The sequence below is a fragment of the Nicotiana sylvestris genome, chromosome 10 (genome assembly GCF_000393655.2).
Source record: "Nicotiana sylvestris chromosome 10, ASM39365v2, whole genome shotgun sequence".
Taxonomy (NCBI): Eukaryota; Viridiplantae; Streptophyta; class Magnoliopsida; order Solanales; family Solanaceae; genus Nicotiana; species Nicotiana sylvestris.
Window position 1 is genome coordinate 152,383,438 of NC_091066.1, and position 72,089 is coordinate 152,455,526.

The 72,089-nt window shown below is 39.9% G+C and overlaps 2 protein-coding genes across 2 annotated transcripts; one reads left to right on the top strand and one right to left on the bottom strand.

Annotated features, from left to right (window-relative positions):
• Nucleotides 1-1,591: 1,591 nt before the first annotated feature.
• On the bottom strand, nt 1,592-7,012 carry LOC138880133 (uncharacterized). Its single transcript, XM_070159796.1, has 5 exons — nt 6,488-7,012; nt 5,682-6,109; nt 3,403-3,801; nt 3,177-3,216; nt 1,592-1,855 (listed from the first exon to the last, which is right to left on the bottom strand). Exons 1-5 carry the CDS (start codon nt 7,010-7,012, stop codon nt 1,592-1,594), a joined length of 1,656 nt encoding a protein of 551 aa, XP_070015897.1.
• A 12,979-nt stretch (nt 7,013-19,991) lies between these two features.
• On the top strand, nt 19,992-28,149 carry LOC104227105 (alpha-1,4 glucan phosphorylase L-2 isozyme, chloroplastic/amyloplastic). The gene is made up of 15 exons (XM_009779242.2): nt 19,992-20,448; nt 21,771-22,003; nt 22,089-22,190; nt 22,519-22,695; nt 22,827-23,102; nt 23,233-23,504; nt 23,674-23,791; nt 24,066-24,521; nt 24,621-24,773; nt 25,078-25,206; nt 25,411-25,647; nt 26,037-26,113; nt 26,587-26,773; nt 26,900-27,100; nt 27,659-28,149. Exons 1-15 carry the CDS (start codon nt 20,235-20,237, stop codon nt 27,773-27,775), a joined length of 2,949 nt encoding a protein of 982 aa, XP_009777544.1. The 5' UTR covers nt 19,992-20,234; the 3' UTR covers nt 27,776-28,149.
• The last annotated feature ends 43,940 nt before the right edge of the window (nt 28,150-72,089 follow it).

The following is a 72,089-nucleotide window of genomic DNA, read 5'->3' on the forward strand; positions in this document are numbered from 1 at the left end:
GCTACCCCCTCAAATAAAAGCTAACATTGTCCTCAATGCTAACTAACCAAAAATAGCTCAAAATAAGATAGAGAGTAAAGAAAACTCCCTATTCGTCCTCCGTCTGCATAGGATCATGATCCTGGGTCCTTGGTCCTTGGACTGCTCAGGAACCTGTGACTGGATCCCTGTAACCTATGTCTGCACTGGGACCTGGGGCTGGTTGGAGGAACCATCCTGGAGGTCTGCTAACTCAATCACTGCATCATCAGTACATGGATCATCTTTCTCCTCTTCGGTGCCCTCTCTAACTCCTGCTCTGGGTCAGGCTGGGTTGTTGGAATTGGGTCATGCAATAATAGCTTCAAGGGCAATTAATCAGCCTTCATTTTCTCTATTTCCACCCTCAACCCCTTCACTGACTCCTTTGATGCCTGAGTTTTTCTCAACTTTTTTGTTTCCTTTGTCAGCTCCTTCAATGCTTTGACATGAGAACCTACAGCCTCCAATATTAATTGTTGGTTCTCCAGGAGCTTCCTCTGGTTGTCCAGAAGCTCTTTGAGAGTATCCTCCACTGACTGTGGAACCTGTGGCTGAAGGGGTACAGACTGGGTTGCCACTGAGGTAGAAAGCACAGACAGCTTAGAAGTGGCTGCCTGCATCCAGTTGTTAATACTGGCAAGGGTTTGGCTCAAACGATGGGCAGTCAATGGGTAGACTGAAGATGAGGGGATATCTGGGGCAGTGGAAGTAGAGGGTCCTGGGGCAGTCTCTGGTATGCCTGAAGGAGGCTGAGAAGAAGCTACTACTACTACTGGCTCTTCAGACTGGCCAATAGAGGCAGTGGCTTTGCCTTTAGGGTCTTTGGGGTTGTCCTCACCCTTGAGGTTGTACCAGGAAAAGGGTGCCTTTGATTTCACCTTCACATCGAATCTCCTTTTTTCTACATCCTGATCCTCAAAGTACATAGTCAGGAAATGTGGGAAGGGTTATGATCTATCACACCTTCATTGACCACCCCTGTGATTACCCCGGACATAACATTCCCGATGTTGATCGGGTATCCTACCATGATAGAAGCTACCAAAATTGCCTGGGAGATAGGAAGAGAGTTCTCATGAGTGGTGGGGTCTAGCCTGCTGCAAACAAATGTCTCCTACCCTTTTGCCTCGAAGTTCAGGGTTTTCCTCAAAATTTTGACTCCCGCTGTCAACCATGCTAGGGTGGTACCTGGGCCAAGTACTCTGCTAACCACGGACGGGCATCCTCTCCCAATACTACCTTTTCTAAGTATAAAGTTTCATCCTCATCCAGAAAGTCCAGGTATTCATTGATTGTCTAGCCATCAAACTTCACTGTCAAGTTTCGCACCTTAGTCACTTTACTTCCCTTTTTGATGTGGGAAGTATTAGTGTAGAACTTCTTGACTAAGTGCTCATTTGCATCCTCAACGTTGCCTATGAAATAGTCCCAGCCCGGCCTCTCTCTGAATTGCCTCTGCACATTTGGGTTGTGAGGCAGAAGATCCTTGTCAATAAATCTCCGTTCAAGTATCAACTTCCTCTCTGGCCACCATTCTTAGAATTTGTGGTAAGCAAGCTCACTAACAAATCTATCCTGCCAAGCCTCTGGCTTTCGAGTTTTCTCTACCCCCTACTTGAGGCACACCCCCTCCTTCTTCTTCTTCTATTGGTTCCTCACCGGGTGTTGAAGCTGTAGGTGAAGTAGAAGAAACATCATCACCGCTCTCAGCTGAGCCCTCAGACGACTCTGAAGAAATTGCAACTGAAAGAGTGCCCGGAGGTGTAACTCTCAATCTTCGCCTTTCGGTCCAGTCAGGAACATACTCCGGCACTAACTCGAAGTCAGATGCCTCCTAGGAGGGCAAATACTCATTTCCCGAATGGGAAGCAGCTCTATCCACAGCCTTTATTGACTTCCTAGTGTCCTTGATTGCCTGCCGGACTTGGGGGGTCAATCTGATCATGCTTTGTCCCCTACCCCAGGGGGGCTCTCCTTTTTACTTTTTTTCCACCACCGCCTCGTGATTTAACCATTTTCTGCAAGTGAAATTCAGTTGAAGCTTGTTACTATCACAGTATCAGAAGAATCAGAGAAGAAAACAATTGAAGACATAGAAGAAAAGAGTTGCAGACTACAAACTGCAGACCACATAAAATGTAGTGTGGCCGTAAAGGGACCACCGTGGACCGCACAAAATGGCACCGCAGTCTGCATTGAGGTGGGGGTCAGAATACCCACTCTCTGTTTACATGCACTGCAGACCGCAAGAAATGGTCTGCGGCCGCGGTAAGGCACTGTGGACCGTGAAAAGTCGACTGCGCGGTACTCAACATTTGACTTTCTAAACTTTTACCACCGCGGTCCGCACAAAATGGCATTGCGGACCACAGTGAAGCACCGCGGACCACAGAAAAACCCAATGCGGTCGTGATAAGCTTAACCAAGCAACACAACCTAGGGTTTTAATTTTCTTCACATTTTAGCCTAATTTTCACATGTTATTGATCCCCTAGGTGTTCAATCACTGTTTGCCACTGATTAACCCTAATCTAAACACATTAAGTAAACCTACGCTACAAATTTAAAGAAAAGGGAATAAGAAGAAGAAGAAGTACTACAACTAACTAATTAAAAGAAAAGAAAACAAAGTTAAAAACTAAAAAAAGATTAAAATTACCAGTAATGAAATGCAACACAGATGAGTTAGAATGAGAGTTTGAATTTTTGTAGTTAGGGTTGGATGAACAATATTTTTCTATTTAGTGATCAAATGAGCGAAAAGTTTTAAATGAAGGCCTGAGGTTCTATTTATAGAAAAGGAACCTTGGACCCACTCTACCTACCCACCGCGGACTGTAAGAAATGCATCGCGGTCCGCGGTACTCAAAAACATAAAGCTCTGGGGAGACAACCACTGCGGACTGCAAGAAATGCTCTGCGGCCGCAGTGGGGCACCGCGGACCGCATAAAATGCATTGCGGCCACGATGCCAATCTTCAGAGAACCACTACTTTTTTACCAATCAACACTGCGGACCGCAATAAAATTTTGCCCCCGCAACAACGCCATTGCGGCCGTGAAAAATGCATTAAGGCAGCAGTCCAATCTTCAGAGAGTGCATCATTTTTCCATTTTTCTAGTTTAGTTCCTGCATTGCATCAAATCAATCCTACACACATCTCACAACCAGTTAGACCAAAAGAAAATCCTATACTACAAAGAAAATTAAAGAAAAACAAAAAAAAGACACATGGGTTGCCTCCCAAGAAGCGCCTAATTTAACATCGCGACACGACATAGGTTACCATCAAATCACTTTAGATGGATCAATGCCACCATGTGGCTGCTATCAATCTTTCAAAGGTAGTTCTTGACTCTGCCACCATTCACTCTGAAGACCTCCCCATTTTGTTTTTCAAATCAAGTGCACCAAATGGAGTCACAAAAACCACTTGAAAAGGTACACTCTCTTTTGACTTAAGTTTTCCCGGAAACAGACGTAACCGAGAATTGAACAAGAGAACCAAATCACCCACTTTGAACTCCTTGCCACGAGCATACTTATCATATAGGCACTTCATCTTGTCCTTGTATAAGGACGAACTGGAGTAGGCATGGAATTGGAATTCATCAAGTTCATTAAGCTGCTCCACATGAAGATTTGCTGTCATATCCCATTCAAGATTCAGCTTCCTCAAAACCCATATGGCCTTGTTCTCTAACTTAACCGGTAGATGGCAAGCTTTCCCAAACACCAACCGGTACGGAGACATACCAATCAGAGTCTTGTAGGCAGTCCTATAAGCCCATAGAGCATCATCCAACTTCTTTGACCAATCAGTCCTATTTGTATTGACCGTCTTTGACAATATACTTTTGATTTCCCTGTTTGAGACTTCACTTGGCCACTCACCTGAGGATGATAAGGAGTAGAAACTTTGTAATTGACACCATACTTTACAAGCAAAGTGTCAAAAGCTTTATTGCAAAAATGAGACCCCCCATCACTTATGATTTCTCGAGGCGTGCCAAACCTAGTAAAAATGCTCTTTTTGAGAAATGCAACAACACTCCGGGCCTCATTGTTGGGCAAAGCCACAACTTCAACCAACTTTGAAACATAGCCGACTGCCACTAAAATGTATGTGTTCCCACATGAACTAACAAATGGGCCCATGAAATCAATGCCTCACGCATAAAAAAATATCAACTTTATGAATGGTATTGAGAGGCATCTCATCTTTCTTCAAAATTCCACCCGCTCTTTGACATTTGTCGCATCTCTTCACAAGTTCACTTGCATCTTCATACAATGTTGGCCAAAAAATCCACAACTAAGAACTTTTGAAGCCGTCCTCGCCCCGCCATAATGTCCACCATAGGGAGAGGAATGACAAGCCTCTAAGATAATCAATTGCTCCTCCTCCGAGACATACCTTCGAATCACATCATCCGTGCAGATCTTGAACAAGTATGGCTCATCCCAATAAAAGTCCAAACTATCCCATTTGAGCTTCTTCCTTTAGTTAGAAGATAGCTCATACGGGATTATGCCAGTCACAAGGAAATTATCCACGTCCGCAAATCATGGCATACCATTCACTGATACAGAAAGGAGTTGCTCATCGGGAAATGAATCATTGATCTCTAGGCTATCACGAGGCCTCCCCTCCTCCTCCAAGCGGGACAAGTGGTCCGCCACTTGGTTTTTACTGCCCTTCCAGTCCACAATCTCCAAATCAAACTCTTAAAGTAACAAGACCCATCGCATCAGCCTAGATTTTGAATCCTTCTTCGTCATCAAGTACTGGAGTGCGGCATGATCGGTGTGAATTATGACTTTGGTGCCCATGAGATATGGCCGAAAATTTTCCATTGCGAACATAATAGCCAAAAGTTCTTTTTCAGTCACCGTGTAGTTCACTTGCGCATCATTTATTGTCTTTCTTGTGTAGTACATCAGATGAAATATTTTATTCACTCTTTGACCCAACATCGCCCCAACCGCAACATCATTCGTGTCACACATGAGCTCAAAAGATAAGCTCCAATTGGGTGCAGTAATAATAGGAGTGGTGGTCAACTTGTGCTTGATAAGTTCAAAGGCTTGCATACATCCCTCATGGAACACAAACTTGGCATCTTTTTCTAATAACTTGCACAAAGGATTCACTACCTTCGAAAAGTCCTTGATAAATCTCCGGTAGAACCCCGCATGCCCAAGAAAACTTCTAACTCCCTTGACTGAAGTAGGGGGAGGGAGCCTTGAAATCACTTCAATTTTTGCTTTGTCCACCTCTATACCATGCTTTGAAATTTTATGGCCAAGGACTATGCCCTCCTCAACCATGAAGTGACATTTCTCCCAATTAAGCACAAGATTGGTTTCTTCACAACGGGCCAACACTCTATCATGATTTTTCAAACATTCATCAAAGGAATCACCCACAACACTGAAGTTGTCCATAAACACCTCCAAAATATTTTCCACCATATCGGTCAAAATGGCCATTATACACTACTGGAATGTAGACGGTGCATTACACAACCCAAATGGCATCCTAGAAAAGGCAAAGGTACCATATGGACAAGTGAAGGTGGTCTTCTCCTGATCTTCTAGAGCAATCAAAATTTGGTTGTACCCAGAATACCCATCCAAGAAATAGTAGAAGGCACACCCAGCAAGTCGGTCTAGCATCTGATCAAAAAAAGGCAATGGAAAGTGATCCTTGTGGGTCACTTTATTCAACCTGTGGTAGTCCATACACACCCTCCACCCGGTGACAGTCCTGGTCGGAATCAACTTATTCTGTGGATTGGTAACCACGGTCATACCACCCTTCTTCGGCACACATTGCACCGGCGAAGTCCAAGAGCTATCAGAGATGGGGTACACAACCCCGGCATCCAACCACTTAATCACCTCCATTTTCACAACTTCTTGTATTGCCTGGTTCAACCTCCTTTGATGTTCCAAGGAGGGCTTTGCATCATATTCCAGAATAATCTTGTGCATACAACATGCGGGGCTCATCCCCCGAATGCCAGCTAATGTCCATCCAATTGCCTTCTTCCACTTTTGTAGCACCGCCAATGTGGCATCAACCTGCATGTTAGTAAGACGAGGAAAGAATAACTAGCAAAGTTGAACTACGGCCTAAGAATTCATACCTGAGGTGTGGAGGCAACGACTTCAACTCCAACACCGAAGGTTCCTCGATTGAGGGCTTTGTTGGTGGGGTCTTCCTAGGCTCATAAGAGTAAGAGCCCATTCCATGTAAAGCATTGACACACTCCACTCGGCCTTCATCCTCATTTACATCAAGATTCAACAAAACCGCCTCTAGAGGGTCCTCCACATTGACCATTGCACTAGTATCATCAATTATCACTGCAGTGACAAGATCCACAAAATGCACACTTCAGAACTGTTGAGCTGCTTCATTGACTTGCACACATGAAATACCACTTTCTCATCACCCACCCGGAAGGTGAGTTCCCATGCTTTCACATCAACTAAGGCCTTCCCCGTTGCAAGGAAAGGTCTTCCTAATATGATTGGAATCTCATAATATACCTCACAATCCAAGATCATAAAATCAGCTGGCAAGATATATTTATCCACCCAGACAAGAACATCATCAATTATACCCAATGGCCATTTCATGGTTCTATCCGCCATTTGCAATCTCATGAAAGTCGGCCTCGGTTGCCCAATACCCAAAGTCTTGAAAATTGAGTAGGGCATCCAGTTGATACTTGCCTCCAAATCACATAGAGATTTAGCAACGTCTGCACTCCTAATGGTGCAAGGAATGATGAAAGCACCAGGATATTCTAGCTTCGGAGCCATTGAGTGTACCGTTGCACTAACTTGGTGGGTCATCTTGATAGTTTCACAATCCATGGATCTTTTATTTGTCACCAATTCCTTTATGAATTTAGCATAACCCGGCATTTGCTCTAGAGCCTCCACCAAAGGCACATTAATAGATAAGTTCTTCATCATGTCAATAAACCTTTTAAACTGATTCTCATTTTCTGCTTCGCGAGCCTTTGAGGATAAGGTGGAGGTGGTCTTGTCAAAGGAGACTTTGCTTTAGGCATAACCATTTCCGGCATGTCTATTACGTGTTCCCTAGACGGGTTCACGTTATTCTGCGTTTCCACCTCGGCATCTTGGATATCAATCCTCACTTCTTCATTTACGTTCTCATCAATCACATTCTCAACCACCAAAGGAATCTCATCTTCTTGCAACTCAACTTTATCACTCAAAATTTCTTTTTGTTTGGAGGCATTCATATCATCGCCTCGTCCACTTCTTGTAGTTACCACCATAACATGCCTGGAATTGTTCCCACCCTTCCGGTTAACTACCGTATCACTAGGTAGAGCCCCCTTAGGATGAGTATTCAAGGATTGTGAGATTTGGCCTAATTGAACCTCCAAGTTTCTGATTGAAGTATTGTGGGAAGCCAACTGAGCATCAGAGTCCATATTCTTTTTCATTATCTGTTCAAACATCATTTCAATTCTCTCCATTTTATTGTTAGAAGAACTAGGACCTTGGGATGGAAATGGGGGTGGGTTGTTCGGTTGTTGATACATTGTTGCCCCAATTGGAATTTTGGTTGTTGTTCCCCCAATTACTATTTCCTTGTTGTTGTTGATTGCCCCAATTGCCTTAGGGTATCCATTGTTGTTGGTTGGAAGAATTGCCCCTTTGGCCCTAATAATTGTTCACATATTGCACTTCTTCATTCTGCTCATCATAACCATCATCTTGGAACGCACCACTATCTTGGTTAAATTGATCCGAACTTCCTTGGTTTTATTGACCTCTTTGTCTTCTTTTGTTCACTAGCATGTTGACACCCTCCATAGCATTAACTTGTCATGGCGTTTGAACCTATTGTAGTTGTGCCTTTGCAAGCTGGTTCATTGTGGTTGTCAATTCTGCTATTGCCTACCCATGATTATGAAGTTCTTTGTGCAAGTGAATGACCGTGGGGTCACCCTGAGGCACATTTGCTCTACTTTGCCAACTGGAAGACATGTCAGCCATTTCATCCAATATTGCATTAGCCTCATCATACGGTGTGTTCATGAAATTTCCCCCGGTGAGTTAGTTCATTATGCACTGATTTGTTGTGTTAATGTCCCAGTAGAAAGTCTGTTGTATCATTGCCTCAGTCATATCATTGTTGGGGCATTACTTTACCATGGTCCGGTATCTCTCCCATATCTCATGTAGTGGTTCGTTGGGATCTTTCTTAAAAGCTAATATTTCATCCCTCAAAGTTGCCATGTACCCCGGCGAGAAAAACTTTGCAATGAATTTATCAGCCAATTCATCCCAAGTAGTGATAGAATAGTTGGGAAGTCGTTCAAGCCAATCCAATGTCTTCCCTCTAAGTGAGAAAGGGAATATTCTCAACCGAAGTGCATCCTCTGATACATTAGTTTTCTTGATCCCCCAATAGGTATTCACGAAACCCTTGAGATTTTTGTAAGCATTCTGATGGGGAGCACCCGTGAAATACCCTCGTTGCTCCAACAAAGGCAGCATCGCATTTGTAATTTAAAAATTGCCCGCCCGGATCTAGGGTGAGACAATTGCACTAGCATATTCTTGGTTGGGAAGCACTCGAGGAGCCACTCTTGGAGGTGGTGGGGGAGGGTCTGGAACATTATCATTGGCCTGGAGGCCTCTCCTTTGAGCTTGAGGTACTATAGGAACCTCATCATCAATATTATCATCTATTTCCTCCCCCGGCGGAAGATCTCCAAGAGGTACATTATTTGTAGCCATTTTGTACCTGAGTTTGCGACACACACAAATTAGTAACACAAAAGAAAAAAAACAGTACACAAAACTATTTAGATAGATAGTCGAAACCGTTAGCTCCCTGGCAACGGCGCCAAAAGGTGATCGATGCCAACCCTACACCACTACAAAGTGACAAGAGTGGTCGAAGCAGCTTTTACCCGAGATGGTCGAGATCGAATCCACAGGGAGCTAGAATTGGTTGGGAAATGGTTTCCTATCTAAATTAGCAATGCGTAGTGCTCTTAATTACACTTCAAATCATCTTGGGTTGTTTGTTACTTCTAATTTTTAAACTAGTAGTATGCTAAATTAAACTAGGAGTGAATACTTGTAAGGTTTTCTAAATAGTTAAAGAGGCACTAGGGAAGTGACTTTCTCCTTGGTGAATACTTGACTAGATCTAAAGCCTAAGGTAAAGATGTTATGTTGGGAATTACGATATAGCCAATGCACGAAATTACTCACTCTATACCTCTCGGTAGCTTGAGTGACTTTGCCCTAATTGACTTTCTCAAGACCAATTGGGTGTCCAAATTATGCAAGTAATATAGGCTCAAGTCAGGTATTATTATCTCTAGGTTTAACCCTTTAATTGGAGCTATCAAACTCTTGATTACGTCCCAATTCCTTGTTGAACTGATTTTCCTAGACTCAAACCCTCTTTCTCAAGAAGAACCCAAGTCAAATAGGCACAAATTAGTATTTGCAACCACTAATTCAACATGAAAAATACAAATCAGTCCAAATATCAACTACCCATAAACATCTAAGCCTTAAAATAAAAGACCCATCAAATACCCATACTAGGGTTGAGCCAAAACCCTAGCTAATGGTTCTAGCTACTCATAATAATTGAAAAACATCAGAAAATTAGATGAAGAATAACCCATAAATTATTATTACATACTAAGAAATAACGATTCAATGTTGAACTAGCCACAAAATTACTCAAAATAGGTCCAAAACGGCCTTCACGTGCTCTGGGATCTAACAGATTACAAAAGATGCCCTAAAAATGTGAAAAGAAAGTATTTATACTAGGTCGAATTTTCTGGACAAAATACTCCTACAGAGGTACCGCGGACCGCAAGAAATGGACTGCAGCCACATTGGAGCTTTTAGCTTCAATTGCTCAGTCTCTGAACTTGGCCACTGCGGGCAACATAAAGTGCACCGCGGGCGCGGTGGCTTCACTGCGGTCCGGGTAAAATCACATCGCGGACCGCACTGGCTTCAATCGTCCAAACTCCCAACTCTCTGAATCCCCTCTCCACGGACCACATAAAATGGATTGCGACCGCGAAGAGGCTACTGCGGCCGCGAGAAATCCTCCGCGGAACGCACTGCTTTGAGCTTCAAAAGTGCACCTCTCTGAACTCTTCCACCGCGGACCGCACTAAATGGTCTGCGGCTGCGGTGGGTCTGTTGCGGTTGCAGTGGATTTTATGCTGCAGCAATGCCTTGACTAGTTCTTGGTACTTGTGCATGTTTTGTGAGCACGTAATTTTTGCCCTATGTGAATTACTCCCATAAATTCAAGAAAAATGAATTTTTTCCATTATTTATAATTTCGTAGATTTGTAGCATTTTTCATTATTTGCTTGCATTTGTATGCACACGTTTATTTTATTTAAGTCATGGAAAAATACAAAAAATGCATTGCATTTGCATTTGAGATTTAATTTGGCATTTTTGAATTAATTAGTAATTTAGTTGCTTTACAAAAATGGAAAAATCACAAAAATAACTCATTTTTACGTTTTTTAATTTGAGTTTCGAATTTTGGGAGTTTTACTTTCAATTTGGTATTCAATTATTTGTGGTAATTGTTAGTTAGAGTTAATTAATTTATTGTGGTAGGATTATTTGATTTAGGAATTAATTTAGGTTTTTATTTTTAGTTTTAATTTAAAGGAAAATTGGAAATTAAAAGAAGAGGAAAAGAATGACAAAGAAATCTGATTTTGGGCCTTTTGCAATTAAAGTTCCCAGCCCAAGCAATTTTCCACCCAACACTCGGCCCAACCCAGGCCTGACCCGGTCCGGATCCCTCCTCAAATAAAACTACGTCGTTTCGATCAGTGTCGATCTGAGTCGTTGATCTCCACTTGATCGAAATGCTCGGAACTAAAGCCTGGAGAGTATATATATGTCCGAACGCACCCTACCCCCCTCATTTCATTGTCCCAACACCCCACCTTCAGAAACCTACCCCCAAACCATAGTAGCCGCCCCAAAATTCCCCCACCGTCCGGTGGCAGCGCCGTCGTCCACTCACCACTAAATTAACACCATGAACTCCCTTCTACCTCCCCATCCCAAATCTCCAAACAGTTCCTCTCAAATCCCCCTCCATCGCCTCGAATCTCAGATCTGAGGTTAGCACCTGAAACCCTAAAAATTCCCAAATCCACCCAGAATCACACCATACAACCCCTCATCTCCTTCCTGCCTCAAATACGTGTTTGTTTCATTTCAAAATGGTCCATCAGTGGTAGAGAAGAGGTCCGGATAGCCAAGTCTCTCCCTGGGTTCCTTTCTGGCTTAGCAAGGTTAAGTGAACCCAAAACCGTCATTAATCGTTTGTCTTTTGTTAAGGACAACCGATTAATGACCGTCAAAGGTTCACTTTCTTCTTCAAGGTTGTTCGAGTTCATGCAGTTCTTGCTGAAGCAGGTTTGGGATAATTTCCTTTGCGTCGATTGGTTTCCTTTTCATCTCTTCTGTTTGTTTGTTTTTCCAGTTTTCATCCTTCAGAATTTTTGTTTCTTGCTTAATTGCATTATGTTCTGGTTGTAAGTTCGTTAGTTAGCTTGTTTTCTTAATTGTCAATGACAATCGGCTTCATAAGGTTTGAGTTTAATTTGGTTTCAATTCATGAGATTTTCTTCTTTTCGCTAGGTTTCATTTCACATTTGTGAATTAATTTTGGAATTGAAGCATTGAGATTAGTCAAGTATAGTTCATCGTTCGCATTAATTCTTGTTTCAAGAACATTTTTGAATTCATGTTTATGTGTGAAGGGTATTCAAGCTAGTTTTTCATAATTTCAATAGTTGTTCTGAATTTGTTTGAAAGTGTTAGCTCGTTTGTTTACTGTTATTGTGATTGTGAGCATTCAAAATTAAGGGGGGTAAGTGAATAATGGGGAACTTTAGGGGGTAATTTTGGAGATTGTTTCAACTTGAAGAATCTTTAATAACTGATGGGAAGCTTCCTAAATGGACTGCTGCCCAAAATGGTTAAGGAAAACAGGTTGTAAATTGAAAATATCTGAAGGAAATGGACAGCTGTCCAAAAATCAGTTTTAAAAAATGCCCTATGAGGGTATTTTGGAAAAATCTGACTACCTTGCCTTGGAAGGCACACAGCAGACCCTCGGCCTTATAAAGGAAGCCTTCTTCTCATTCAACAGACAGTTCTTTTACACCTTAGAGAGACCAAAAAGGCTGAAAATATAGGAGAAATCAGAACAACTAGAAAAAACAAAAATCACTGTTCCATTGAAAGTTTTTCTATAATTCTTGAGGCTCTCACTTCTGAAACGATCTCTAAACAATCGAGGGCTAAAATGGTTTGAGCTTGGTTGGTTTTCAAAAGTTTGGTTCAAATTTTGGCTATTTTTTTTATTGCTGGGTATCAGTGGTTATTTCTGCTGGTTTAAAGTTGGGTTCAAGGCTGGTTTCATTGGTCATTTCTGAGCTTACTACTGCTGCTGAGTTTGAGATTTTGTTCTGTTGCTGCTGCCTACTGATCTTTACTCCTTCTTGCTTTCTCCTTATTCCCAGGTACATTATCTCTGAGTTCTATCTAATGTGAGGCCTGATTCAAAGATGAAATAAAAATCTGGAAATTTGAGCATAATGTCACCATTGTTTGCTAATTGATTTAGCTTTATTTTGTTTTAATTGCCTTATTTTGGAATCATATAGTGCATTGTATTCTGCTGGTTGGTGATAGTATCCTTCTGAGAGATGTATTTGTTTGTAATTGGTGGGTGACTCCATTTTCTATCAAATATCTCATAGCTAAATGTTGGTTTTGGGCATGTTGAACTCCTATCCCTGAATCTGATCCTGGACTATCATAGAAGCTTGATGAACAATTTGTTTAGTCGAATCAGTAGTTGTGCTTTACCATCAATCATGAAAATCGAGTAATGTAGACTGTATGAAAGCTTCTTTTGTTGTGTAATTTATTTGAACTGTCACGGCAGGCTTGATGTACTTAAACATCAAGAAAAATGTTTAGTATTCAGTTTTATAGTGTATTGGGCAAGAAAAATGTTTCGGCTCGTCACTTCAGGGTCTGAGACGTATATAGAATTACCTTGATTATCTGTAAACATGTTAAATATGAGTCAATTGTTCAAGTTTAGATTCACTTATTTAGCAGTCTCATGAGGTGTAATTTGTCATTGAAATGGTTTAATCAGGTGTAGAATCTCGCGTAATTGCTTTTGTTGAATTAGTTGAAGGGCTGATTTGTTTGAATATGATGGTCTGATGTCCAGGATCTCGGGTCTTGATTGGTCTTGCGTCAGTTTGTTTTAAAAAATAATTTTACTTTGCCTTGTGGTTTGGATTTCGAACCCATGTTGAAACAAAAGGGGAATGGCTTGTATTCACATTTTTGTGGGCTCATGATTAGAGCCCATTTGTTCCTCTTTAATCCTGAACGAATGCGCCACTTAAGTAATTGGGCCTGTCTTATTTGGGCTCTCTTATTAATTGAATTAGTGTTATTTTGGTGACAACCCTGTAGTTGAACGAGCTTGGATTAAGTCACTCATTCGATAGTAAGGGTTCAAATTCCATTAGTGCTTAATTAACTGGATTCCGTCAAATAGATTTGAGGCAAGCCATAGTTAGACACTTAGTAACAAATGGCTCTGTGTTAATTTCACAATGTAGAGGTAAAATAATAAATATTCGTAGAGAAACCTTTAGGGCCGTTTAAAATATCATCGTGATTGTGGACACGTCCGCGTGACACGGTTACAATTTCTTTAAAAATAAATCAGAGTATATGTTCGCGTAACTTCGGCTAAACTTTATTAATGAACAAAGCGTTATTAATTATGGACACTGTCACACCTCCTTTTTCCGCCCCCGCGAGGGGTGAAGGAGTTTTTCCAATTAGAGGACAATCGAAACGGGATTTGTTTATTTATTTCAGAGTCGCCACTTGGGAGATTTAGGGTGTCCCAAGTCACCAATTTAATCCCGAATCGAGGAAAAGAATGACTCTGTATTACAGTCTGCGTACCAGAAATCCGGATAAGGAATTCTGTTAATCCGGGAGAAGGTGTTAGGCATTCCCGAATTCCGTGGTTCTAGCACGGTCGCTCAACTGTCATATTCGGCTTGTTTACCTGATTTTATACAATTATGCGCTCATGTGCAAGTTTTAACTCTTTACCGCTTTTATTATTATATTTTAAAAGAATGTGAACATCATTTAAAAACATGTCTTTGGATTGCGTCACATGAAATGCACCCGCAATCCGGAACACATTTTTATTCAATGTTTTGGGATTTGGATTTGGGTCGCATGAAATGCACACCCGAGTTTAAGAAGGTAAGATTATTAAAATGCGCGCCTAAAGCGATTAGCGTATTTATTATTTTGGGTAAGGCCGTGGAGTTCTCTAAGCGGCCGATCCCGAGTTCTAAGTAATTAACACATACATTTTGTGAGGGCCCCGCAATCTGTGCGTTTTATTTGGCGAGGCTCGTCTCATTTTTATTTAAAAGGATAAACCTATAGTGACTACATTTTTTCTATTAAGTTCGTTTCTAAAATAAAAGAAAATCTCTCAATTAATTACATGCTGAAAAAGACGTAACTTATTAGTTATTATTTTACGGCTAATGCAAATGGAAAATTGCAATCGAGTTTGTACAAAGAGAGATTGCTTTCGTTCTATATTCTATTATTTAATAACACTAGAACATGAGATTGACACACAATAATATCAAAACAAATTAACTATTCTTTGATTAATTTAAACTAACATTATTAGATGAAGGAGTTATTATACATATGCAACCCCATTACTCATTAATCAATCAACTACATTTTTATACAAAGAAAGAAAAATTCTATTCAAACACAAATCTAAACAGGAGGAATTCAACAGGAGCAAAGCCTGGTCAATATTTCATTTCGCCTCAAGCCAAGAGTGTACAAATGTGTACCTGAAAATGGCAATACAAGAAGAAGAGAAGTAGAAGTCAGCAACAGTAATAACACAGCAACGCAACAGCAACCCAACAACAGCAATTCGAACCAGATTCAAGGCCCAGAAAAATTTGAAGAAAACCAAACAAGCTCAATAGAACAAACCCAAAAGTTTGTAAACAAACTAAACAACAACAACCCACGTGTGTATTAAACCCGAAACTAAACTCGTTTCTCACTTTGTTTTTGTTTTCTCTTTTTAAACTCTACCACACTCTCTTCAGATTTTCAGAATGTATTCCTCTCTCAAAAAATGTTCTCCCCAACCCGTAATAATAATCCTCTCCAAAATGTTCTCCAATCCTCTCCTCCTTTCTATGTCAAAATGACTCTTATTTATAGCAAGACTCTTGTCTTGAACCACTAACCCGAAATATTCCCCTAATTGCATGCTTTGTCCCCACTACTTAATGTTTTTCTTATTTAATTCCCTTGTCCCCCATGCCTACATATTTTGTCCCTCATGCCTACATGTTTTGTCCCCCACTACATTAAACAAATATATCAACCCCACCCCATTATATCTTGTCCCACATGCTTAACTTAAACAATTACATTATTCCCCCACTACATTATGTCTTGTCCCCCATTATATTAAACAATTATATCACCTCCCCACTAATTTATGTCTTGTCCCCCACAATGTATTATTTTAATATTGTTAATACCTAGTGGACAGAGCACTCAGATTAAATAATTGTTCAAATGTTCAATTCCAAAAATACCCCTCCGACATTACTGAAATTACCATTTTACCCCTGAACGTACTGCAATTTACCAATCTAACCCCATCAGCTATAACCAATTCACCTAATTAATTCCAACCAAAATACAACAAATATGACCAATTTCTAAACAAATTTAAACAACAAATCCCATGAACACAGATTGAACAACAACATCAAATTAATGGGAATAAGTTAACTATATTGGGAACCAATCCTGGTTAACTTAGACACAAATGAACGAGCAAGGAGACAACAATATTAACAACTGAAACAACATGAATCACAATTAATGGAAACGGAATGCAAACTGAAATCGTATGATGAACAACAAAAAGCAGGAAACTAAACAATACACAAAACGACACCATTTGAACCAATAACAATAATAAACACTTATGGGAATAGCCACAGTTTTATACAAGACTGATTGAACTTCCTAACTTGAAATATGCAACGATACAAAGAAGAAGAAAAATTAGAACAAACCAAACATTTAATTTCTTACCCGGAACGAGAATTGAACAGAAGATGAATGAAAGCTAACAACAACACAAAAAATAGGTCGGAATCCTACCATATTAAAAGGGATTGGGTTCGAATGACAACCTCGACGCACTGCAACTCGACGTCCCCGACTGTGTATGGACTGCTTCGACAAACCTGACCAAAGCTCGAACAAACGAGATGGTTAAGTCTCGTTTTTTGGACTGGAGGCGACGGAAAAGGGTGAAGCAGTAGCGATGGGGTTTGTTTGGAATCAAATGCTTGACGAAGCAGCAGCAACACAGCAGAAGCGATGCTGGACGACTGGAAACTCCTTTGAACACTCCACGAGCAGTCAATGATGAATACGAGGGATTCTTGTGCTGTTGGTGGTCGAAGACGAAGCAGTGGCGATGGGGTTTGGTTTCGAACCAGCTGTTTGATGAGGCTGGATGCAGCAGGAGCAGCAGAAGCAGCTTGGTTTTGGAGCAACAGCGACGGGACAATAGGGTCGTTTGGTTGAAGACGACACAAAAGAAACAGTAGGTGACGGGGTGGAGAAGAAGACGCAGCAACAGCCATGGGTGTCGAGCTCAAGCTCGACGATGACGAAGACGAAACAGTTGCAGCGGGGATGACGAAGAAGATGAAGGCAGAAGCAGCAGTCCGGGTTGTGAGGTGTGAGTGTGTGCGTGTATGTTGCTGTGTGTGTGTTGAGGGTGAGGCGTGAGGGGGAAAGGGCAGCAGCCATGGCTGCCATGTTGGAGGGGTGTGGTCTTGGAGAGGAAGAAGAAGGAGGGGGGCAGATTGGTTTAGTTTTTAGGGTTTGGTTTTCTTTTGTTTTTTGTGAAATGTAGGATAGGGAGATAGGGGTGTTGGGTATTTGGGTTATGGACTGGGTCGACCCGGTTTGAAGTGGACCGGGTCATGGGGAAGGTTGGGTATTTTTTGGGCCTGTGGTTTGACATTGAAGAAGAGCCCAATTTCGATTTTCTTTATATTTTTGCTCTCTTTTCTTCTTTTATGTTTCTAAAACTAAATTCTAAAAATCCTTAAATTATCATCTAGAACTAAATTAATTTATAAAAGCGCAAATTAACTCCCAATAACAATTAACACACAATTAAGTAATAATTAAGCATAAAATTGTACAATTGGATATTAAATGCTAAAAATGCAAACGATGCATATTTTTGTAATTTTCATTCTTGTAAAACAAACCTAATTATTCCTAATTGTAGAATTAAATCCTAAATGCAAATGCGACATATTTTTGTATTTTTTATTAATTTAACAAATAAACATGCACAGACAAATACAAATAATTATCCAAAATGTCACAAAAATTCTCAAAATTGCGCACCAAGAAAAATCGTTTTATTTTGAATTTTTGGGAGTAATTCTTTCATAGGGCAAAAATCACGTGCTTACAGACACGTTCGCATGACATGATTTTTGACTTGCCAAAGGAAAAGAGTATACGTACGCATAACTCAATAATCAAGTGATTTAAAGCGGTTAATAGATAAATGCACAAAAGATCTAAAGTCAGTAATTAGACAAATTTAATAAGCCAAGTATAAATTGCTAAGCGACCGTGCTGGAACCACGAAATTCGGGAATGCCTAACACCTTCTTCCGGGTTAACATAATTCCTTACCCGGATTTCTGTGTTCGCGGACCATAAATAAGAGTCAACTTCCTTGATTCGGGATTTTAACCGGTGACTTGGGACACCATAAATTATCCCAAGTGGCGACTCTGATTTTAATAAATAAACGATCCCGTTTCGATTGTCCTTTAATTGGAAAAACTCCCTTATATTTATACCCTTTACGGGGTGTAGTAAAAAAAGAGGTGTGACATGTTTCACTCCTTTTTGAGCTGGTTTTGACTACTTGTCACTTTTTTGATCAAACCATACGAACAAGTACAACATGTAAGCCTTTAGGACTATTTGTATAAATTTTTAATCAAAACTCAAGTAAAAAGGAGTGTAAAATAAACTAGAATCCCTAGTTATTAGTAAACTAGTCAACTACTTATGATATAAAAAGACAAATCAATAATTCACCTCCCCCTTGTACTTTCACTGTCGAGTAACACTATGAAAGTGTATGAGAAGATGGTGGAGAGGAGGGTGAGAAGGAGTGTGTCTATCTCGGAAAATCAATTTGGAATCATGCCGGGGCGGTTAACTACTGAAGTTATTCATTTTGTGAGGAGATTGATAGAACAGTAGAGGGAGCGGAAGAAGGACTTACATATGATGTTCATTGACCTAGAAAAAGCTTATGACAAAGTCCCAAGGTAGTTTTTATGAAAATGTTTGAAGGCTAGTGGAGTTCCGAAAGTGTACAATAGGGTGATCAAAGATATGTATGAAGCAGCTAAGACTAGGGTGAGGACTGTGGAAGGAAACAAGGATTATTTTTCAGTGGTGATGAGATTGCACCAGGGATCAACTCTTAGCCCATTCCTATTCGCTTTGGCAATGGATATGCTGACGTGACACATCCAAGAGAAGGTGCCATGGTGTATATTATTTGCAGATGACATAGTGCTGATTGACGAGACGTGTTGTGGAGTTAACGCTAGGTTAGAGGTATGGAGACAGACCCTAGAGTCTAAAAGTTTCAAGTTGAGTAGGACGAAAACAAAATATTTGGAGTGCAAGTTCAGTGTCGGGACACATGAAGCTGAAGTGGAAGTGAAGCTTGATACATAAGTCATCCCTAAGAGAGATAGTTTTAAATTTCTTGGGTCTGTAATACAAGATAATGGTGAGATTGACGAAGATATTACTCATCGTATTGGAGTGCCGGTGGATAAAATTGAGACTCGCATATGGTGTTTTGTGTGATAAAAATGTATCACAAGTTCTACAAGGAGGTAGTTAGGTCGGCGATATTGTATGGAGCCGAGTGTTGGCCTGTCAGGAAGTGTCATGTCCAGAAGATGAAAGTAGCGGAAATGAGGATGTTAAGATACATGTGTGGGTATACCAAGAGAGATAAAATCGGGAACAAAGTTATTAGAGACAAGGTGCGTGTGGCTCCTATGGAAGACAAGATGCGGGAATCGAGGTTGACATGGTTCGAGCATCTAAGGAAAAGAGATACCAATACCCCCATTAGGAGGTGTGAGATGTTGACCATGGAGGATCAGAGGAGGAGTTGATGGAGACCTAAGAAGTAATGGGAAGAGGTGATTAGGCAGAACATGACGCTACTTCAGCCTACCGATGATATGACCCTCGATAGGAAGGTGCGGAGGTCGAGTATTAGAGTTGTGGGTTGACAGTAGTCGAGAGTTTCTCTTAGTCTCACCTGCAGTATTAATACTAGTATTAGCTTTCTACTAGTGTCATTCTTACCGGAAGTATTGACACTATTCTTGTATTTCCCTCTTCCTAGATCTTTGTCCTTACTTGACCATTTGCTTTCTTTGTCCTATTACATTGTTATTGTTGTATTTTGTTTGTTGCTTCCTTTTATATTCCTAAGTCGAGGTTTTATTGGAAGCCGTCTCTCTACCTCTTGAGATAGCAAACTACGCTCCTCACAGCCCGCTCGTTTGTTGTTGTACTATTTCCGGAATTTAACTCAGTAATTTCTCCTCTAGTCACCATCAGCTTGTAGAAATTACGCAAAATTCTAACTCCCAAAAATATCTAAATGGCCAATTGGTTGATTACTACTGTCCGCACATTTCCAAAAATATCAAAATCAAACAAAGATACCTGTTTCCAAGAAAACGACGAATCCGATTTATTATCTCATTTTCAACATGCACTTGTGCCTTGCCCCATTGTTCCTCCTCCACCAACTCCAGTACCTCTCTGCTCTTAAAATTATTCTGTTCAGTTAGATTTATATCTGAAATACTGAGAATTTAGCATTTTGAAGACATTGGAGTGTACACAATTAGTTCAGTTCAGAGACATGGCAACTTCAGCAGTCTCTGGAGTGAACTCAATTTCATGCACTACTTCCATTTCAAGTATTTCTACCTTCAACAATTTCAGAAGCAAAAACCCAAATCTTTTGTTGGGTAGAAGGAGTTTTTTATTGTATAATTGGAGAAGAAGAAGCTTTTATGTTAGCAATGTGGCTAGTGATCAAAAACAGAAGATGAAGGATTCTTCCTCTGATGAAGGTACTGACATAATTTTCATTGGTCATGCACTAAAATTTTTGAACTTTTGGAGTTCATGTTTTAGAGTCTAACATTAGTTAAATGAATGAGTTGTATTCTTAGTATGATTTTTCGGACAATCCACCGCATTAGCTAATTTTTAATGTTGACTTATGCCCAACGTTCATTTATTTAATATGATGTCAGAGTAGGACTCATCCTAATTTTTTATTTATCCAATGTTGGGTCCCCATCTTCAGCATTTCCGATCCTGGATTTGAACTTTATGGGGTCGAGATGCCTTTGAACTCACCATTTGAGTTATTAGATTTGAAATTTAATATCTGTACGTATTTAGCAGATATCCTAATACATATACAATGTCTAAGCCGAAGCCGAACTTAGGGGCGGAGCCACGGTGTTGATTGCAGGTTCGGCCGAACCCCGTAGCTTTTATTCAAACTTTGTATTTGTATTAAGAAATCCAATGAATATGTATAAATTATTAATTTACAACCCAGTAACTTAAAAGAATTATAATCCCGAACCCATAAGGTTCAAATCCTAGCTCTGCCTCTGGCCGAATCCATAGCTAATAGATGAATTAACCCAAATAGCCGCTCATACAACCGCTTAAACTAAAATTAGCCAGTGGAGGTATAATATATGTATTATCTATATATAATTGTTTATAATCAATGTATAATCTATTTATATGGCTAGAAAAAGTAAACAATGAATATGGATATATGCATAATTTATGTATTATCTATGTATAATTGTGTATAATCAATGTATAATCTATTTCTATGGTTAAAAAAAGTAGACAATGAATATGGCTGGCTATTTGTGTAAAATTCCGTAGCTAATATGCTGCATTCGCTTCTGTTCATCTTATATTATCCACGCTCTAGATGTCCAGCTTGGACATGCGGTGTGTTAGTCTTGCATTAGTGGGATGTTAGAGTCCTGCATTGGTGGGGTGTTAGAGTCCTGGAATGGTGGATGGAATAAGTTGTTATCTCATTATATGGTCTTGGATAATTCTCATTTCATGGGCCAGCTTTTGGGGTTTGTCTCCTTATATAGTCTTGGACAATCCTTATCTCACGAGCTAACTTTTGTTGTCCCCTTGACTATTACAAACACTATTGATTCAAATTTCACTTCTATAGCCTTGTAACTTTAGTGTGACTGATACATTATTGGGAATTTTACTATAAACTGAATCTCACTCTCTTTCATGAGCTAAATATTGTGCTTGTTTAGAGTGGTGGAATTTGAGAATTTCAAATGCAGTGGCATTCTCACTCCTTACAGTGATTTGTTATTGGTATTTTCAGGATTCACATTGGATGTTTTCCAGCCAGACTCCACATCTGTTTTATCAAGTATAAAGTATCATGCAGAGTTCACGCCATCTTTCTCTCCTGAGAAGTTTGAACTTCCCAAGGCATACTATGCAACTGCAGAGAGCGTTCGTGATATGCTCATTATAAATTGGAATGCAACATACGACTTAAACGAAAAGATTAATGCAAAACAGGCCTATTATTTGTCTATGGAGTTCCTACAGGTTAGGCTTCCTCTTTATTGAGCAGTATAACTTCAGAGATTGTTTGTTGGAGTGAGTTATTTTAATATGCTTTTGGTGCTTACAGGGAAGAGCTTTACTTAATGCAATTGGAAACTTGGGGCTAACTGGACCTTATGCAGATGCTTTAACTAAGATCGGATATAGCTTAGAAGATGTAGCGAGACAGGTCTGATGTCTAAACTTATTTTTGTTGATGGTTAGCCACTAGACAGTAGTTTCTGTTCAATTGAATCTGTGTCTTGTTTTGATACAACCTGATTTGGTTATTACTGACACTTAGACTTTGCTTTAAAACAAGAAACGTTGAAGAGCTACTAGCTTCCGTTTCTGAATAGCACAAGTTCTTGATTGATATGCTCACCGGAAAGATCTAAATAACACATCAACATAGTTGAGGATGTGTACCTTCCACTTAGGAATAATCTGATGTGTGACATACTTGGGATAGTAGTCTACTGAAATTAGCTTAAGCTGTTTAGTGTAATGACTGACAGGAACCAGATGCAGCTTTAGGGAATGGAGGTTTAGGACGACTTGCTTCTTGCTTTCTGGACTCAATGGCAACGCTGAACTACCCTGCATGGGGTTACGGACTTAGATACCGATATGGACTTTTCAAACAGCTTATTACAATGGATGGCCAGGAGGAAGTTGCTGAAAATTGGCTTGAGGTACAATATGTCGACTTTTTATACTTGTCGCAATTTTAAACACTGAATGATATGTCGACTTTTCATATTTCAATAGCTTTTATATATTTTTCTGGCTATATTCCAAAGTAATAGGACTGTTATTATCTCAGATGGGAAATCCATGGGAAATTGTGAGGAATGATATTTCATATCCTGTAAAATTCTACGGGAAAGTCATTGAAGGAGCTGATGGGAGGAAGGAATGGGTTGGAGGAGAAGATATAACTGCTGTTGCCTATGATGTCCCAATACCAGGATATAAAACGAAAACAACGATTAACCTTCGACTGTGGTCAACAAAGCTAGCTGCCGAAGCTTTTGATTTACGTGCTTTTAACGATGGAGACCATGCCAAAGCATATGAGGCCCAGAAAAAGGCTGAAAAGGTGTACTTCTGTTTGTCTTATTAATACTGTGCTATTCCAAAGCATGAATGTGCATTTACTGCAAATTCAGTTTATTCACCAAATGAAGAGGATCCACTAAAGTTCTGTGTCTTGTTGTATTTTGGATCAGATTTGCTATATCTTATATCCAGGTGACGATTCACTTGAGGGAAAGACGCTCAGGTTGAAGCAACAATACACACTATGTTCTGCTTCTCTACAGGACATTATTGCACGGTTCGAGAGGAGATCAGGAAATACAGTGAATTGGGATCAGTTCCCTGAAAAGGTTGCAGTACAGATGAATGACACACATCCAACACTTTGCATTCCAGAAATATTAAGGGTGTTGATGGATGTTAAAGGTTTGAGCTGGAAGCAGGCATGGGAAATTACTCAAAGGTTCTCTTACCTTATTGCATCAGACAAATGCTTTTTAGCTGAATAATCAATTTAATATTATAGTTAGATTGCCTTTGGATTTGCCTTTGAGCATAGATGATTCTTCGCTTGTAAGTAGTCATGTAAGTTCAGTAGCTCTATTCCTGTGACACTGTTTTATCTTTGACAGAACTGTGGCGTACACTAACCACACTGTTCTACCTGAGGCACTGGAGAAATGGAGTTTGACACTTCTTCGGGAACTGCTTCCTCGGCACGTGGAGATCATAGCAATGATAGATGAGGAGGTAAAGTTGAAACTTTATTTCAGTTCTAGGATTAAGTTGATTATACATTTTGAACCGTAGCCATTACATATTCAATGCCACCCCACCTCCTAAGGGCAAATTTGGTGCTGCTCTGCATGTTATGTTTACTTCTTTCTTTCTGCAAACTGTTTCCTGTGGATACTTTCCCGGACTTCGTGATGTGTGCTGAGTGCTCGTATGTACAGTATGCTTTTAGAGATTTTTCCTTGACTTCTTGATCTCTAAAACTGAATTGGAGGGGATGGTTTTGCAGCTCTTGCATACTATAGTTGCTGAATATGGTACTGAAGATCTTGACTTGTTGCAAGAGAAGCTAAACCAAATGAGGATTCTGGAAAATGTTGAAATACCAAGTTCTGTTTTGGAGTTGCTTATAAAATTCGAGGAAGGCAAAGAACAAGCAGAAGAACCAAAGGTAGAAGAAACACAAGAAGTAGAACAACAAGAAGGAGGTAAAGATGACACTAAGGATGAGGAAACTGAGGCATTAAAAGCAGAAACTACGGCCGAAGAGGAGGAAACTGAGGTTAAGAAAGTAGAGGCGGAGGATCCTCAAGCAAAAATAGCACGGATATTTGGGTCGGATCCAAATCGACAACAAGTGGTTCGCATGGCAAATCTATGTGTAGTTGGTGGGCATGCAGTTAATGGTGTTGCTGAGATTCATAGTGAAATAGTTAAAAAGGAAGTTTTCAATGAATTTTACGAGGTACCAAGATTATATCACACACTAGAATTGGCGGATATCATTTTCTGTTCTCCACCGCAATGCTGTTTTGACTGATGCAAACACTTTGTTTCTTGACAGTTATGGCCAGAGAAATTCCAAAACAAGACAAATGGTGTAACGCCAAGAAGATGGCTAAGTTTCTGTAACCCAGAGTTGAGTGACATTATAACTAAGTGGACAGGATCTGATGACTGGTTAGTAAACACTGAAAAATTGGCAGAGCTTAGAAAGGTATCGAATTGTATCTGATTGTGTTCTTATTGATTCCTACACAGTTGTTCGGCGGGCTTTTCCTTTTTGTTCTTTCCATCGGTCCTTCTATATGGAGTGAGATCTGTATAAACAGGATAAGAACATATAAAATGTTGGGTAAAATACAAAATTTGCCAGTCGGCTGAAACTGATTGCATTGCTAGCCAAAAAGTGTATAAATATTATACGTATATAATACATATTACATACAAAAAATATACATATTGTCAGCTATTATTTTTGAAAGAACGGTTACTAACTTCAGGCATTTAACTGTCAACAGTTTGCTGATAATGAAGAACTCCAGTCAGAGTGGAGGAAGGCAAAAAGAAGCAACAAAATGAAGATTGTCTCTCTCATTAAAGAAAAAACTGGATACGTGGTCAGTCCTGATGCAATGTTTGATGTTCAGGTGAATAATATCGGTTTTCTCGCTCACCAATTTAATTTTCAATGTTTTGACTCTTCTCCGGACCCCACGGTGTGGGATAATACTGGGTATGTTGTTGAATGTTTTGATTCTTCGATAACTAAATATTGAATCTCTGTGGCACTTTCTTCCTCTACTTTTAATTCTTTCTAGATTTCATACATAACCATGCTTCTCTATTTCCAGATCAAGCGCATTCATGAGTATAAGCGGCAGCTATTAAATATATTCGGAATTGTTTATCGCTATAAGAAGATGAAAGAAATGAGCCCTGAAGAGAGAAAAGAAAAGTTTGTCCCTCGAGTTTGCGTATTTGGAGGAAAAGCATTTGCTACATATGTTCAGGCCAAGAGGATTGTAAAATTTATCACTGATGTTGGGGCAACAGTGAATCATGATCCTGAGATTGGTGATCTTTTGAAGGTATGATTTGGACGAGTCAAACCGATGTTTGCTTAAAGATTTTCAAAGATCTTACTAACCATTTTACCATTAGTTAACGATAAATGCCTTAAAATTTTGCAACCTTTCAAATAATTTAAGTATGGTCATCTTTTAGCAAAATACAGTATGCTTCTGTAGTACTTATATGCTTATGTACATCTGCAATTATAGAAGTACTTGAAACTGGATGTTGTAGTCTAGTAATCTGCTCGGGTTTGTGCCTTACAGTCTTGTAGAATGTGATTTTTATGATGGTTTCTCTCTGAATCAGTAAATACCTGATATACTAGTAATCACTCCTGTGGTTATACCTGTTATAGGTCGAAGATGGTGCATTAGATTTGAAAATTTATCTGCTCTTATTTCAGGTTGTCTTTGTCCCTGATTACAATGTCAGTGTAGCAGAAGTGCTAATTCCTGGTAGTGAGCTATCACAGCATATTAGGTACTTAATTCACTAGTTCATATATATATTTTTCAGTCGCATCTTAAGTTTAATGGTTGAAAATTTGTCACATGTGTCTATACTTCACACTGACATTACCATACCTTGAAGAGATTCGGCTTTGTGCATTTTGATGCATTTTTCATTCATTTGATTTGTTATGAAAATATGGGAGCATTGAACCAAGTGCATATCGCAGCTTCGTCTGCAGTTATTACTGGCCTACACTTCTTTAGTATGGTATATACATCAATTCTCATTAATCTCATTCTAGAATAGTATGGTTTAAATAGTTAGAACTTAGGGGGAAAATATTGCATTGCACATCCAAATCGGTTAGCATTTGATAATAGGCAAGGACAGTGTATCTAGAAATAATGTCGATATAATACAGCTTTTTGCATGAAGTCACTATTTTGTATTGATCTAACATGTCATTTACCTCTCTGATATATCGATATTATTTAAAATAGCACTGCTGGTATGGAGGCTAGTGGAACCAGCAACATGAAGTTTGCAATGAATGGATGCCTTCTCATTGGGACGTTAGACGGTGCCAATGTTGAAATAAGGGAGGAAGTTGGAGAGGACAATTTCTTTCTCTTTGGAGCTCAGGCTCATGAAATTGCTGGCCTACGTAAGGAAAGAGCCGAGGGTAAGGTGAGGTTCACCATAATCCTTTATTGACAAATTATATTGCACAAGCACAAACTCATAACAAAGCTATATATTTTTAAGTGAATTCTTGAACCAAAACAGAAGCTTACCTTATTTTTCTTAATGTAGTTTATACCGGACCCTAGATTTGAAGAAGTAAAGGCATTTGTTAGGACAGGCGTCTTTGGACCCTACAACTATGAAGAACTCATTGGATCCTTGGAAGGAAATGAAGGCTACGGCCGTGCTGACTATTTTCTTGTAGGAAAGGATTTCCCTGACTATATAGAGTGCCAAGATAAGGTTGATGAAGCATATCGAGACCAGAAGGTATACTTTTTCTCATAGTAACTCACATTCATGTTGCATGATCTGTGTCTTGTCTTGAATACATCCCTTCCCGTAAAGCATAAGAGGTCTCTAAAAGTCAATGCTGTCTAACCATGTCTTTCTCTGTTTCATATTAGTCACGCGAAACAGTTGGCCGTGCACAATTGTGTCTGTGGCTGCTGTAAACGATTGAATTCAATGATATTCGTTTCTTCTTTTTCTATGATAAAACTGGTTATCACCATTATACCTACTGCTATAAGTTGACAGTTAGATGTCAAATGGAAACACCTGCAGCATATGATTAGCACTGCATAAGGATACTATCAAGCTTTTCTTTTTGGAAAATCATGCCTATGATTAGGAAATAGCTCCTTTATATCATTCATACAAACGTGAAGAGATGCAGGGTAAGGCTGCGTAGTGGTCTGGCCTTTCCTAAGACCCCGTGCATAGCGGGAGCTTAATGCACCGGGCTGCCCTTTATACAAATGTGAAGAGAAGCTTGGGTAGCAATTCGTATTGTTTTTAAAACATGTATCGTTGAAATGAATGCAGAAATGGACCAAAATGTCAATCTTGAACACAGCTGGATCGTCCAAGTTTAGCAGTGATCGAACAATTCATCAATACGCAAGAGATATATGGCAGATTGAACCTGTTGAATTACCTTAAAGTTAGCCCGTTAAAGGGTGAAGCCAATTTTTTCCTGAGGTTCTTCTCCCTATTTGTTCCTTTGGCTTCGGTTTCTTATTATCTTGTTGTTATTATTGCTTGTTACTACTGCTTCCTTTTCATCTTTTCTTGAGCTGAGGGTCTATCGGAAACAACCTCTCTACTTTCTAGGTAGGGGTAAGGTTTGCGTACACGCTACCCTCCCCAGACCCCACTTGTGGGATTATACTGAATTTGTTCGTCTTCTTCTTCTCCCTATCCATAAAGATGGGAAAATCTTGCCAACTCTTGTTAAGCTACTGAAATTTAATCATGTGTTAAAAGAACACTTGAATTTTACTGTCAATAAGAGCTGATTCCATTTGAAATTAGTACATTTTGCTTTGAACAGTTCCAGTTTGACCAGTTTAACCTTGCATTTCCTTGTAAGTTAAATAAATCCCAATTGGTTAAAGCAACTCCAAGTGTCTAATGGACATAAGGTCCAAAACATCTATAAAAAGATATAAATAAAAGGAAATTCTCAACATTTTAATTTTATATATAAGAAAAGTTGCAATGAGAAGATATTTTAACTGTTTCATTCACTACCTAAACAAATATTAATATTGGTAAGAATAAACAGGACATTGTTTACAAATAGTTAAACGCAAGAAGAATTTATCCGCACACAGTGTTGTTTACGCCAAACTAATGAATGGAAGATTTGTTTCTTATATATACTACATATAATTTACTTTTTTACTAAATATAATTTAAATGCCATCTTTTTAGTCCATCTTATCTTTTTTTATCATCTTTTGCATGCTAAGACGAGTAACTCCTTAATACATTGACACCAGTTTTTGGAAGAAATTCATGAATAATCATATTTAGATCTACATGATTGTAAAATAACCATAGTTTCATAAGTCACAATCTTCATTTGATTTCATTTCAAATGCAAAGTTTCTCTTTTGACTGCTACTCGACAAAGATACATTATATCTTCTTCCTATTATCAAAATAGTTTGATGCTCTATTCTGCTGCATAGTAAATTATTTTATTTTTTCCGTTCTAATACTCTATCCGAGAGTTAGGTCAACTGTCCTTCATTAATTTTGGGTGTTATGTAAAATTCGTATTTAATGCAATTGATCCTAATGGGACGATATCGGGAAAAAAATCGACCGGAATAAAAGAAACAGTAAAAAAAACTTCGTTGGTTATATAAATTAACCACCGAATTGGAGCCACGTTCTGATAGATATACATCGAAATCTACAATCTACTTAATATAATATAGATATATAATCAAGATAGAAATAATATATAATATAGATGAAATTAATCTTTGATATGGAATCAAAAAAAGATAATAAATGGCTCTTAGTGGTGTGACTTGGAAGAAAGATTCTCATTTTTTTAAGACATCTCAAGGCGTTAACCTAATCTTTGAGAAACTGCTCTGATACCAATTGTTAAATTGAGTGCTAGTTGTAACATCTAATTTACTTTTTTTTTTTTTGTTATATACACTGCCTAGTTATTTTTAAGTAACTTAATCGTACTATGAATCTATATATATATATATATATATCATTAAAATGAGGGAAAAAAAAAGCCTCCAAATTAAACCAAGTGGCAGCCTCACAATAGACTACTTGACAATTTAGGACAAAGTTAGTTAGGTTAGGTAATAATTAGTTTCTTTTTGAACTTGAATTTTAGAAAAAAATTAAGTTATACATTATGTATTGTTAATAATTAGTTACTCTTTTTGACTTTGAATTTAAATATACTTAACTATTTTTTAAGCAAACAATAATTTTTATATATTGAAAATTATTTATTCTGAAACTTTTTTTATTTTAAGTTGGGAAGTTGCCAACACATATTATGACTTCATATATTATATTAGAAGAATGATAGTGAATCATGATGTCAAGCCAAGTGTCACATCGAGAAATGCTACTTCACACTTTAAAGGCAAAATTCAACTAGATTTTATAACAAAATCTAATATAAATCTGTATTATAGATTTGTATAGACAATTTGTAATGCTAAGAGTGAATTTGAAATTGAAACCTAAAATACACTATATTTAATATTCTTATTAAATTATATCATTGTATATATTTGAATTAATTTACTGAAATATTTGAATTGAGATAAAGCTTATAAATTTGAATTAATTTAAAAAATAAATTATATTCTCCTCTCTTCCCCTATTCATATTAGTCTCGCAGGTCATTATCAATTCACACAAAATAAAAGATATATAATAATAAAACAATTACAAGCAACATATTAAAAAATATAAAAATTAAAACTTTATATTCAAAATAAAATAGAAGAAAAGTCTAATTGCTTATTCCACATAATGCAAAAAAAAAAAATTGATATATTTTATACAAAATAATAAAAGAACATATCCTATATTTTGGATAAAGTAAAAAAATAAAAATTAATATTTATTATGAAATTATTTCAGTTATATATTATAGATAAAATATTAAATTTAAAAAATAAAATAAAGTAAGTAATTAATCAATTTATTATTGATAAATTTATGCAATTGAAGAATTAAGCAATCTTGAAAGTGAAGCCAAGTGATAGTAAAGCTTGATATGAAGAAAATATATTAAGAGTTATTTAAAATATATTAAAACGATGGTAGTCAAGCTTGATATGAAGCCAAGTAGCGTATTGAAAAAAAGTTCCCCGTGTGTTAATTCTGTAATCATTTTTAGGGAAAGCTATGGATCTTTACATAAATAGAAGATCGTATTCATTGTTTATTTTTCTTAGTAATTATACATAGAGTATACACTAATTATACATGGTTATACATATATTATAGATATAATATACATTCGTAAGATATTTTTAATTTAAGCGGTTGGGTAGAAGGCTATTTAAGTTAACTAATTTTAGAGTACGTGCGTTGCGCGTGTTCTTCATATCAATGAATATACAATTTGAAAAATTTACAAAAAATTTATTAAACTATGTGATGAGTTATAAAATAAAATCTTTATAAGAACTATTGATCCTATTAGCCTCATTAATAAAGGAAAAAATTTATATCTTGCAAAAGTATTCTAATGCCTTTACATAACTTCGATATATGAGTTGCACATTTATTTTAATAGCTCAAATAGTATATAATAATATACTGACTTATCAAATATCATGTAACTATACTATGTTCTCATAGCCTTAAGAATAATTTCTATTTGCTCAAAGTACCTAATATAAATTTTATATTATTCCTATTGAACTTAAGTTGAAGAATACGAATAACAATAAGATACTCCATATATTGTTAGATAATTATCATAGAAAGAATTTTAGTAGGTTAGAAATATTTAAATCCAACAATATTTATTTCTAGAAAGAAATAAAATGATATAAATTAAATTATTATATCATTATGATACGAGTTAAAATTTGCTTAAACATTATTTATATTGTTAATATACTCAAAATAAGTTAAATTATTTACATTGTTAGAGTATTATTTAGCTGCTAAATCATAATGTAAGATTTGGTATTGGAGCGCAAACCCAAAATCAGACATTCGTAGACAACTCTTAAATAGAAATTTATAATTTGAGATTTTAACTAATATAAAAAATAATTGCACACTTTTTATTTCGGTTATATACACTAAATTTATAAAATGTGTGCTTTTGCATGTCACGCTTATAAAAGTTCTCAAAAAGAAGTTTAGATACTTCAATTCTTCGTTAGTAATCTTCCTATAACATGTACACGCTTGCACACCTATATAAGTACTAAATTTTAGTTTTTTAAAGTCCTAAATATTAGGACTTTTTACATTGTTTATATAAGGAAATAATTAATAACAATAATTTTAGTTGACTTTAGAATAAGGAAAAATTATCAAATGACTACTTTCTCTAGTGTGAACTCTATATTTAAAGCGTAAAAGGCATTTCGCTAAGTTCTTCGTACTTTTAATATAGTACCAGTCTTAGGGTACGCGCTTTGTGCGTGTAATTATATCAAAGAATACAAAGCTTTAAAGAATTAGATTAATATTATCCATCTGCTTTAATTCAGTTTAACTGGATATGAAATTTAAGAAAGTAGCTATTAATGGAGACTTTTGAAACTTATGATTTTGCACATACCATAATATTTGAGTGGCTATAAAAGTTTGTCATTAAAGATAAAATAAAATATTCATTGTTAATTATTTTTAAATTTAAAAGTATTATTAATTTTTTAGAGGAATTAAAAAAGAAATAGTGTTATTCTTTTTGGAGTGAATAGAGTATTAAATAATATATTTGATCTCAAAAAAGGAAAGAAATCTTGCACCACAAAAGTTCTCAGATACTAAGAGTTTAGTTAGTTGAAAAATAATTTTACATGTGATGAATATGAAAAAGAATTAAATTTATTTTTTTGCTAATTAGTTAATGTAAAGATTTAGTTATTTCTTTTCAACATTAAAGGGTAACTTAATTTAAACACTTGATTATCTTTTCCTCAACATTTAATGTAATAACTTATTTTTCATTATTCAAATTTTAAATATTAGCTCATTACAATTTTTATAATTTTAACTGCAATTATAATTTTTTTTAATAGGCATTCTGCTCTCAAAGATGTGCCATTTTTTTTTTGAATCACTATTTTCAGTGACTCTTGCCAACAACTTTTTTTAACACTTTTATATTCTTAAATATTTTTATTTGTTCTAATTATTCAATGTAGTATTAAAATAATATCTTAAAAAAATCAATGAATAAAAACTTCCTTTTGAATGGGAAAATAATTTGTTCGACATGATTGTGTTAAGTATTCAATTTATAATTAAAGAGAACGTTGTTGTTAAATGAACTGTGTTCCAAAATAAATTGTTATCGTATGTTCCTTCTCGTATTATCGTACTCCATAACATGTTCGTATGCTTTTTATTCCTTCACGTAGATCCTAACTAAATTTATCTATTTATTAATTTTTTGCTAATTCAACTAATTTCATCTTTCAATAAATGAAATAAGTTAATTCTAAAGTTATAATACTAAAAAAATTAACGTGGAAGGGTTCAAATAAGGAAAGGTACAAGTAAGTTGAAATCTTTAACAAATTATAAGGTCCTAAATTCTTAGAACTTTCTACATAATTCAAATAAAGAAAGATTTAATGTTTAAAATTTTAGTTGCTTTTTAACACCTAAATTTTAGGAAAAATTATCAAATTACAGTTTTGTCTAATGTGAAATTTATATTTAAATGATAAAAAAAGCGAATGATCTTTTGCTAAAAACCTTTGTGCTTTTAATATAGTATTGACTATAAAAAAAGAAGTTAGCGTGTAGTAATACTTGAGAAAGAAGATCCATAATAAAATTTGAGAAACCATATTCCACAATTTCTTTTTGCAAAATTGCTGATTTGACTCTGCAATATTAGAGAAAAGAGGGGAGGAAAACTAATCTTCCCTTTTAGGGATGTGATGACCCAAGAAGTCATTACTTGTTTTAAAATGAATTCTGCGTTCCGAGGTTTTAAAAACCTCTTTTAGCATCACCTCGATTTGCGTGCGCAGTCCGAGCGCGTAGCCGAAAAGCTTATATGTGAAAATCTGTGAAAAATGATAAGTTTTGACTATAAAATGAATTAATTTGACTTCGGTCAACATTTTGGGTTAACGGACCCGGACCCGTAATTTGACGGTCCCGGAGAGTCCGTAGGAAAATATGGGACTTGGGCATATGCCCGGAATTGAATTCCGAGGTCCCAAACCCGAGAAATGAATTTTCAAAGAAAATTATTTTCTGAAATTGTTTAAAGGATTTGGAAATGAATTTTGATTAGAACATGTTGGTATCGGGCCCATATTTTAGTTCCGACGCCCGGTACATGTCTTATATATGATTTAAGATAATTCTGTGAAGTTTGGTAAGAAACGGATGTCATTTGACATGATTCAGACCTTAAATGCAAAATTTGATGTTTTAAGAAGTTTTGAAATATTTCATTGATTTTGAGGTTTAATTCGTTGTTTAAGGGGTTATTTTGGCGATTTGATCGCACAGATAAGTTCATATGATGTTTTTGAGTTAGTACGTATGTTTGTTTTGGAGCCCCGAGGGATCAGATGAGTTTCAGATATGTTTCAGATGGTTTTTGAACTCATAAAAGTTGCACGTTTTTCAGTTCTGGTGTGCTGGTATTTTCTTCTTCGCGTTCGCGGGAGGACCCTCGCGAACGCGATAAGTTATTCATGCCGAAGGAAATTTCCTTCTACGCGAACGCGTGACCCAAGCCGCGAACGCGAAGCTTTGGGGGGTCTTCCCTTCGCGAACGCGGGCCTGATAATGCGAACGCGAAGGCTTATGAGCCTGGGCAGGAGGAGGGATATTATACCCTATGTGAACGCGACCTCCTGGCCGCGGTCGCGATGGCTCGAGGAGTTAATGTTCGGCGAACGCGAGCCCGTTTACGCGAACGTGAAGGTCTCTCAGGCCTAGCTCATCGCGAACGCGAATACCAAATTTGCCTAGTTACTTTAAGTTCCAAAACATAATACATTACGGGATTTCCATCATTTTTCATAAATTTCATCTTCTCCATACCTCTTGGGCGATTTTTGAAGAGGAACTTCACCATAGCTTCATAGGTATGTAATCCTAAGCTCGTTTTCTTCTATTTTTATCAACACCTACTAGATTTCTAGGCCTAAAACATGAGATTAAGGGTAGAAAATTAGGGATTTAGGTAGAGTTAGGGCTTTTTGATTATTTGGGAATTTGACCTCGTTTTGGGGTCGGATTTCAAAATAAATTATATATTCGGGCTCGTGGGTAAATGAGTGATCGGGTTTTGATCCGATCCTGTGTTTTGACCAAGCGGGCCCGGAGTCAATTTTTGACCTTTTGGGAAGAATAATTAGAAAGCCATAATTAAGCATTGGAATTGGATTGTTTAGCGTTTATTAATGTTATTAAGTCGATTATGTCTAGATACAATTGATTTGGAGCCGAATTCGAACGGAAAGGCGGTGTTTGAGGCTTGAAGTTGGCCGTGAAAATTCGAGGTAAGTTTTTGGTCTAACCTTAGCTTGAGGGATTAGGAGTTGTGTTCTGTTTGCTATTTGTTTCTTGTTGAGTACGACGTATAGGCATGGTGACGAGTATCTATACGTTGGTGTCGAGCATGACCGTGAGTCTTATATTGTGATTTTCATGACTTCGTTGTATTATTCATGTCTTGGTGAGGATTTTCATTTGTTGTGTAAAGTTGTGGAAAGAATTGTGACCTATGAACATTGAGGAGCGTTGGCTCCAGTTGTATAACGAATTGTGAAAGTATAAGTGATAATTGAACCTCTATAGCATTGGCCCGAGTTGTGAAGTGAATTGTGAAGTAAAAGTGAGAAAGAGAAGAGATCATATGTTTCCCCTTTGTCGGGCTATTGTTGAGTTGTGGTAACCTTGCATTGTGTTCTTAATTGATATTATTACGGATGCTTAGGTTGATGACTCTTTGTGTTGGGTAAGGATTATGGTTATTCTCGGGGAACAAGTTTGGTTATAGCTAAGGTAGTTAGATGTTGGAACAAGTTTGGTTATAGCTGAGATAGTTAGATGTTGGAACAAGTTTGGTTATAGTTGAGGTAGTTAGATGTTGGAACAAGTTTGGTTATAGCTAAGGTAGTTAGATGTTGTAACAAGTTTGATTATAGTAGTTTCTCCCTTGCCGGGACGTAATTACTTATGCTGTCGAATCCCTTGCCGGGATAGTCTAGACCTAATTGATCCCTCGTCGGAACTCTTATTATGATTGTTGTTGATTTTATATGTGGATCGGATTGCATGCCGCAACAATATTATATTGGATCGGGTTGCACACCACAACAATATTATATGTGGATTGGGTTGCACGCCGCAACAATATTATATGTGGGTCGGGTTGCACGCCGCAATAATATTATATGTGGATTGGGTTGTACACCGCAACAATATTATATGTGGGTCGGGATGCACCCCGCAACAATGTTATATTGGAACGGGTTGCACGCCGTAACAATGTTATGGGTAGATCGGGTTGCACGCCGCAACAATGACAAATAATATGGATCGGGTTGCACGCCGCAACAGTGTTGTTATATATTGGGGTCGGGTTGCGCACCACAACAATTATTGATACAAGTGTGCCTAGTTTGGATATTAGTTTCTTTTGTTTTGCTGTGGACTCTAAGCTGCCCTTAGACTGTTACTCTGGATTTACTGTTAATACTGGTATACCCCCGCAGCATGTTTCCCCTCCCATCTTTACTTGCTTATTCCTGCTTTACTTTCCACTGTATATTATATAACTCCATAGGTTTATTTGGTAGTCTGGTCCTAGCCTCGTCACTATTTCGCCGAGGTTAGACTAGGCACTTACCAGAACATGGGGTCGGTTGTGCTGATACTACACTCTGCACTCTTTTGTGCCGACCCCAGTGTTGTAGACTTCGGACCGCAGTGAGATTGATGACTCTTGTTCATCAGGCGACCCGAGGTATCCCTATAGGCGTCCGTAGGCCTTGGCGTCTCTTTTCTATCTACCTTCCTGTTTCTTACATGTATTTCTAGAGAAAGTGTTCTATTAAATTCTTTCAGACCTTTATTTGTAGTATTCTTAGACCATCTGTGAAACTGTGACACCAGTTCTGGGTAGTCGAGACATCAAACAGTTGTAATAGATATTCATGTTCAGATTGCTTATTGCTTTCTTCCGCTTATGCTAAATTTCGTTGTTTAAATGTTATTTCTTCGTAATTGTTAAAGAGAATAAAATTGGTAAAAAGGTAGATGGTTCAATAATTGGCTTGCCTAGCTCACATTAGTAGGCGCCATCACGACTCCCGAGGGTGAAAAATCTCGATCGTGACAAGGGATCTACCACAACTAATATTATCCTTGGTAGTATATTAACTTTAATTAATATAATTTTATGTTAAGATTATTACACTACTAGAAATTCAGAAAAAAGCGACCAAAATTTGGCGACCAAAATTGATCTGTCAAGAAAAGCGACCAAAGTTGGTCGCTAAATTGGAGAAAATAATTATTCTAAAAACATTAGCGACCAAGGCTGGTCGCTTTTTGGTCGATAATGTGGTCAAAATGTTGACCGGACTGGTCAGACTTGCTTGGTCAAAGAAATACTGAAATTAGCGACCAACTTTGGTCGCTAAAGTGGGACCCACCTATAAATTTTAATAATTATATTATTATTTAAAATAAATTATAAAAGATAAATAAATATAATTTAAAATTAGCGACTAAAGTTGGTCGCTTAGAAAGGGGAAGCAGATGAGACCAACTTTGGTCGCTAATCTAGGACCCAGTTATAAAATTTTAATAATTATATTATTATTTAAAATAATATAAAATATAAATAAATATAATTCAAAGTTAGCGACCAAAGTTGGTCGGTTATAAAAGGGGAAGCAAGTAGCGACCAACTTTGGTCGCTATTTTGGGACCTAGTTCTAACGTTTAATAATTATATTATTATTTAAAATGTTTTATAAAATATAAATAAATCTTATTTAAAATTAGCGACCAACGTTGGCCGCTATTTTTTAATTCTGGATAATTAGCGACCAAAATTGGTCTCTTTTCAGGTCAACATTGGTCAAAATTAAAAATTACTTTTGTATTTACTATCTAAATAATATAAATGTAATCCGTTAACACTTTTGTAATATAAGGGATGAATACACTAAAATATACTCTAACATGCTATATATGTAGTTAAAGTAGTACAACGAAGCGTGTTATATATATATATATATATATATATATATATATATATATATATATATATATATATTCAATGATGCATATGAGTAGGTTATAAGTCGATGAATCAATTTACACACAGATATATTTGATGAAAAATTATATATACTAATTAGGATCTTGATAAGTCTATCAATCCCTAAAAGAACCCGATCATATACAACTAATATTCAAAAAAAATAATCCTTGCATTACTACAGGAAATTGAGGATACGATGATATTTATTTAGTGACTTTTGAAATAAATGACGGGAAACTTGCTTTTTTGACATTTATGACAAAATGTCGTAAAAACTACGACATTTAATATTAATTGTCATAGAAACAATGACATTTGATACCAAATGTCGTAAAAAATGACATTTGATAGGAAATATCATTAAAACAACGATATTTGATACAAAATGTCGTCAACGTAATGACATTTTTTAAGAAATGTCTTAAAAAGTATGACATTTGCTACAAAATATCGTAAAAATTAGATATTTGATACAAAATGTCATAAAAAGAACGACATTTGGTATAAAATGTCATAAAAATAATTACATTTGGTCCAAACTGTAGTAAAAATATGACACTTTAACAAGCGTTGTAAAAACTTTTGATACAAATGACAAAAAATATGACCTTACTTTAAATGTCATATTATTTGTCAGTAATTATGAACATTAACATCTATAATTGGAAATTTCTCTGTATTTTCTAAATTTTAAATCATTCTTTGTCTTAAAAAAAATATCACACCCTTTATATTTAATATTTAATTTGTTAAAATATTATGATAATTACCTACAATATAGACGATTTCATTTCTTGTTGCTTAATATTTTAAATGGTTCGTCCAAGACTAGCTCATGGGCGAGTCATTTGCACAATGTCTTGAGGCGTCTCAAGTGTAGGGCTTAATTTGAGAGGCTTACATGCACCCCAAACATAAGATTATGCATCCTACACGTCTATTTCTCAGCGTTCGGGCTCGCTCAATAAGTACTAGGTAAATCATCTGTTCAATTTTCGGATTAATAGTGTTGACCCTCAAAATACATTAACAAATGTGTAATGACCTGACCGGTCGTTTTGAGCTCTAGCGCGTCGTTCAGCAGTTTGAGGCCATGAGCAGCTTCACTTCAGGTATTATGACTTGTGTGCACGGTCGGAATTGAATTCCGGAAAGTTCAGAGTTGATTTGGAAAGAGAATTTTCATTTCGGAAGCTTTAAGTTGAAAGAATTAGCTAATATTGGATTTTTGAGTAAACGACCTTGGAATCGGGATTCAAAGGTTCCAGCAGGTTCGTCTGATGATTTCAGACTTGGGCGTATGTCCGGATCGGATTTTGGAAGACCTGAGAATGTTTTGGCGCCTATTGTGGAAGTTAGCGTTTTGGAAGAAATTTCATAAGTTTGGGTTGAAGTGCATTTCAGTGTTATCGATGTCCGTTTGGGTTTCCGAGTCTGGGAGTAACTCCGTATGGTGATTTTGGAGTTGGGAGCGCGATCGGAAGTGAATTCGGAGGTCCGTAGGTCATTTTGGAGTCATTTGGCTAAAGATAGAAATTTTAAGGTTTTTTAGAAGTTTGACTGAGAGTTGACTTTTTGATATCGAGGTCGGATTCTGATTTCGGAAGTTGGAGTAGGTCTGTAATGGAAAATATAACTTGCGTGCAAAATTTGAGGTCAATCAGACGTGATTTGATAGGTTTAAACATCGAAAGTAGAAGTTTGAAATTCTAAAGTTCATAAAGCTTGGATTGGAGGTCGATTCGTGGTTTTAGTGTTGTTTGATATAATTTGTGGCCTTGAGCAAGTCCGTAATGTATTTTGGGACTGGTTGACATGATTAGTTGGTGTCCCGGGGGCCTCGGGTGGATTCCAGGTGATTAACGGATCAAATTGGAGCTTGAAGGATGGGCTAAAGGGGTCTGGTTGCTGGTGTAACCGCTTCTGCAGAGGGTTCACCGCAGAAGCGGCCCCACAGAAGCGGCCCCGCAGAAGCAAAGAAGGGCACCGCAGAAGCGGTTAGAAGTGAAGGGATCAGGGACCGCAGGTGCGAAAGAATTCCCGCACTGCGTGATCGCAGATGCGGTTGGTGAGGCACAGAAGCGGGCTGGGGTAGCTGGAGGAGGACCGCAAAAGCGGTATTGGAACCGCAAAAGCGGCCAAGTGACCACATGTGCGGAAATACTGGAGGCAGTGAGGTTCTTTTAAATCGGGGATTGGGTTCATTTTTGTCACGACCCCAAATACCGGTCGTGACGGCGCCTATCAGATTACTAGGCAAGCCAACTAATCAATTTACCATAACCCTTTTTCCTTTAACATTTAAGCCATTTTCTCATGCAAGTTTTAAATACCAAATTCATTATAAGCGTTTAAGCAACAGAAATATGCGGAAGTCAAGATAACAGGAAAACTACACAGCCCCAACAATCTGGTGTCACGAGTCTAGAGCCTCTAATACAAGTCTGATTACCTAATACATCAATATTCTAGAGAATGCGGAAAATAATAAGATAGAAGGGAGAGAACAGGGCTGCGGACGCCATACAGATACCTCGAAGTCTCCGTCAAATGCTAAAACAGCTGAAAGCCCTCACTCGGCTCCTCGGAAACCTGGATCTGCACATAAGGTGTAGGGAGTAACGTGAGTACGCCAACTCAGTAAGTAACTAAAGTAAATAAGGACTGAAAGCAGTGACGAGCAGTCCAAAACATATAGCTTAAAAATCAGTTCCGTCATAAAAATCATCATGTCCAGTTTAAACATTGAAATCAATTACTTAGCAATATATCCAACATAGGGCTTATTTAAAAGAAGAGTGAAACAGTGAAAACATCATAACAGGGCCCCTCGGGCAAGGAATCATTCAGAATATGGCCCCTCGGGTAGCCTCTCAGTCACTCGGCTCATTATATCTCATAATAATAATAGAAATCATAGTAATCGCTGCGGCGTGCAGCCCGATCCTTATATTTATAGTCGACTACGCTCACTGGGGGTGTGCAGACTCCGGAGGGGCTCCTACAGCCCAAGCGTCATATCACTGCGGCGTATAGCTCGATCCAAAATGTATATCATTGCAGCGTGCAACCCGATCCATATAAGTATTGTTGCGGCGTGCAGCCCGATCCATAGCTCACATATATACAAATATCCTCACAATTAGGTTCTCAACCTCTCTCAGTCATTAACCTCACAACCTCTCGGGCTTATCAATAGAGATTAGGGAACTCAGCCCAAACAGTCCTCACAATTAGGAGTAGAGTGATAAAATCAGTTTTAATCATTTAAACAGGTAAAACAAGACTAAGGATATACTTCTAGCAAGTAAAGTGAGAAAAATAGTCAAAATGCCCCTAAGGGTTGCTACAGGTCGGCACAAGGGCCTAAACATGGCATATAGCCCATAATAAAATATAAATATCCAAAATAGGGATAACATAATATTTCCAAATCAAATACGCGACTTAATAGTCGTTACGGGACGGACCAAGTCACAATCCCTACCGGTGCACGCTCACACGCTCGTCACCTAGCATGTGCGCCACCGCATTTATAAAAAACAAGTCCAATACCAGGGTTTTGTACCCTCAGTTCCAGATTTACAATGGTTACCTAAAACCGGTGAAAATACTACTCCACGATGCCTTTGCCCCTCGAAGCAGCCTCCACTCGTGTCGAATCTATTCAAAATTAGAATCATGACGTCAAAATATGCTAAGGGAACAAAGCCCAAGCAAAAACAATCGAAAAATACCAAAAATCTCGAAATTGGCCAAACCCGACCCCCGGGCCCACGTCTCGGAGTTCAAATTTTTTTATATCAATGGATTCCTTATCTCCCCACGAGTTCATACATACCAAGAACATCAAAATCCATCTACAAATGACCCTTCAAATCCCAAATGTTTGGTCTCCAATTTCAAGCCCTAGTTCTTCAATTTTAGGCTTAGATTCCACGATTTTCTAGGTGAAATTCACATAATAATCGAGTTTCTAGACCAAGAATCTTACATCCAAACGTTTCCCATTGAATCCCTCTTCAATCTCCTTCAAAAATCTCCAAAAAACGAGCAACTATGGAGGAAAATAGACCCACATTCGCAGACAAGACGACCTTTTAAACATTCTGCCCAGGCTTGAAAATCCTTTTTCGCAAACGCGGTCAAAGCCTCGCGTTCGCAAAGCACAAAAATTCCGTTGACCAAAAATCTTCTTCGCGAACGCGATCCCCCATCGCGAACGCGATGCCTCAGCTTCACCAACCTACGTGAACACGACCCAGACTCACGCGAACGTGATGCCTACCAAATCCAGCCCTTCGCAAACGCGAAGACCAAATCACCTGCAACAGCTGAAACCATTTTTCTGCAATTTCTCTTAACTCAAAATGATCCGTTCAACCCTCCGAAATTCACCTGAGGCCCCAGGGACCTCAACTAATGGCACCAACATTTCCTAAAACCTCATTCAAACTTGTTCCAATTATAAAACACCTCAAACAACATCAAATCACCCAAAACACCTCGGATTCAAGCCTAAGCTTCTAAAATCTTCCAAATTCTGCTTTTGATAAAAAACCCAACCAAACCACGTCCGAATGACCTGAAATTTTGCACACACATCCCAAATGACACAACGAAGCTACTACAACTCTTGGAATTCCATTACGACCCCTATATGAAAATCTCACCTATCAATCGGTAATCGCCAAAAATCCGATTTCGCTAACTCAAGCCTAAATCTACTCTAAAACTCATTCTGATCACGCTTCTAAGTCCCAAATCACCTCCCGAAGCTATCCAAACCATTGGAACTCACATCCGAGCCCTTTAACACACAAGTCAACATCCGGTTGACTTTTCCAACTTAAACTCACTCTAAAGACACTTTTTGCCTCAATTCTTACCAATTCCTTTCCAAACCCTAACCAATCAACCCGATCGCATATAAAACCATAATACAAAGTAATTAAAAGCAGAAATATGGGAAACAGAGCGGTAACTCATGAGACGACTGGCTGGGTCGTCACATCCTCCCCAACTTAAACAAACGTTTGTACTCGAACGAGTCAAGAAACATACCTGAAGCCTCAAATAGGTGAGGATATCTGCTCCGCATCTCCCGCTCGGTCTCCCAGGTAGCCTCCTCCATAGGCCAACTTCTCCACTGCACTTTCACTGAAGCTATATCCTTTGATCTCAACTTCTGAACCTGACGACCCAAAATAGCTACTGGCTCCACATCATAAGTCAAATCATCATCCAACTGAACCGTGCTGAAATCCAAAACATGAGACGGATCCCCAATGTATTTCCGGAGCATAGAATCATAGAATACCGGGTGCACACTCATCAAGCTGCATAGCAAAGCAAGCTCATAAGACACCTCCCAATCCTCTGAAGCACCTCAAAAGGCCCAATGAACCGCAGACTCAATTTCCCTTTCTTCCCAAATCTCATAACACCCTTTATAGGTGAAACCTTCAACAGAACCTTCTCACCAACCATGTAGGACACATCTCGAACCTTCCTATCAGCATAACTCTTTTCCATCAACTGTGATGTACGAAGCCTCTCCTGGATCACCTTCACCTTCTCCAAAGCATCCTGCACCAAATCAGTCCCCAATAGCCTAGCCTCACCGGGTTCAAACCGACCAACTGGAGATCTACACCGCCTCCCATACAAAACCTCATATGGAGCCATCTAAATACTCGACTCGTAGCTGTTGTTATAGGCAAACTCTGCAAATAGTAGAAACTAATCCCATGACCCTCCGAAATCAATGACACAAGCACACAACATGTCCTCTAATATCTGAATAGTGCGCTCGGACTGCCCGTCCATTTGAGGGTGAAAAGTTGTGCTCAACTCAACCTGAGTACCTAATTCTCGCTGCACGGACCTCCAAAACTGCAAAGTAAACTGAGTGCCCCTATCTGAAATGATGGAAACTGGGACACCAGGCAAACGAACAATCTCCTGGATATAGATCTCTACCAACCGCTCTGAAGAATAGGTAGTACATATAAGAATGAAGTGCGCGGACTTGGTCAGCCGATCCATAATCACCCAAATAGCATCGAACTTCCTCAAAGTCCGTGAAATCCCAACAACAAAGTCCATAGTGATCCTCTCCCACTTCCACTCGGGAATATCCATCTGCTGAAGCAAGCCACCCGGTCTCTGATGCTCATATTTCACCTGCTGACAATTGAGACACCAAGCTACAAATCCCATAATGTCTTTCTTCATTCTTCTCCGCCAATAGTGCTACCTCAAATCCTGATACATCTTCGCGGCACTCGGATGAATGGAATACCGCGAGTTATGGGCCTCCTCCAGAATTAACTCCCGAAGCCTATCCACATTGGGAACACAAATCTAGCCCTGCACCCTCAACGCCCCATCATCACCAATAGTCACATCTCTGGCATCATCATGTTGAACTCTGTCCTTAAGGACCAGCAAATCCGGATCATCACACTGGCGCTCTCTGATGCGATCATATAAGGAAGACCGAGAAACCACGCAAGTTAATACTCGACTGGGCTCCGAAATATCTAACCTCACGAACCGATTGGCCAAGGCCTAAATATCAACTGCAAGAGGTCTCTCCCCAACTGGGATATGTTCCAAACTCCCCATACTCACTGCCTTTCGGCTCAAAGCATTGGCCACCACATTAGCCTTTCTCGGATGGTACAATATAGTGATATCATAATCTTTAAGCAACTCCAACCATCTCTGATACCTCAAATTAAGATCCTTTTGCTTGAACAAATGCTGAAAACTACGATGATCAGTGAACACCACACAAGATACGCCATATAAGTAATCTTCAATGCGTGAACTATGGCAGCCAACTCCAAATCATGAACGAGGTAGTTCTTCTCATGGGGCTTCAACTGACGAGAAGCATAAGCAATAACTCTACCCTCCTACATCAATACACAGCCAATCCCAACTCTTGAAGCATCACAATACACGGTATATAAACCTGAAGCTGATGGCAAAATTAATACTGGAGCTATGGTCAAAACTGTCTTGAGCTTCCGAAAGCTCTCCTCACACTCGTCCGACCATTCAAATGAAGCACCCTTCTGAGTCAACTTGGTCAAGGGCGATGCGATAGATGAGAATCCCTAAACAAACCGGCGATAATAGCCTGCCAAACCAAGAAAGCTGCGAATCTCTATAGCTGAGGATGGTCTGGGCCAACTTTGAACCGCCTCTATCTTTTTTGGATCAACCTGAATACCCTCGATGGACACCACGTGCCCTCAGAAAGCCACTGAACTAAGCCAGAACTCACATTTGAAGAATTTTGCATAAAGTTTCTCCTCTATCAATCTCTGTAACATAACTCTCAAATGCTCCGCATGCTTCTCCTAACTACGCGAATACACCAGAATATCATCAATGAAGACTATGACAAACGAATCAAGATAAGGCCGAAAAACGCTGTTCATCAAATGCATGAATGCTGCTGGGGCATTGGTCAGCCCAAAAGACATCACCAAGAACTCATAATGACCATATCGGGTCCTGAAAGCCGTCTTAAGAATATCTGAATCCCTGATCTTCAACTGGTGATAGCCCAAATGGAGATCAATCTTGGAGAACACTCTCGCTCCCTGAAGCTGGTCGAATAAATCATCAATGCGAGGCAAAAGATACTTGTTCTTAATTGTTACCTTGTTCAATTGCCTATAATTAATTCACATCCTTATTGTGCCATCCTTTTTCTTCATAAATAGAACCGGCGCACCCCAAGGTGACACACTAGGCCGAATAAACCCCTTATCAAGGAGTTCCTGAAGATGTTCCTTTAACTCCTTCAACTCCGCTGGTACCATACGATACGGCAGAATAGAAATGGGCTGAGTGCCCCGCACCAGATCAATACCGAAATCAATATCCATGTTTGGTGGCATGCCCGACAGGTCTGTAGGAAACACATTTGGAAAATCCCTTACGGACAAAATCAATACTGGGAGCCTCAGCTCCAACATCCCTCACGAAGACTAGATACGAAAGGCATCCCTTCCCAAACATACGCTGGGCCTTCATGAATGAGATCACTCTGCTGGGAACGTGATCGGTCAAGCCTCGCCACTCAATCCGTGGCATACCCGGTATAGCCAATGTAACTATCTTAGCATAATAGTACAGAATAGCACGACACGGAAATAACCAATCGATGCCCAAAATGACATCAAAATCCACCATGCTCAATAATAATAGATCCACTCAGGTCTCTAGACCCCCAATAGTCATCACACATGACCGGTACACAGGTCTACAATAACGGTATCGCCCACTAGGGTAGATACATGAACAGGTAAGGCAAGAAACTTAGGGGGCATACCCAAATAACGAGCAAAATATGAGGACACATAAGAAAAGGTAGAACCAGGATCAAATAATACAGAGGCATCTCTGTGGCAGACTGAAACAATACCTGAAATTACGGCATCTGAAGCAGCAACATCTGATCTACCCAGAAGGGCATATAAATGAGCTTCACCATCACCTGATCAACCTTCCCCTCTAGGGAGGCCCCTAGCTGCCTGACCTCCACCCCTAGCTGGCTGGGCGGGTGGTGAAGTAACTGGAGAAGAAATCGAGGGCTGATCCCTCTACTGAGACTGACCATCACAAAGACGAGGCACTGCCTCCTCATATGCCCAAACTCTCCACACTCATAACAACTCCCCGGTGCTGGAGATGGGGATTGAAGGGAACCCGACACCAGAATGACCAGTAGAAGGACCTGGCATGGAAGAACCCTGGACTGATGGAGCACGAGATGAGCTCTAAGCTGGAAGGACACTAAGTGATGAGTGGCCCTGATGAGAATTGTTAAAGCCATGACCTGATGATGCTCCAGGGTAACCTGGCCAAGCCGAATGTGCCTGCCTAAATGAACGGTCTCTGCCTTGCTAGAACTAACCCCTCGAAGGAGCACTTCTAAAACTACCAGATCCCCGAGGCCTCTTGGCCTCCCTATCCTCTCGGCCCTACCAGTGAACCGACTCAATCTCACGGGTGATATAAACAACCTCCTCGAAGGTAGCACCTGTCACCCTCTCCCTAGTCATGAGGATCTGAAGCTGGTACGTGAAGCCATCAACAAACCTCCTGATCCTCTCTTGATCTGTGGGAACCATCCAAACCGCATGACGGGCTAACTCAGAGAACCACTTCTCATACTGCATCACCGTCATCTCCCCCTAACACAGCTGCTCAAACTACCTGCGTAGCTCCTCTCGGCGCGACTGCGGTACATACTTCTCCAAGAAGAGAACAAAGAACTGCGGCCAAGTAAGGGGCACTGCACCAACAGGCCTACGCCTCTCATATGCCTCCCACCAAGTGAAGGCAGCCCCAGAAAACTGAAAGGTAGTAAATGCCACACCATTGGTCTCAAGAATCCCTGCTATACGAAGCATCCACTAGCACTTATCCAAGAAACCCTGGGCATCCTCGCCCTCTACACCACTGAATGTCGGAGGCTGGATTATACCAAACCTTTCAAGATGATGTTGCTCATCATCCGACATAACTGGTACCACAAACTCCTGAGTTGGTGCAACCGGCTGGGCTGGAGGTGCCCCCGGTGTCTGGAGTCCCTACACAATCTGCTCAGGTGTGCGGGCAATGGGAGTCTGGGTGCCTCCCCCTGCCTGAGAAGTAGTTGCGGCCTTAGTAACTGAGACCGCCTGAGCCAAACCGGTACACACTAATAAGATCTGAGCTAACGCCTCCTGAAGGCCTGGAATCACAATGGGCACAGCTGGTGCCTGAGTTGGTGCTGCTGTAGCGTCCACAACTGGGACCTGATCCTGAACGGGGGCAACTAGTGGATCTACAGGTGCTGCCCTAGCTGCTCTGCCCCTACCACGGCCTCGACCGCGACCTCGGCCTCTGGTGTCCCCAACTGGTGGAACTGGTGGTCGTCCACCCCGCCCGGTAGCTCGTGTCCTCACCATCTATGAGAGAATGGAATAATAGAAGTTTATTATTCGGATCAACAAGTTCACACGACAAGAATTTCAAGAATATGAAGAATTTTCCTAAAGGTTCTGCAGCCTCTTGAGGATAAATACAGACGTCTCTGTACCGATCCGCGAGACTCTACTAAACCAGCTCATGACTCGCAAGACCTATGTAACCTAGGCTCTGATACCAACTTGTCACGACCCCAAATACCGGTCGTGATGGCGCCTATCACATTACTAGGCAAGCCAACTAATCAATTTACCATAACCCTTTTTCCTTTAATATTTAAACCATTTTCTAACGCAAGATTTAAATACCAAATTCATTATAAGCGTTTAAGCAACATAAATATGCAGAAGTAAAGATAACAGGGAAACTACACAGCCCCAACAATCTGGTGTCACGAGTCTAGAGCCTCTAAAATAAGTCTGATTACCTAATACATCAATAGTCTAGAAAATGCAAAAAATAATAATATAGGGGGGAGAGAACAGGGCTGCGGATGCCATGCAGCTACCTCGAAGTCTCCGTCAAATGCTGAAACAGCTGAAAGCCCTCACTCGGCCGCTCAGGCACTTGGATCTGCACACAAGGTGCAGGGAGTAATGTGAGTATGCCAACTCAGTAAGTAACTAAAGTAAATAAGGATTGAAAGCAGTGATGAACAGTTCAAAACATATAGCTTAAAAATCAATTCTGTCATAAAAATCATGATTTCCAATTTAAACATTGAAATCAATTACTTAGTAATATATCCAATAGAGGATTATTTAAAAGAAGAGTGAAACAGTGAAAATATCATAACAGGGCCCCTCGGGCAAGGAATCACTCAGAATATGGCCCATCGAGTAGCCTCTCAGTCACTCGGCACATTATATCTCATAATAATAATAGAAATCATAGTAACCGCTATGACGTGCAACCTGATCCATATATTTATAATCGACTACGCTCACTAGGGGTGTGCAACTCTGGAGGGGCTCCTAAAACCAAGTGTCATATCGCTACGGCGTGCAGCCCGATCCAATATGTATATCGCTGCGGCGTGCAATCCGATCCATATAAGTATTGATGCGGCGTGCAGCCCGATCCATAACTCACATATATACAAATATCCTCACAATTAGGTTCTCAACCTCTCTCAGTCATTAACCTCACAGTGTCTCGGGCTTATCAACAGAGATTAGGGAACTCAGCCCAAACAGTCCTCACAATTAGGAGTAGAGTGATAAAATCAATTTTAATCATTTAAACGGGTAAAACAAGACTAAGGATATACTTCTAGCAAGTAAAATGAGGAAAATAGTCAAAATGCCCCTAAGGGTTGCTACAGGTCGGCACAAGACCCCAAACATGGCATACAACCCATAATATAATACAAATATCCAAAATACGGGATAACATAATATTTTCAAATCAAATACACGACTTAATAGTTGCTACGGGACGAACCAAGTCACAATCCCTACCGGTGCACGCTCACACGCTCGTCACCTAGCATGTGTGCCACCGCATTTATCAAAAATAAGTCCAATACCGGGGTTTTGTACCCTCAGTTCCAGATTTACAATGGTTACTTACCTCAAACTGGTGAAAATACTACTCTGCGATGCCTTTGCCCCTCGAATCAGCCTCCACTCGCATCGAATCTATTCAAAATCAGAATCACGGTGTCAAAATATGCTAAGGGAATGAAGCCCAAGCGAAAACAATCAAAAAATACCAAAAATCCCGAAATTGGCCAAACCCGACCCTCGGACCCACGTCTCGGAATTCAAAATTTTTTACATCAACGGATTCCTTATCTTCCCACGAGTTCATACATACCAAGAACATCAAAATCCATCCATAAATGACCCATCAAATCCCAAATGCTTGGTCTCCAATTTCAAGCCCCAGTTCTTCAATTTTAGGCTTAGATTCCATGATTTTCTAGGTGAAATTCATATAATAATCGAGTTTCTAGATCAAGAATCTTACCTCCGAACGTTTACCCTTGAATCCCTCTTCAATCTCCTTAAATAATCTCCAAAAACGAGCAACTATGGAGGAAAATAGACCCACATTCGTGGACAAGACGACCTTTTAAACATTCTGCCCAGGCCTGAAAATCCTTCTTCGCGAATGTGGTCAAGGCCTCGCATTCGCGAAGCACAAAAAATCAGTTGACCAAAATTCTTCTTCGCGAACGCGATCCCCCATCGTGAACGCGCTGCATCAGCTTCACCAACCTACGCAAACGCGACCTAGACTCATGCGAACTCGATGCCTACCAAATCTAGACCTTCGCAAACGTGGGACTACCCTTCGTGAACACAAAGGACAAACATTATGCCTCCCTTTCTGGCCCTTCGCGAACGCGAAGACCAAATCACCTGCAACAGCTGAAACTATTTTTCTGCAATTTCTCTTAACTCAAAATGATCCGTTCAACCAAAGGCACCAACATTTCCTAAAACCTCATTCAAACTTGTTCTAATCATGAAAACACCTCAAACAACATTAAATCACCCAAAACACCTCGGATTCAAGCCTAAGCTTCTATAATATTCCAAATTCCACTTTTGATAAAAAACCCAACCAAACCACGTCCGAATGACCTGAAATTTTGCACACGCATCCCAAAAGAAGCAACGAAGCTACTGCAACTCTCGGAATTCCATTCTGACCCCTATATCAAAATCTCACCTACCAACCGAAAATCGCCAAAAATTCAATTTCGCCAACTCAAGCCTAAATCTACTCCGAACCTCAAAAACTCATTCCGATCATGCTCCTAAGTCCCAAATCACCTCCCGAAGCTATCCGAACCATCGGAACTCACATCCGAGCCCTCTAACACACAAGTCAACATCCGGTTGACTTTTCCAACTTAAACTCACTCTATAGAGACTTTTGCCTCAATTTTTACCAAATCCTTTCCGAACCCTAACCAATCAACCCGATCGCATGTAGAACCATAATACAAAGCAATTAGAAGCAGAAATGGGGAAATAGAGCGGTAACGCATGAGATGACAGGCTGGGTCGTCACAATTTCAAACTCATTTCTTCCATTGGAGCTAATTTTGAAGCAACTTTGAGGTGTCATTTTCACCACCAAGCATGAGGTATGTAATTTATGCTAGTTTTTGGTTAAATACATGATTATATATGGATTTGAGCATGAAATTGGTAGAAACTTGGGGTTTGAGAGAAAACTTAGAAAATTGATATTCTTGGAATTTGACCACGATTTGGGGCAGGAAATTAAGAGAAAATCATATAGTTGAGTTCGTGAGTTCATGGGTAAACTTTATCTTCAAAAATTTAGAAATCCGGGCACGTGGGCCGGAGGGCAATTTTGTCAACTTTTCGATCGGGGGTTAGGAATTTTTATAAATCGGATTGTAATGAGTAATTGAATGTATATTAATGGATTTGCATAATTATTGGCTAGTTTTGGAGCATTGTGTATTGATTCGAGTCTTCGGAAGAGCGTGGAATGCTGGTTATCGATCTTCGGAGCGAGTTGAGTCTCCTTTCTAACCTTGTTAGAGTGAATTGTCCTCATAGGTGATATAATTGGTTATGTGCCCCTATTTGTGGGGGCTACGTACACACGAGGTGACAAGAGTCCGTGCGTAGCTACTATTATGTTTAAGTCCGGGTAGTCTAGGACCCAAAAGCATGCTATACTTGGATTATTTGTAATCTTATTGACATTTTGAATTGCTTAAATCACATCGAATTAGTAAATGAATTTCTAAAAAGAATTAAACTTCATTTTTCTTAAATTGTTAAAAGAGAATTGGTTTTCTTTGGATAATTGTTCCCTGATGACTCCTTGATTGACTGTCTGTGTGTGCTTAAATTTTGGAACGGGCCGAACACCTCGGTAGATTAAATAGATGCATCCATGGTTCGCGCCATTCGACCCTCTGGCAGTGCACAATTTAAATATTATTGGATCGGGCCGTACGTCCTCGGCATGATTTGCGCATGCTTGTATTGCATGCATTGAAACTTATTGAAGTTGTTATTGCCTCTTCCCGGTTTAAGAATATGTGTACAAATGATAAAAAGGAATTTGAAAATTTTCTTATAAAAGAAAGAATTATTTGCTTGCTTCATACTATTGAATTAAAATCATGTTTATAATAATCCACGATTTAATATATTATTGATATGTCATTACTTGACCACTAGTAAATGTCGAGGTCGACCTCTCGTCTCTACTTCTTCGAGATTAGGCGGGACACTCATTGGGTACACGTTATTTTTATACTCATACTACACTTCTGTGCATTTTTGTTGCATAGGCGCATACATATCTAGTAGCCTAGTGGGCGTAACAACATGGTTGATGTGGAGACTTAGGTGAGTTACACTTCTCGAGACGACCCGCAGCCAGCAGAGTCTCTATCAGATCACTGTATTTATTTTCTGTCCAATATTGTATTTCGCACGGTTGTTGTATTACATTATTTCTTAGAAATTGCTCATGCACTTGTGACACCGGGTTCTGGGATATCTAAGGGTTTATTCAGAAATTTTAAAAGTTGTTAAATGTTTCATTATTTATTCAGAGGAATTTACTGTGTATTGTTTAAACGTAAAAGAAGTGATTTCGGAAATATTTAAAATGAGAATTTAATTAAGTATTTTGGCAGGCTTTCCTGACACCGGTGTCTGGCGCCATCACGACCCTTAGTGGATTTTGGGTCGTGATAATATGGTATCAGAGCACTAGGTTCCCTTAGGTCTCACGAGTCATGAGCAAGTCTAGTATAGTCTCGCGGATCAGTACGGAGACGTCTGTACTTATCTTCGGAAGGCTACGGGGCTGTTAGGAGTACTTCCCTTCTTGATTCCTCATCGTGTGATTTGATTTCTTAAGGCTTATGCACTTGTTTCCTTCCTACTCAATCTTATGTGACACAAACCACTTGTTATAAATCAAGAATTGAAGAATTGTAATGGTACTACAAATGCGGTGCGGGATATTTCTCCCGGTATAGTTGGTTGGGCTATTGTCATCGCCTTGCAGAAGGATTTTTCTATCATTTCGGCTCGTAGTTGTGCTTCTAAGAGCTTGGAGGCTATGCACGGGTTGCTATGATTCTCATGATTGGTTATCGCATAGTATTTACTTGAGGGTAGGATACTTGCCTATGTGTTGGGGCAGAGAATGAATTGAAAGGAAGTCTACTCAGTGCATGATTCAGAGATCGGATATTTCATTTCCGGCGGAGGAGAAGCGATTGGCCTATAGATGTTCAAGTTTGGTTTGATGGAGTAACGAGACTTGGTATTTTCGAGCGTGGTGGAATTTTCATCTGTGACGTGGTATTGTCGCCCTCGATTGAATATGTTGAGATCGCCGGTGTTATGGTTTTCTTCAATTCGCCTATGGGGCGGGATATTGTGAAATAATAATGGAGAGGCGATTGCCAGATATCGCGATGTGCGGTAGTTCAGGATTGAATCGGTATATCTAGTGTTGATGGACCAAGAAAGATGACCTCGGGGAGATGTAAAGGTAGTAGTGGTTCGTGGGTTCAAGCACTACGAAGATAGATTTTATTTACGACAACAAATGAGCACTAAAGGATGAGGAAGGACATGTGGGGAGTGTCGGGCGGTGGTTAAAATTTCTAGAAGGCCAAGTATAAGAAGCAAAGGTCGAATAGTCGATTAAAGGGGTGAGTTCCGCCAAATTGGGAGAGTGGCGGAGTTGCATAGGGGCTTGGTGGTAAGATGACCGCGCACCTTAAGGAGAGTTTGGAATGATTTGGGAATTTTAGAGATTGGTGATTGGGGCCTACAGATTTAATTGGGAGCGTTGGCTATTATGTGGCAAGAGATTTGATATAACGGAAATGGCTGCTTGAAATGAAGAAGAATACAACATAACTTGAATTGGAAGGATGTTGCCGCACATTTAATTGATGTCCGCGAGGGGTGAATGAACTTGTGCAGCTAGAGAGTGAGCTCGGACCCAGGATTGGTTATTGATGTCATAGTGATTGTGCCTCATGCAGCAGCGTTGGAAGATGTCGGAAGTGATTCCCATAGGTGGGTTATTCCCTATGAGCAGGTTAGCGGTCGCGTGGTTGGCGAGGTTTCTGTAAAGAACTCTATTGGTTATACAGCAAAAAGATTGGTCGTGCGAATGTGCTTGATGATTCAGAGCATAAGAAGGGGTTTTACAGAAAGATTCCGAGAATTTTGGCGGTTGATTGGTCCCACCACCTATGATTGGGTTGCATGGTTAACTGCTTGCAAGGTTTCTGGTCATCAGCATATTGATGGGTAATTTCAACTACGGGAGAAGATTATAAGTGGTAATTTGAGCAAAGGAATTGTTAAAGGTGTGCTATGGTTGGCCTTATCGGCTCATGTTCAGACTTGGGGAAGGATTCAGGATTTATTCCTTGTATAGGTATGGGGTTCAAGGGAAGTGATTCTGTTGGGTGCTTCATCGAGGGGGTATGCATGTGCTAGAAGAATCGTGGAGTTGATTATATTTGGGGCCCATTCAGAGCGGGTGGTTCTCAATAACAGTCCTAGTGGATTCAAAGGGGTAAGGTGTGGTGCCTAATGATTTCGAGCCTATAGGTATGGATAAGAATCAAGCTTTGTAGCGGATTATGATAAGAGGCTCAGAGTGTTCTATGATATTTTCAACTTGTAGTGTAGCATTGAGAGGAAAATGAGAAGAAGACTTCGGATTCGTAGAGGAATTATCAGAATGGGTGTATCAGTTGAAGATGCAAATATGCGTGCAAGGAGGGTGTGAAATGGTTCATGGGTTTGGAGACAATATGGTCTCGTGGAATGGGGTTACTCAAGATGAGTGCGGATTTAGGTTGGTGATGTAAGGAATGGAGCTATTATTATCTCTAAGGCAAGTTAAGGATGAATTAGAAGAAGTTAGATTGATTAGCCATGGTTGAATTAGCATAATGGTGGTGGTGATCAGTTTCTTCAGCGTGATTAAGTTATGCATGTGATTTGTAGCGGTACGTGCGAGGCTTGACGGTCGCCGTAATTGATTTTATTTGGAAGTATTCAAGTATTATGGCCTTGTTATGTGTAGGCGGATCCCGGAAGGGTCATGGTGGTTTAGACCACTACTTAGGGATTTGAATGTTCTACGGTTATGAGAATTCACTTGTGTGTTGCTATGGTTCCCCTGAAGTGATGTAGGTGAAAGGTTTTTATACGATGAGGCGTTAATCTATTAGTGGTTTCGAGTTATGATGGAAATCATGTTCTATCTAATATTGGCATGGTGGGTGCGGTGAGTGATATGGAATTTGAAGTAAGGATCAAGGTTGCAGTTCGGTGTTAACAAGGATGTCACGAGCTTGGATGAGCAGAAAAGTAGTTTCGATGTTTAAAGTAAGTTGGTATTGTTTTCAGCATCACCTAAGATCAGTAATTTGTGAAAAAGGGGCTTTGCATCCTGGGTAAGGATTCTTGGTCACTCTTTAGCGTTAGCGCAACCGGTGGTTTGGAGGTACAAACCTGTTATCTATTACAGAAGGTTGTGGGAGCGTGCCCCACGGGAAGGTTGTATAAGTGTGACATATAGTCACTTGATTGATTGAAGAGTTAAACCAAGTATAAAGATTGTAGTGATGTCGTTAAATTGAGAATTGATGCCTGGAGGGCACTCGGTTTATTGGGTTGTGGACTGTGGAGGATTTCTCCGATTATGATGGTTGTTCTTGTGTTATGAGGAAAGGGGAGTTATTATGGACCATTGAAAGGTTATTATCTTAGTTCAGTGCGATCGAAATCAGCTTGAGGTCTGTGGATGAATTTAAATGTGAGTATGGGCTCTATATCAGGCCAAATGTGTTCATTTCAGCAATGCGCTCCTTATGGGAGAGTAGTCGGGGTATTATCTCGTCGTCAGCTATTTCATGTAATGATATATTGCATCGTGTAAGTTGTGAGACAGCTTGGTGAATTTATTATGTGTTGAGGTTCAACGTAGAGATGATGTTATATGAGCAGGATGGCTCTCGAGATTCAGATCGTATATCGCACCTGGGTTGTGCTTGAGTTTTGTAGCTTATAGTGCTATATGTCCCCTCAGGGATGGTATTATGCACTTAGCGTGCTTGTGACCGATATTCGGTGTCTTGTTGTAATAAGCAATTTAGCTCGATGTGCACCTCCTTAGGTGAGTGTTATGTGTGGATCGGGTGGCACGTCGTCATGGGTATGTTATTTGGATCAGGTTGTGCGCCGCAACAATGTGATGTTGAATATAGTTTCATACTCCATCTTATGTGTGTTTGTTTCCCATTTTCTGAGGAAAGTTCATATTAGTTGTGCAAGTCGAGTAGTTCCTTCTAGAGTTCGCTTCTCTTTGTATCCCGTTCGAATGGGTGGCCTATTGGCACATTGTGGCATCATATGAGACTTTGATCATGATCGGGGTGGCTAATTGCATAAGCAGTTCGTACTGGGTGAGACGAGATCATTGGATTTAGGATCAGTACAATCTGATTATATGAAGTATATTAAGGAGCTAAGATCATTATTTGGTTCAGGATGAGATGATGGTTCTTTTCGGGAGTATAGACCCAATGATTTGTTGATTCGGCAGTTGGTTATGAATTTCTACACATCTCTTCCGTCTTGGCGGTATTTTAAGAGTTAGAGCAAGACCTATGTAGGTCATGAGGTGCAATGGGGGCATCATATACGTGGAATTTCGACTAATTCGATCAGAGAATGTTATTGTGGTCCTGTGAGTAAAGTGGTGCAAGGTGGGAATTCAGCTAAGGTATGCAGTCATGTTTTGGTGCTGCGTGTATCTATTGATACGGTGAGCGTATGTTGGAACAGGCCTGACAGAAAAATTCGGATATTGGAATTAGGCTCTAAGTCTTATTTGCTTAAGTGAAAAAGGATATCTTCAAATTGACCGAACAAGGGCGCCCAGCTGAGTTGTGGTAGCATGGGTTGGTGCTCGAGGTGTTAAACAGTGATTTCAGACTACTTCAGTGTAGTTCTCAGCACGTTCGAGGACGGACATATGTTTAAGTGGGAGAGAATGTAACGACCCGACCGGTCATTTTGAGCTCTAGCACATCATTCAGCAGTTTGAAGCCATGAGCAGCTTCACTTCAGGTATTAGACTTGTGCGCACGGTCGGAATTGAATTCCGGGAAGTTTGGAGTTGATTTGGAAAGAGAATTCTCATTTCAGAAGCTTTAAGTTGAAAGAATTAGCTAAGATTGGATTTTTGAGTAAATGACATTGGAGTCGGGATTCAAAGGTTCCAGCAGGTTCGTATGATGATTTCGGACTTGGGCGTATGTCCGGATCGGGTTTTGGAAGACCCGGGAATGTTTTGGCGCCTATTGTGGAAGTTAGCATTTTGGAAGAAATTTCATAAGTTTGGGATGAAGTGCATTTCAGTGTTATCGATGTCCATTTGGGATTCCGAGTCTGGGAGTAGCTCCATATGGTGATTCTGGAGTTGGGAGCGTGATCGGAAGTGAATTCGGAGGTCCGTAGGTCATTTTGGAATCATTTGGCTAAAGATAGAAATTTTAAGGTTTTTGAGAAGTTTGACCGAGAGTTGACTTTTTGATATCGGGGTCGGATTCCGATTTCGAAAGTTAGAGTAGGTCCGTAATGGCAAATATGACTTGCGTGCAAAATTTGAGGTCAATCGAACGTGATTTGATAGGTTTAAACATCGAAAGTATAAGTTTGAAATTCTAAAGTTCATAAAGCTTGGATTAGAGGTCGATTCGTGGTTTTAGCGTTGTTTGATAGAATTTGAGGCCTCGAGCAAGTCCGTAATGTGTTTTGGGACTGGTTGGCATGATCGAATGGGGTCCCGGGGGCCTCATGTGGATTCCTGGTGATTAACATATCGAATTGGAGCTTGAAGGATGGGCTGAAGGGATCTGTTTGCTGGTGTAACCGCTTCTGCGGAGGGTTTACCGCAGAAGCGGCCCGGCAGAAGCGAAGAAGGGCACCGCATAAGTGGTTAGAAGTGAAGGGACCAGGGACCGCAGGTGCGAAGGAATTCCCGCACCTGCGTGATCGCAAATGCGGTTGGTGCGGCGCAGAAACGGATTGTGGCAGCTGGAGGAGGACCGCAGAAGCGATATTGGAACCACACCTGCGGAACCGCAGAAGCGGCCAAGTGACAGCAGGTGCGGAAATGCTGGAGGCAGTGAGGTTCTTTTAAATCAGGGGTTGGGTTCATTTCAACCCCATTTCTTCCATTGGAGTCGATTTTGGAGCAACTTTGAGGTGCCATTTTCACCATCAAACATGAGGTAAGTAATTTATGCTAGTTTTTGGTTAAATACATGATTATATACGGATTTGAGCATGAAATTGGTAGAAACTTGGGGTTTGAGGGAAAACCTAGAAAATTGATATACTTGGAATTTGACCACGATTTGGCGCAGGAAATTAAGAGAAAATCATATAGTTGAGTTCGTGAGTTCATGGGTAAACTTTATCTTCGAAAAATTTAGGAATCCAGGCACGTGGGTCCGAGGGCAATTTTGTCAACTTTTCGATCGGGGTTAGGAATTGTTATAAGTCGGATTGCAATGAGTAATCGAACGTATATTAATGGATTTGCATAATTATTGGCTAGTTTTGGAGCATTGTGCATCGATTTGAGTCTTCAGAAGAGCGTGAAATGCTGGTTATCGATCTTCGGAGCGAGGTGAGTCTCCTTTCTAACCTTGTAAGAGGGAATTGTCCCCATAGGTGATATAATTGGTTTATGTGCTCCTATTTGTGGGGGCTACGTACGCACGAGGTGACGAGAGTCCGTCCGTAGCTACTATTATGTTTAAGTTCGGGTATTCTAGGACCCAAAAACATGCTATACTTGGATTATTTGTAATCTTATTGACAGTTTGAATTGTTTAAATCACATCGAATTAGTAAATGAATTTCTAATAAGATTTAACTTCATTTTTCTTAAATTGTTAAAAGAGAATTGGTTTTCTTTGGATAATTGTTCCCTGATGACTCCTTGATTGATTGTCTGTGTGTGCTTAAATTTTGGAACGGGCTAAACACCTCGGTAGATTAAATAGATGCATCTATGGTTCGCGCCATTCGACCCTCTGGCAGTGCACAGTTTAAATATTATTGGATCGAGCCGTACGTCCTCGGCATGATTTGCGCATGCTTTTATTGCTTGCCTTGAAACTTAATTGCCTCTTCCCGACTTAAGAATATATGTATAAATGATGAAAAGGAATTTGGAAATTTCCTATAAAAGAAAGAATTGTTTGCTTGCTTCATGTTATTGAATTAAAATCATGTTTATAAAAATTCACGATTTAATATATTATTGATATGTCATTATTGGACCACTAGTAAGTGTCGAAGTTGACCTCTCGTCTCTACTTCTTCGAGATTAGGCGGGATACTCATTGGGTACACGTTGTGTTCGTACTCATACTACACTTTTATGCATTTTTGTTGCACAGGCGCATGCATCTCTAGTGGCCTAGTGGGCGTAGCAGCATGGTTGATGCGGAGACTTAGGTGAGCTACATTTCTCGAGATGACCCACAGCCAGTAGAGTCTCTTTTAGATCATTGTATTTATTTTCTATCCAATATTGTATTCCGGACGGTTGTTGTATTACATTATTTCTTAGAAATTGCTCATGCACTTGTAACACCGGGTTCTGGGATGTCTAAGGGTTTATTCAAAAATTTTAAAAGTTGTTAAATGTTTCATTATTTATTCAGAGGAATTTACTGTGTATTGTTTAAACGTAAAATAAGTGATTTCGGAAGTATTTAAAATGATCTTAACTCAAACAACTAGTCATAGTATTGTATATTCACTAAGTGAGAACATCGTGAGGGTTAATATTATTTGAATATTTTCTCTGAATATATAGATAGTCGAACTATATATCTTCACTCGCTATTAATTTTTATTTCTTAGTTTTTTTTCTACCAAAAGAGACTTTAATACTTTGTATTTATTTCTGAAGGGGTAATATTTTGAATTATAATATTGATAAAGTTTATTGATTATTAAGGAAGGTAATTAAATGTGTAGTTTGAGAATAATTTAATTTGTAACTTCTAGCCTTTTACAGCTTGTTTGGATGGTAGTTACCCATTGTATTGTATCATGTTATTATTTTAAATACGATGTTTGTTTTGATTGTTACTAAAATTTTATTGTATCGTACTGTTAAATCCGTCGTTATATAACGATGAAATGTGCCACTTTATGTAACAGCCGATTTGGTGTGGTCGCGTCATTACCTTATCTTTTTCTCTTAATGTCACGACCCTAAACCCGGACCCAATCGTGAAGGCGCCTCCCGTGAAGACAAGGCCAGCCGACACTTCCCATTTTTCCAATTATTAACAATTTAACATTTATAAACAGTCTAAACATGAATAGATAATCCAAAGTAGCAGATAATATCATAAATACGCGGAAGAACAACCCAACACAACACTAACCGGGGTGTCACTAGTCATGAGCATCTATAAAACCTAATACAAGTCTAAAAGGACTACAACTAGTACAAAAGTCTGATATGAGATGGAAATGATAAAGAGGGAGAAACACGGGTCTGCGGACGTCAAACAACTACCTCGTGAACTCCAAATGTCCGTCGGGAGCTCTCAACTCGCACTAGCAGGATTAGCAATGCCTGAATCTGCACACGGGGGTGTAGGGAGTAAAGTGAGTACTCCAACTCAGTGAGTAACAAATATAAATAAATACTGAAAGCAAGAAATCACATAAGGCACAAAACATTCTATAATGAAGCAGTAAAACCAAGTAAAATCAGTAAATCAGTGAAAGATAGGTAAAATTCTTTATCTCAAATGTAGTTTCATGAAAAGCCTTTTCAATGATTAAGCAGGTAATTAACAGTCAATTAAGAAAAATAACCACATAAAGGTTCGCCCCTCGGGCACAGTATCAACAAATTTGCCCTCGGGCAACATTTTAGAACAGTACCAGCCTCTCGGGCATTCACATAGAACAATACCAGCCTTTCGGGCTCAATCTCACATCACAATAGGTACCCGCGCTCACTGGGAGTGTGCAGATTCCTAGAGGGGCCCCTTACGGCCCAAGCGCAATATCAAGCCACCTCGTGGCATCATCACTAGGCCCTCGGCCTCATACCAATCAAGCCACCTCGTGGCGTACATATCTCAGGCCTACGGCCCCGTAATCAGTATCAAATGTTTCCCCACAACATAGGCCCTCGGCTTTACTCAGTAAAAAATCCTCACAAGCCGCTCGAGCAGTAGTGAAACATGTTTCTCAGCCCAAAAATATTGTTTAAAAGATCATGTAAGTATTTAAAACAGAGTAAACATGGCTGAGTACGAAAACAGTGAAATATAACATGACTAAGTTCTAGTATAAAGTCAAAACAGTGAGGAAATACCAGTAAAAATCCCCGAATGGCTCAAATAGTTGGCACAAGGCCAAAATATGGCATTCAACCCAAATAATGATGAAAACAAGTAGATTTCAGTAAAATACGCGGTAAAATCATCAGTCATGACGGACCAAGTCACAATCCCCAATAGTGCATGACCCCACGCTTGTCATCAAGTGTGTGCCTCACCTCAATATAGCACTACGATGTGCAATTCGGGGTTTCAAACCCTCAGAACATCATTTACAATCATTAGTCACCTCGAACCGGCTAAATCTCTAACTCGCGATGCCTTTGACCCTCGAATCGGCCTCCACACGCGGCGAATCTATCCTAAATCAGAACGAGGATGTCAAAATATGCTAAGTGAACGAACCCCAAGCGAAAACAATCAATAAATGGCACAAATCCCGAAATTACTAAAACCCGACCCCCGGGCCCACATCTCAGAATTCAATAATTTTCACATCAACGGATTCCTTATCTCCCCACGAGTTCATACATATCAAAAGTTCTGAAATCCGACCGCAAATGGTCCTTCAAATCAACAATCAAAGGTCTAAGTTTCCAAGCCCAAGTTATTCAATATTTCGCTTAATTTCCATGATTATTTAGGTGGAATTCACATTAGAATCGAGTTTTAAGTCCAAGAATCTTACCTCCAAACGTTTCCCCTTGAATCCCTCTTCAATCTCCTTCAAAAATCTCTAAAAATGATTAACTATGGAGGAAATAAGCCCCAAAATTGCGGACAAGACGAGCTTAAAAATATTCTGCCCAGGCATTTATTCCTTCTTCGCGAACGCGGTCAAATCCTCGCGTTCGCGAAGCACAAATTTACTTTGACCAACTTTCCTCTTTCGCGAACGCGACATGACCATCGTGAACGTGATGGTTCCTCATACATACACTTCTCGAATGCACTCCATCTCCCCCGAACGCAATGAACAACTTGACCTCAAACCTAGCTGACCAAAAGATTCTACGTGAATACGACTGCCATATCGCGAACGCGATGCTACAATCATTAGCCCTTCGTGAACGCGGAGCTCCCATCGCGAACGCGAAGGCTTAATCTTTGCCTTCCCCAACTGACTCTTCGCGAACGCGAAGGGAAAAATCCCTGCAACAGCTGAACAGAATTTCTGCAATAATCTTTTACACACAAAATGATCTGTTCGACCCCTCGAAACTCACCTGAGGCCCTCGGGACCTCAACCAAAGAACGAACACATCCTAATACATTATTCAAACTTGTTCCAATTATCAAAACACCTCAACTAACATCAAATCACCCAAAACACATCGGATTCAAGCCAAATTTTCTAAAAATCTTCTGAATTCCGCTTTTGATCAAAAGCACAACCAAACCACGTCTGAATGACCTGAAATTTTGCACATACATCCCAAATGAAACAACGGAACTACTACAACTCTCGAAATTCTATTCCGACCCCTATATCAAAATCTCGCCTACCAACTAGAAATCGCCAAATTATCAAGTTCGCCAATTCAAGCCTAAATCTACTCCGAACCTCCAAAACTCATTCCGATTACGCTCCTAAGTCATAAATCACCTCCCGAGGCTAACCTAACCATTGGAACTCACATCCGAGCCCTCTAACACATAAGTCAACATCTAGTTGACTTTTCCAACTTAAATAGAGACTAAGTGTCTCAAACCTTGCCAAATCCTTTCCGAATTCGATCCCACCAATCCAATACCACAAAACACGGATAACGAAGCATAAAGAAGTAGAAACGGAGTGGTAACTCATGAGATGACTGGCCGAGTCATCACATCCTCCCCAACTTAAACAAACGTTCGTCCGCGAACGAATCAAGAAACATACCTGAAGCCTCAAACAGGTGAGCATTTTTGCTCCGCATCTCCCGCTCGGTCTCCCAGTCAGCCTCCTCCATGGGCCGACCTCTCCAATGCACTTTCAATGAAGCTATATCCTTTGACCTCAACTTTCGAACCTGACAATCCAAAATAGCTATTGGCTCTACATCATAGGTCAAATCATCATCCAACTGAACGGTGCTGAAATCCAGAACATGAGATGGGTCCCCAATATACTTCCAGAGCATAGAAACATGAACTACCAGATGCACACTCAGATAAGCTGGGTGGCAAAGCAAGCTCATAAGACACCTCCCTAATCCTTTGAAGCACCTCAAAAGGCCCAATGAACCGCGGATTCAATTTCCCTTTCTTTACAAATCTCATAACACCCTTCATAGGCGAAACATTCAACAGAACCTTCTCAACAACCATGTAGGACACATCTCGAACCTTCTTGTCCGCATAACTCTTTTGCCTCGACTGCGTTGTACGAAGCCTCTCCTGAATTACCTTCACCTTCTCCAAGGCATCCTGCACCAAATCAGTCCCCAATAGCCTAGTCTCACCGAGCTCGAACCAACCAACTGGAGATCTACACTATCTCTCATACAAAGCCTCATATGGAGCCATCTGAATACTCGACTGGTAGCTATTGTTATAAGAAAACTCTGCAAGTGGTAGAAACTGATCCCATGACCCTCCAAAATCAATGACACAAGCACGCAACATGTCCTCCAATATCTGAATAGTACGTTCGGGTTGTCCGTCCGTCTGAGGATGAAAAGTTATGCTCAACTCAACATGAGTACCCAACTCTCGCTACACAGACCTCCAAAACTGCGAGGTAAACTGAGTGCCCCTATCTGAAATGATGGAAACTGGGACACCATGCAAATGAACAATCTCCCGGATATAAATCTCTGCCAACCGCTCTGAAAAATAGGTAGTACACACAGGAATGAAGCGCGTGGACTTGTTTAGCCGATCCACAATCACCCAAATATCATCGAACTTCTTCAAAGTCCGTGGAAGTCCAACAACAAAGTCCATAGTGATCCTCTCACACTTCCACTCGGGAATATCCATCTGCTGAAGCAAGCCACCCGGTCTCTGATACTCATATTTCACCTGCTGACAATTGAGACACCGAGTTACAAATCCCACAATATCTTTCTTCATTCTTCTCCACCAGTAGTACTGCCTCAAATCCTGATATATCTTCGCGGCAACCGGATGAATGGAATACCGCGAGCTATGGGCCTCCTCCAAAATCAACTCCCAAAGCCCATCCATTAGGCACACAAATCCGGCCCTGCATCCTCAACACCCAATCATCTCCAATGGTCACATCTCTAGCATCATCATGCTGAACTCTATCCTTAAGGACAAGCAAGTGCGGATCATCATACTGGCACTCTCTAATGTGATCATATAAGGAAGACCGAGAAACCATACAAGCCAATACCCGACTGGGTTCCGAAACATCTAACCTCACTGACCTATTGGCCAAGGCCTGGACATAAACCGTAAGGGGTCTCTCCCTAAATAGAATATATGCCAAACTCCCCATACTCACTGCCTTTCGGCTCAAAGAATCGGCCACCACATTGGCCTTTCCCGGATGGTACAATATAGTGATATCCTAATCCTTAAGTAACTCCAACCATCTCCGCTGTCTCAAATTAAGATCTTTTTGCTTGAACAAATGTTGAAGACTGCAATGATCAGTGAACACCTCACAAGATACACCATACAAGTAATGCCTCCAAATCTTCAATGCATGAACTATGGCAGTCAACTCAAAATCATGAGCGGGGTATTTCTTCTCATGGGGCTTCAACTGACGAGAAGCATAAGCAATAACTCTACCCTCCTGCATCAACACACAATCAATTCCAACTCTCGAAGCATCACAATACACGATATATGAACCTGAAACTGATGGAAGGACCAACACTGGAGTTGTGGTCAAAGCTGTCTTGAGCTTCTGAAAGCTCTCCTCACACTTGTCTGACCATACAAACGAAGTACCCTTCTGAGTCAACTTGGTCAAGGGCGATGCGATAGATGAGAATTCCTGAACAAATCGGCGATAATAACCCGCCAAACCAAGAAAGCTGCGAATCTCTATGGCTGAGGATGGTCTGGGCCATCTCTGAACTGCCTCTATCTTTTTCGGATCAACCTGAATACCCTCGCTGGACACCACGTGCCCTAAGAAAGCCACTGAACTGAGCCAAAACTCACACATGGAGAATTTTACATAAAGTTTCTCATCCCTCAATCTCTGCAACACAACTCTCAAATGCTCTGTGTGCTCCTCTTGACTACGCGAATATACCAGAATATCATCAATGAAGACTATGACAAACGAGTCAAGATAAGGCCGGAACACACTGTTCATCAAATGCATAAACGTTGCTAGGGCATTGGTCTGCCCAAAATATATCACCAAGAACTCATAATGACCGTATCGGGTCCTAAAAGCTATCTTAAGGATATCCGAGTCCCTGATCTTCAACTGGTGATAACCTAAACGGATATCAATCTTAGAGAACACTCTCGCTCCCTGAAACTGGTCAAATAAATCATCAATGCGAGACAAAGGATACTTGTTCTTAATTGTTACCTTGTTCAATTGCCTATAATCAATACACATCCTCATAGTGCCATCCTTCTTCTTCACAAACAGAATCGGCGCACCCCAATGTGACACACTTGACCGAATGAACCCTTTATCAAGGAGTTCTTGAAGTTGTTCTTTTAATTCCTTCAACTCCGCTGGTGCCATACAATACGATGGAATAGAAATGGGATGAGTGTTCGGCACCAAGTCAATACCAAAATCAATATCCCTGTCTGATGGCATGCCTGGCAGGTCTGCAGAAAACATATCGGGAAAATCTCTCACAACTAGGACATAATCAATACTGGGAGTCTCAGCTCCGACATCCCTCACAAAAGTTAGATATGAAAGACAACCCTTCCCAACCATACGCTGGGCTTTCAAGAATGAGATCACTCTACTGGGAACATAATCAGTCACATATCGCCACTCAATCCGTGGTACACCCGGTATAGCCAATGTGACTGTCTTAGCATGATAGTCCAGAATAGCACGACACGGAGATAACCAATCCATGCCTAAAATGACATCAAAATCCATCATACACAATAATAAAAGATCCACACGGGTCTCCAGACCCCCAATAGTCACCACACACGACCGGTACATACGGTCTACGATAACAGTATCACCCACCGGGGTAGATACATAAACATGTAAAGCAAGAACTTATACCCAAATAACAAGCAAAGTATGATGACACATAAGAAAAGGTGGAATCAGGATCAAATAATACAGATGCATCTCTGTGGCAGACTGAAACAATACCTGTAATAACAGCATCTGAAGCAATAGCATCGGGTCTGCCTAGGAGTACATAGAAACGGGCCTGACCGCCACTTGATCGACCTCCCCCTCTAGGGCAACCCCTAGCTGACCGGCCTCCACCCCTAGTTGGCTGGGCGGGTGGTGGTGAAGTAACTGGCGCTGAAGCCGATGACTGAACCCTCTGCTGAGATGAACTCGCAAGACGGCGAGGGCATTGCCTCCACATATGACCCATCTCACCACACTCATAACAACTCCCATGTGCTAGAGAAGGGGACTGAAGGGAACCTCTCGCACCGGAGTGACTAGCAGATGCACTCGGCATAAGAGAGCCTTGGACTGATGGAGCACGGGACGAACTCTGAGTTGGAAGGTCACTAAGTGATGACTGGCCCTGCTGAGAATTATGATAACCATGACCTAAAGATGCCGCACGATAACCTGGGCAAGCTGGCTGAGTAGACCTGAATGAACGGCCTCTACCGTGCTGAAACTGACCCCTTGAAGGAGCACCACTATAACTACCAGATCCTTGAGGCCTCTTGGCCTCCCTCTCCTCTCGCTCCTGGCGACGAATAGACTCAATCTCACGGGCGATATCCACAACCTCCTCGAAGGTAGCACCAGTCACCCTCTCCCTGGTCATCAGAATATGGAGCTGATAAGTAAAACCATCAACAAACCTCCTAATCTTCTCTTTATCCGTCGGGACCAACCAGATGGCATGACGAGCCAACTTAGAGAACCTCAACTCATACTGTGACATGGTCATCTCCCCCTAATGCAACCACTCAAACTACCTACGCACCTCGTTTCTGCGAGACTACGGTACAAACTTCTCTAGAAAGAGAACGGAGAACTGCTGCTAGGAAAGGGGTGCTGCACCAACAGACCTACGCCTCTCAAAATCCTCCCACCAAGTGAAACCAGCTCCTAAAAATTGATAGGTGGTAAAAGCAACCCTGCTGGTCTCCAGAATACCCGCTGTACGAAGGATCCTCTGACACTTATCCAAAAAGCCCTGGGCATCCTCGCCCTCTACACCGCTGAAGGTCAGAGGCTGAAGTCTACCAAATCTCTCCAGCCTATGCTGCTCATCCTCCGGCATGACAGGAACTACATAGTCCTGAGCAGCTGCAATCGGCTGGGCTGGATGCGCGCTGGATGCGCCCCCGACGTTTGAAGTCCCTGCATGACCTGCTCAGGTGTGCGAGCGGCGGGAGTCTGATTGCCTCCCCCAGCCTGAGAAGTAGCTGTGGCTGTAGTGGCTGAAATTGCCTGAGCTAGGCCAGTGCAAACTGATAAGATTTGAGCCAAGGCCTCCTGAAGACCCGGAATCACAATGGGCACAGTTGGTGCCTGAGCTGGTGCTGCTGGAGCATCCATAACTAGGACCTGATCCTGAATTGGGGCAGCTGGTGGATCTGCAGGTGCTGCTCTAGCTGCTCTGCCCCTACCACGACCGCGTCCTCGGCCTTTGGTGGCCATAGCTGGTGGTACTGGGGGTCGTCAACCTCGACCAGTAGCGCGTGTCCTCACCATCTGTGAGAGAGTAGAATAAAAGAAGTTTAGTACTCAGATCAACAAGTTCGCATGACAAGAATTTCAAGAATATGAAGTTTTTCCTAAAGGTTCTGCAGCCTCTCGAGGATAACTACAGACGTTTCCGTACCGATCCGCGAGACTCTACTAAACCTGCTCATGACTCATGAGACCTATGTAACCTAGGCTCTGATACCAACTTGTCACGACCCTAAACCCGGACCCAATCGTGATGGCATCTCTCGTGAAGACAAGGTCAGCCGACACTTCCCATTTTTCCAATTATTAACAATTTAGCATTTAGAAATAGTCTAAACATGAATAGATAATCCAAAGTAGCAGATAATATCATAAATACGTGGAAGAATAACCCAACACAGCCCTAACCGGGTTGTCACTAGTCATGAGCATCTATAAAACCTAATACAAGTCTGAAAGGTCTACAACTAGTACAAAAGTCTGATATGATATGGAAATGATAAAGAGGGAAAAACACGGGTCTACGGACGTCAAACAGCTACCTCGTGAACTCCGAATGTTCGCCGGGAGATCTCAACTCGCACTGGCAGGATCAACAACGCCTGAATCTGCACATAGGGGTGCAGGGAGTAAAGTGAGTACTCAAACTCAGTGAGTAACACATGTAAATAAAGACTGAAATCAAGAAATCACGTAAGGCACAAAACATTCTATAATGAAGCAGTAAAACCAAGTAAAATCAGTAAATCAGTGAAAGATAGGTAAAATTCTTTATCTCAAATGTAGTTTCATGAAAAACCTTTTCAATGATTAAGCAGGTAATTGACAGTCAATTAAGAAAAATAACCACATAAAGGTTCTCCCATCGGGCACAATATCGATAAATTCGCCCCTCGGACAATATTTCAGAACAGTACCAGCCCCTCGGGCATTCACATAGAACAATACCAGCCTTTCGGGCTCAATCTCACATCACAATGGGTACCCGCGCTCACTGGGAGTGTGCGATTCCTGGAGGGGCCCCTTACGGCCCAAACGCAATATCAAGCCACCTCGTGGCATCATTACTAGGCCCTCAGTCTCATACCAATCAATCCACCTCGTGGCGTACATATCTCAGGCCTACGGCCCCGTAATCAGTATCAAATATTTCCCCACAACATAGGCCCTCGGCTTTACTCAGTCAAAAATCTCACAAGCCACTCAGACAGTAGTGAAACATGTTTATCAACCCAAAAATATCGTTTAAAAGATCATGTAAATATTTAAAATAGAGTAAACATGGCTGAGTGCGAAAACAGTAAAATATAACATGACTGAGTTCAGGTATAAAGTCAAAATAGTGAGGAAATACCAGTAAAAATCCCCGAAGGGCTCAAATAGTTGGCACAAGGCCCAAATATGGCATTCAGCCCAAATAATGATGAAAACAAGTAGATTTCAGTCAAATACGCGGTAAAATCATCAGTCGGGATGGACCAAGTTACAATCTCCAATAGTGCACGACCCCACGCTCGTTATCAAGCGTGTGCCTTACCTCAATATAGCACTACAATGTGCAATTCGGGGTTTCAAACCCTCAGAACATCATTTACAATCATTACTCATCTCAAACCGGCTAAATCTCTAGCTCGCGATGCCTTTGCCCCTCGAATTGGCCTCCACACGTGTCGAATCTATCTAAAATCAGAACAAGGACATCAAAATATGCTAAGGGAACGAAGTCCAAGCGAAAACAATCAATAAATGGCACATCCTGAAATTACCAAAACCTGACCCCCCGGGCCCACATCTCGGAATTCAATCATTTTCACATTAACAGATTCTTTATCTCCCCACGAGTTCATACATATCAAAAGTTCTGAAATCCGACCTCAAATGGTCCTTCAAATCCTCAATCAAAGGTTTGAGTTTCCAAGCCCTAGTTCTTCAATATTTGGCTTAATTTCCATGATTATTTAGGTGGAATTCACAGTAGAATCGAGTTTTAAGTCCAAGAAACTTACCTCCAAACGTTTCCCCTTGAATCCCTCTTCAATCTCCTTCAAAAATCTCCAAAAACGATCAACTATGGAGGAAATAAGCCCCAAAATCGCGGACAAGACGAGCTTAAAAACATTCTGCCCAGGCATTTATTACTTCTTCGCGAATGCGGTCAAACCTTCGCGCTCGCGAAGCACAAATTTACTTTGACCAACTTTCCTCTTTCTCTAACGCAACATGACCATCACGAACGCTATGGTTCCTCAGACATACACTTCGCGAACGCACTCCATCTCCCGCGAACGCAATGAAGAGCTTGACCTCAAACCCAGCTGACCAAAAGACTCTAAGCGAACGTGACTGCCTTATCGCGAACACGATGCTCCAATCCTTAGCCCTTCGCGAATGCGGAGCTCCCATCACGAACGCAAAGGCTTAATCTTTGCCTTCCCCAACTGACTCTTCGCGAACGCGAGGAAAAAATCCCTGCAACAGCTGAACAGAATTTCTGCAATAATCCTTAACTCCAAAATAATCCGTTCGACCCCTCGAAACTCACCCGAGGCCCCTGGAACCTCAACCAAAGGCACGAACACATCCTAATACCTTATCAAACTTGTTCCAATCATCATAGCACCTCATATTAACATCAAATCACCCAAAACACATTGTATTCAAGCCAAATTTCCTAAAAATCTTCCGAATTCCGCTTTTGATCAAAAATCCAACCAAACCATGTCCGAATGACCTAAAAATTTGTACACACATTCCAAATGACACAACAGAACTACTGCAACTCTCGGAATTCCATTCCGACCATAATATCAAATTCTGGCCTACCAACCGGAAATTGCCAAATTATCAACTTCGCCAATTCAAGCCTAAATCTACTCCGAACCTCCAAAACTCATTCCGATCACGCTCCTAAGTCATAAATCACCTCCCAAAGCTAACTGAACCATCGGAACTCACATCTGAGCCCTCCAACACATAAGTCAACATCGAGTTGACTTTTCCAACTTAAACTCAATCTAAAGAGACTAAGTGTCTCAAACCTTGCCAAATCCTTTCCGAATTCGATCCGACCAATCCGATACCACAAAACACGGTTAACGAAGCATAAAGAAGCAGAAATGGGGAAAACAGAGCGGTAACTCATGAGATGACTGGTCGGGTCACTATTTTTCAGATTTTAAGATATAGTATTTAGTTTACAGACCAAAGTTGGTTGCTATATTTTGATTAATAATAAATAAAAAAATATAATTTAAATATAGAGACCAACTTTGGTCGCTAAATTTATATTATTAAAATATTAAAGCGACCAAAATTGGTCGGTATATTGTTTACCCGGAATATTTGGTCCTTTTACCTTAGAGACCAAAATTGGTCGCTAATTAGCGACCAACTTTAGTCTCTAAGGTAAAAGGACCAGCAATTAGCGACCAACTTTGGTCTCTAAGGTAAAGGGACCAGCAAAATAGCGACCAAGCCATTTTGGACGTTTTTTGGTCGCTTTTTGACCTGTAAGCGACCAACTTTGGTCGCTTTTTCCGGATTTCTAGTAGTGTTATAAGTAGAGGGTTTAATAATAGATGCTAAATATTTTGAAGCTTTTTTGACGATCAACTTCATTGATTGGCCTTATGCACCGCATATATATATATATAAAGATGTACCAATAAAGATATGTGATCTCCGAAGATTAAAATCAAAAACTCTAATCTTACTGTGCCTTCAGCAACACGAAGCAAAACAATCTGTGGCATGAATCCTTGTGTCACGAATCAACAAATCCATGGAAAAATAAAAAAATAATTAGATAATTAATCGCACATAAATTAACCATGTGCAACCTTAACCTATGTAAATTATCAAAGATTGTATAATTTAAAAAGAACAGAATTTGAAAACTATCAAGCATGGTCTTAAGGAGGTTTTTTCCCGTAAATTGGTGAAATTCTTTTATAGACAGGTGCACTTTTAAAACCCTAATAGGATTTTATTTGCCACCAAAACTCTATTTCTTACAAATAAGAAATGAACATAAGGAAGTAATTAAATCAATTTATGACTCTTCACGTTAGAAGTGTTATTTATTTTTGACGCAAGCTTCACCATATATTAAATTAAATACTTAATAAAGCTGCCAATAAAATGATAGGAATAGGAGTCCAGACGTGGATAAAAAGTAATTGAAAGCCTATTTTCCTTATTATATTGTGGATTTAAATGATTGAAATTTTATATATGGAATGTCAAAGTGGCATGTTCATAACTGACTTTAGAATTATAATAATATTAGTTTACGCAGAAGTGTATTTTT

Bases quoted from the DNA above. Each gene is read 5' to 3' on its own strand.
- LOC104227105 (XM_009779242.2), top strand. From the start codon at position 20,235: ATGGCAACTTCAGCAGTCTCTGGAGTGAACTCAATTTCATGCACTACT. The intron at 22,191-22,518 runs GTCTGATGTCTA...AATGACTGACAG, and splicing joins TAGAAGATGTAGCGAGACAG to GAACCAGATGCAGCTTTAGG. The intron at 23,792-24,065 runs GTAAAGTTGAAA...ATGGTTTTGCAG, and splicing joins TAGCAATGATAGATGAGGAG to CTCTTGCATACTATAGTTGC.
- LOC138880133 (XM_070159796.1), bottom strand. From the start codon at position 7,012: ATGATGAAGAACTTATCTATTAATGTGCCTTTGGTGGAGGCTCTAGAG. The intron at 3,802-5,681 runs GTGTGCCTTCTA...ATGGGCTTATAG, and splicing joins ATGCTAGACCGACTTGCTGG to GACTGCCTACAAGACTCTGA. The intron at 1,856-3,176 runs GTAGGATTGATT...TTGCCCTCCTAG, and splicing joins TAACTGGTTGTGAGATGTGT to GAGGCATCTGACTTCGAGTT.